This window comes from Entelurus aequoreus, linkage group LG07 (genome assembly GCF_033978785.1).
Source record: "Entelurus aequoreus isolate RoL-2023_Sb linkage group LG07, RoL_Eaeq_v1.1, whole genome shotgun sequence".
Classification (NCBI taxonomy): Eukaryota; Metazoa; Chordata; class Actinopteri; order Syngnathiformes; family Syngnathidae; genus Entelurus; species Entelurus aequoreus.
The window spans coordinates 54,869,133-54,938,773 of NC_084737.1; the positions used below are offsets into that span (position 1 = coordinate 54,869,133).

Here is a 69,641-nt window from a genome sequence, read left to right on the forward strand (position 1 = left end):
GATGTGACTAGGAAGGTAGAAGGTGGGAATTGAACCCCAGTAACCAGCAACACTCCGATTGCTGGCACAGCCACTCTACCAACTTCGCCACGCCGCCCCCATTGGATTCCGCACTCTCTCCTTTTTCTATTGTAAATCACAGATTTGTATTTTAAACCACCTCAGATACTATATCCTCTTGAAAATGAGAGTCGAGCACGCGAAATGGACATTTAAAGTGACTTTTATCTCCAAGACAATACATCGGTGACACACTTAGCTACTGAGCTAACGTGCTAGCATCGTTCTCAAATGAAGATAGAAACAAAATAAATAAACCCCAGACTGGAAGGATAGACAGAAGAGCAAAAATACTATTAAACCATGTACATGTAACTACACGGTTAAAAATTCTCAGCCTGGTAAGGCTTAACAATGCTGTTGCTAACGACACTAAGGCTAATTTAGCAACTTAGCAATCGGAACTCACAGAACTATGTACTCTCTCCTTTTTCTATTGTGTATCACGGATTTGTATTTTAAACCACCTCGGATACTATATCCTCTTGACAATGAGAGTCGAGCACGCGAAATGGACATTTAAAGTGACTTTTATCTCCAAGACAATACATCGGTGACACACTTAGCTACTGAGCTAACGTGCTAGCATCGTTCTCAAATGAAGATAGAAACAAAATAAATAAACCCCTGACTGGAAGGATAGACAGAAGAGCAAAAATACTATTAAACCATGTACATGTAACTACACGGTTAAAAATTCTCAGCCTGGTAAGGCTTAACAATGCTGTTGCTAACGACACTAAGGCTAATTTAGCAACTTAGCAATCGGAACTCACAGAACTATGTACTCTCTCCTTTTTCTATTGTGTATCACGGATTTGTATTTTAAACCACCTCGGATACTATATCCTCTTGACAATGAGAGTCGAGCACGCGAAATGGACATTTAAAGTGACTTTTATCTCCAAGACAATACATCGGTGACACACTTAGCTACTGAGCTAACGTGCTAGCATCGTTCTCAAATGAAGATAGAAACAAAATAAATAAAACCCAGACTGGAAGGATAGACAGAAGAGCAAAAATACTATTAAACCATGTACATGTAACTACACGGTAAAAAATTCTCAGCCTGGTAAGGCTTAACAATGCTGTTGCTAACGACGCTAAGGCTAATTTAGCAATTTAGCAGCCGGAACTCACAGAACTATGATAAAACATTAGCGCTCCACCTACGCCAGCCAGCCCTCATCTTCCCATCAACAGCCGTGCTCACCTGCGTTCCAGCGATCAACGGCGCGACGAAGGACTTCATCCGTGGGTTTGGCGGCAAGCATCAGCTAGGCGTCTTCTATCAGGGTAAGTAGTCCTTGTTGTGTTGCTGTAAGTATTGTACTTAGCCGCTAAGACACTGATCGATCCCACCTACAACGTTCTTCTTTGCAGCCTCCATTGTTCATTAAACAAATTGCAAAAGATTCACCAACACAGATGTCCAGAATACTGTGGAATTTTGTCGAAGAAAACAGAGCTTTGTGTATTGTGTCCAATAGGGCCCAAACACTTCCGTGCATTTCATGACGTCACGCGCATAAATCATATCCAAAGGAGATTTTCAACCGGAAGTGTGGCGGGAATTTTAAAATTGCACTTTATAAGTTAACCCGGCCGTATTGGCATGTGTTTCAATGTTAAGATTTCATCATTGATATATAAACTATCAGACTGCGTGGTCGGTAGTAGTGGGTTTCAGTAGGCCTTTAACATATTATGTGTACCACAGAATGTGTTTTGGAAACTGAAGAGGAAGATCTCACCAGAGAGGAAGAACACTATCCATGTCCCGACAATGGTATGTTATGTCAATACTCATTTTTGTGGTTTATTAAATGTTGCCTATGGTAAGCATGACACTGAATGTTTATTACATTTAAACCACAACAGAGGTGGCCTTTCCAACCCCTGATGAGGAACACATCCCGCCCCCCAAGAGACTGACACCACTTTCAAAAGACATGGATGCGTCATCACGACATCGTGCAGTGAGACATTCTTCCAATGGTATGTTGTCATCTTTGTTGTTTCCTTTGTCTATAATTTTTTTCGATCATTGAAGAAGAAGAACCATGATAAACATTCTGAATTTATTCATCCATCCATTCATTCATTCTCAAAATAATCTTACTCATCTCATCATATGAAATATAACAACTCAACTCAACTCAATGTATAACTTAATTTCTTAATCTTCTTTTATTTATTTTATTTTCATACACATATTTTGTATGGTCACTTGCAGGTAAAGCTGCCCAGAAAAGGCGACCCTGGACACAGAAAGAGATGAAGGCTGTCGAGAAGCACATGAAGCGATTCATCCCTTCTGGTATTGTACCAGGAAAGAGTGACTGTTTATAATGTTTGACGGCCGAACCGGAAGCTCTCCAAAACCGGGAATGGCAAGCATTGAAGTACTATGTGTACAACCGCATTACGGCCTACAAAAGGAGATTGCAGCTAAAATAGTAGATTAAGAGATAATCAGCAAGACTGGTTAAGTAGAACAGTTTTTTTTTAATGCTATTTATGTTCAATGTTATTCAAAATAAAAAGTAAAAATGAAAATTTAAATGAGTTTTCTTTCAAAGTGAAACATGTGTTATACTGGCATTAATAGTACTATAATTCTGTATGGTATCCATCCTTAGTTAAAAGTAATATATTTTATCCCTTGTCTCCACAAGTGATGATCAAAAACTTGGTCCCCATTCCAAATGATAACCAGAATGTGTGTGTGTGTGTGTGTGAGAGAGAGAGATTCCTGAAATATGGCTGTCAATCAAACGCTGTTTCCTCTGAGTGCGTTTTCCATCCGTCAAGGGTCATGGAGAGCAGGAATGAGAGGCGTTGTCAACCCCCCCCCCCCAATCCCCGCCCAGCTCCTTGGAGGTGTATCTCCACCTTGTGTGTCGTGTCTGGGCATGACCTGTTGCTAGGTAACCCTGGGTCACAGCTGCACACTACGGTAAATCTTTTTTTTTTTTTTTTTTTTTTTTATCAGCCGGTTATGTGGGAGATGCGGCTGTAATTTATTAGTTTGATATTGGACGGCCAGCACAAGTTGGAGATTGTAAAAAGAAGGATCGCATCATTACAAATTCATCCACTTTTCCCCCCTAAGAAAATCAAGCATCTCCAACAACAAAGCCAATGGTAATGCACTTTCCATGCTGGTAATTGAACAGATGTGCTCTGGAGGCTTGAAGGGCCCAGAAAAAAAAGCAGCGTGAGACTGATTCATGTCCAAGGATGAAGCAACGACGCATTCTCCTTTGCAAAACCACAATAAGTCAAGGAAGTTACTGCAAGATATTGTTTTCAAACCTGACTCATGTAAAGATCTCTTTTTTTGGGGGGGGTGCAGCATTACAGCATCATGGTTGCCTGGACTCATCTAGCAAATTAGATATGTTTTAACCACTTTCATTGCTTCCCTTTGTTTCTGATTAAGTTTTGGTAATATCTTTAACCTTGCCTCATTTCGATAAAAAGACACAATACGTCATATTTATTTGTGCATTTGCGAGGTCAGAGCTGTGGGGAATACTTCAGTGTCAAAGCAGGCAATGGGAAAAAGTAAAACTACACCGTTGGGAGAAAGAGAAATCTGTGTTGCACATTTCTTACATACCTCATAAGATATATCTACATTTCTTAAATGTCAATCAAAACTGAACATTATTTCTGTGAATCACATAGTGCATGTATTGAGCTGTATTGTGTAGCGATAACCACAAAAGTACACCTCCTTTACTAACTGTACAACACAAAATAATGATTAAAAATTATCACCCAGCATGCAGCTCTAAAATTATAAAAGGATCTTGCTAAATAGAGACGATTTTCTTTTTTTCTTTCTTTTTCTGCTGGTTGAAATATGTTGACGCACAATCGTCTGTCTGAGCATACTGATCACTGATCCTGCAGTCACCAACTGAATACAGTTTGAACATGCTTTTCAGGCGCGCTAAATAAAACGCTAAATAGTGCTAGCAAAATGGTGATGAGCGTTGATAAATCATCCTAATTATATTTGCAACTTCTCCTCCCAGGATTGTGTGTGTTTTTGATTTTGATTTTTTGATTTTTATTAAGGATCCCTATTAGCTGGTTGCCTCAACAACCCACTAGTCTTCCTGGGGTCCACAATTCAATACAATTACAAGTAAAAGCATATAATTATAACTACACAATACAGAAAAAAATAAATAAAATAAAAGCATCAATAAGAAAACAAGCAAACAATTTACAGTCACATAATAATAATTACCATATAAATATAACTTCACAATATAAAACCAAACAAATCAAATTACCAATACAAGAGATGGTGAACAGTTTGCAGCTGCAGTGTTTGTAGATCTAATTAAAGCATTTGACACAATTAATCATAATATCTTAATTACAAATTAGAGGGTTGGTCTTAAAATGGGTAAAAAGCTACTTACTAGGAAGCAATATGTGAAGCTGGGTGAACATACATCTACAACGGTAAATATATCTTGCGGCATACCCAAGGGATCAAGACTGCGACTAAAATTGTTCAATCTATATATAAACGATATTTGTAAAGTTACAAAGTACTTAAAATTCAAACTAAAATAATTCTATTCGATTATAGTGGAAGAGAAAGGGTGTAATAATAGATAAAATGATCTCATAAAAATTATCATAAAAAATATAAAAATATACAACATAAGGTGGCAAAGAATATTTAAATAATGAAAAAAATATGTTCTGGACCAAAAATCACTCCATAATATCTACTGCTCGCTCGTGTTATTGTGTATAAATATGGGGAAACAACTACAAATGTGAGCTTCATTCACTAACGGTGTTACAAAAAATATCAATTAGAATAATACATAATGTTGGATATAGAAAACATACAATCCCTTTTTTTATTTAATCACAAATATGGAAATTCAATGATTCAAATTAATTTGCAAACAGCTAAAATTATGTGTAACGCAAATTATAACCTGCTACCCAAGAATGTACAACAATTCTTCTCAACAAAAGAGGAGAAATATAACCTTAGAAAAAAATCTAACCTAAAAAATTTGTATGCACGTTGAAACTCTTAAAAACTTTTAGCAAACCTTTAGCATATCAGTATCCATTTTATAACGTTTGTCTCTTTCGGGGGTGCTGGAGCCTATCCCAGCTGCATTTGGGCGGAAGGCTTGGTACACCCTAGACCAGACCTGGGCATTCTGCGGCCCTCGGGCCGCATCCGGCCCTTTGTATGTCCCTGTCCGGCCCGCGTGAGGCCAATCATAAATTACAAAATACATTTTAAAAAGTATCTATTTCGAGTGTGCAATACAACAGTGCTGCTTTTGTTTTGAAAAGCGTTATTTGTATTACTTCCGTGTGGACGTATGCTCGTGCGCGCAGCTGCAATCACAAATTACAAAATACATTTAAAAAAACATCTTTGTCGTGCGTGCAATACAACTGTGCTACTTTTATTTTGAAAAGTGTTATTTATGTGCGTATGTCCTGTGGGTGAAGGCGCACAGCGACAAGTGATGCCCTGTTATCCCCGAGACGCTAAAAAGAGAAAAGTTGATGACGAATGGCGTGTTTTCAACAAGACATGGACTGCCAAGTAAGGGTAAAGCCGTGTGCTTAATTTGTGGTACACACGTTGCTGTGTTTAAAGAATTAGTGTAACGACCTGCTGAAGTTGATGTTGTCTTCTTGAGTTGCGTAGACATGCGTGTGGAAGGAACGAGATAAGTTGAGCTGTGTTAGTATAGCTTGCTCAATAAAAGTTTAAAAAGAGCGTCAGACTTGGTGCGCACTTCTTCTGGACGCTACAATTGGTGTCAGAAGTAAAACTTTGCGCATACTGCACTGTTTGTGTGCTACGTCATCGGGAGGTACGTGCCACGTGAGGAGCTCGCCGCAAAGAGAGAGAGAGAGAGAGAGAGAGAGAGAGAGAGAGAGAGAGAGAGAGAGAGAGAGAGAGAGAGAGAGAGAGAGAGAGAGAGGGAGGGAGGGAGGAGAGAGGCAGCGTTTACAGGTGCAGCGCACGCTGCTTTGCCATGGGGGAATTCCGCCCTCAATGAAGACTCCCAGGTTTGATGGCAAGGCGAACTGGGAGGCATTTCATCCCACTTCTGACATCAATTGTAGCGTCCAGAAGAAGTGCACACCAAGTCTGACGCTCTTTTTAAACTTTTATTGAGCAACCTATACTAACACAGCTCAACTTATCTCGTTCTTTCCACACGCACATCTATCCTCACTCCTCATTTCCGCAACAGCAACGCTTCCTCCTTCTTTGCCAATCACCTTACAGGCGTGCTACGTTCACAACAAAGAGGATGCAGGATAAAGTGACATAAATTGACATTTTTGCATTGTATTACACATCAGGAAGTGTTGTGTAAGAAAGTGTTAAAAATAAAACCATCAAAAGCCATCTGCTTTTGTATAAAGATAAGTTAGGTTAAATGAAAATATTATTATTATTATTATCTATCTTACGGTATATCAAAAATAATTTAAGCAAAATTTAATTGAAATATTGTCGTGTGGTCCTCCAGCAGTGCTCGGGTTGCTCATGCGGCCCCCGGTAAAAATTAATTGCCCACCCCTGCCCTAGACAAATCGCCACCTCATTGCAGGACCAACACAGGTAGACAGACAACATTCACACTCACAGTATGTGGAATTAGATTATGGAATGGATTAAGCAAATAATTCAAACACTTTACTAATATGTTTAAAATGCTGTTCAAGATAAAATTGTTGACAAAGTACAAAGAAAGAAGAATTCTGATAGATATTTTGCCTTTTATTGAAAATAAGATATTATTCCTCCTCCCTGAGCTGCTACATTATCAAGGTGGAGGAGTTTGCGTGTCCCAATGATTCTAGGAGCTGTTGTCTAGGGCCTCTTTGCCCCTGTTAGGGTCTCCCATGACAAACAGGTCCTAGTTGAGGGACCATACAAAGAGCATCTCAAAGACTTCTATGAATAGACGAAATCAAGGATTGAGGTGTTTCTCGCCCGGACGCGGGTCACCAGGGCCCCCCTCTGGAGCCAGGCCTGGAGGTGGGGCTTGATGGCGACCATGTGGCAGGGCCCTTGGCGGTCCGATCCTCGGCTGCAGAAGCTAGCTCTTGGGACGTGGAACGTCACTTTGCTGGGGGTTAAGAAGCCAGAGCTGGTGTGCGAAGTAGAAAAGTTCTAGTTGGTCTCACTTTGATGCACAGCAAGGGCTCTGGAACCAGCCTTTGAGGGGGGCTGGACTTTCATCCACTCTGGCGTTGCCAACAGTGAGAGAGGACGGGTGAGGGTACCTATACTTGCCTGTACATTGGAGTTTAACCCGGTGGAGAAGAGGGTAGTTTCCCTCCACCTCCGGCTGTAGGGACGGGTTCTGACTGTCGTTTGTGCTTACACACCAAACAGCAGTTCAGAGTACCCGCCCTTTTTGGAGTCCCTAGAGGGAGTACTGGAGAGTGCTCCCTCTGGTGATTCCCTTGTTCTACTGGGGTAATTCAACGCCCACGTTGGCAACGACAGTGACACCTGGAGAGATGTGATTGGGAGAAAAGGTCACCCTGATATGAACGCGAGTGGTATTTTGTTATTGGACTTTTGTATTCGTTGCAGATTGTCCATAACAAACACCATGTTCAAACATAAGGGTGTCCATATGTGCAGTTGGTACCAGGACACCTTAGATCGCAGTTCGATGATCGACTTAGTAGTTGTGTCATTGGATTTGCGGTTTCATGTTTTGGGCACTCGGGTGAAGAGAGGGGCGGTGCTTTCAACCGATCACCACCTGGTGAGTTGGATCCGATGGTGGGTGAGGATGCTGGTCAGACCTGGCCGTCCCAAATGCATTGTGAGGGTCTGCTGCGAACGTCTGGTAGAGTCTCTCGTCAGAGAGAGTATCAATTCCCACCTCCGGAATAACTTCGAACATGTCACGAGGGAGGCGCTGGACATTGAGTCCGAGTGGACCATATTCCGTGCCTGTATTGTTGAGGAAGCCGATCGGAGCTGTACTGTAATTACCTAACGTTACATTATTATTTTCCATAACAATTTAGCCCCCTCCACAATATTAACCCGACGTTAAAACAGAACTAGCTATTTATTGATTAGCAATTGCCAAATCATGTAACATTAGCTTAATGCTAAAAAGCCAGGTTACTATCACATTCTGTAACAGACAAATAATTTCATGTAGGCTAACGTTACCTACCTGCTACCTCTGTCTTTTTCTCGTTTCGCCTCTTCTTTTCTCTTTTTTCTTCCCTGGGCACCTGACAGTTTTGGCCGTTTTGACATCTTGTGTTGATTTTTTTATGTGGTGACGTCCAAAAAGAGTCATGATACGGGAAGGGAGGGGGCGCACCATGCCGGGGGAGGGGGGGCGTAATGTTGCAACAAATAATATTTCTATTAAATAGGCTTTACTTTGCATTTTAATTAACGTGGGATTATTTTATGTATTTAGAAATAATAGTACCAACTTTTTTTTTTTTTCCCTCCAACATTTGTGGCACTGGCGTGGCGCCCCCTGATGGACGGCGCCCTTAGCATTTGCCTATACGGCCTATGCCACGGGCTGGCCCTGATTTCGGTTACTAAATAAGCTTGCTTTGCACCCTAATGATTGAAGTACTCCATAAAAATATTTTCACTATCAAAACTCTTTGAATCCCCCCAAGCTGTTATTTTTGTGATATTTGTTACGACTCAAAGTTGTAATAGTGTAGTAGCATGGCAGAATGGAACTATGTTTGTGCATGCTTGTTGCAAATGCAGGATCGGACAGCTCAGTAAATTAGGCAGTGATATTAACAAAGTTAATAGGTGCCGGTGTTCTGAAAAAATGTACTACTTCATAAAACAATGCAACCAGTTGCGCAATCCTTTAACAACATATGTAATGGACTAATTTTGATTACATTTTCAGAAAACGGCAAAAAAAAAAGTGCTTTTGTAGTTTGTATTATTTTTCATATAGGAGCTTGTCAAAATACTTATTATTGACATTTATTCTGTCATCATACAGTATAGACAAACAACCAGCCCTGCATTTTTGTTGGTTCTCTTGGCATGTAAAAAAAAAATGCTAAAAATAACCACAATATAGCACCGGTTTTTTTATTTTGATTGCTGTGGTTATTTTGTCCAAGGAAACCTTTAACGCTGATGCCCATGTGTGCGCATGCTCAGTAGTGGTGGGTAGCAAATTTTAACAAGTATATCTAGCTGCAGAACTACTCTAAGTCGCGCCCACCTAAAGACGTGCCCACAGGGGTGACGAGAACGAAAGTGAAGTGTGTCATAAATGGAAGTGAAGCTGAAGAGACAATACGTAACATGGAAAACAGAAATAAATAAACAAAAAATTACTGCTGGAAATAATTTGAGGTTACGGTCAGGATTAGGAGTCGGTGGGTTTTGCTTAGGGTTAGGGTTGTATAAAATCAGCATAAACAGAAATACATTCAACAACCGAAACACAAAACCCAAAACCAGTGAAGTTGCCGCGTTGTGTAAATCGTAAATAAAAACAGAATACAATGATTTGCAAATCCTTTTCAACTTGTATTAACTTACACATATCAATTTACACCCCCATACCATCACAGATGCTGGCTTTTGAAATGTGCGCCTATAACAGTCTGGATGGCTCTTTTCCTCTGTGGTCCGGAGGATACGACGTCTACAGTTTCCAAAAACTATTTGAAATGTGGACTTGTCAGACCACAACAATTTTACACTTTGCATCATTCCATCTTAGATGAGCTCGGGCCCAGCGAAGCGTTTCTGGGTGTTGTTGATAAATGGCTTTCGCTTTGCATAGTAGAGTTTTAAGATAGATAGAGAGATAGATAGAACTGATTCCTTCAGGAGAGTTCCCTCAGGAAAATTAAAATTCCAGCAGCAGTGTACAGAATTGAGATCAAATTTAAAAAGTAATAAGTAAATAATGAGGGGTATAAATGGAAACAAAATAGAAAAATATTACAATAAGAATAAAAATAAAAAGCAACAATGAGAATAAAAATATAACAGTAAAATAAGAATATAACAACATTTTACTTGCTCTTACAGATGTAGCGACAAACTGTAGTTACTGACAATGGTTTTTTGAAGTGTTCCTGAGCCTATGTGGTGATATCATTTACACACTGATGTCGGTTTTGGATGCAGTACCGCCTGAGGGATCGAAGGTCCGTAGTATCATCGCTTACGTGCAGTGATTTTTGACGATATTACGGATCGTAGATGGTGAAATCCCTAAATTCCTTGCAATAGCTGGTTGAGATATGTTGTTCTTAAACTGTTGGACAATTTGCTCACGCATTTGTTGACAAAGTGGTGACCCCTCGCCCCATCCTTGTTTGTGAATGACTGAGCATTTCATGGGAGCTGCTTTTATACCCAATCATGGCACCCACGTGTTCCCAATTAGCCTGTTCACCTGCGGGACGTTCCAAATAAGTGTTTGATGAGCATTCCTCAACTTTCTCAGTCTTTTTTGCCACTTGTGCCAGCTTTTTTTGAAACATTTTGCAGGCATCAAATTCTAAATGAGCTAATATTTGCAATAAATAACAAAGTTTACCAGTTCGAATGTTAAATATCTTGTCTTTGCAGTGTATTCAATTGAATATAGGTTGAAAAGGATTTGCAAATCATTTTATTCTGTTTTTATTTACGATTTATACAATGTGCCAACTTCACTGGTTTTGGTGTGTTGCATTAGCCATCTTGGATCACGTTACAAATCAAGTGTCCACTCTCGCGTTATCAACGCCACTGTGGTTTGTCTTTAAAACACGGTTCACTTTCGCTGTCGTGGCACTTGTGGGCGCAACTTAGAGTAGTTCGAAGCTAAACTCTTCTCAATTTTAACGGGTGGCACATTTTCTCAGTATACCGGACTAACTTAAATGGGCATACTTTTGTAAATGTTCTGACCCTGCCCCCTCCCTCGCTCTGCTTCGGAGTTTAGGTCCCTGCGCGCTGTTCTGTTGTCTACAATGATTATAAAGCAATGGACACAAGCACATTTAGTCTAGCTTGATAAAGATGCAAAATGAGGAGTAGTATGAGGAGTGGTATTCCACTTAGTCTTGTTACTCTTACACTTTACCCAATCTAAAAAAGTTACATGGTCCACAGAATGCTGTGTCATTCACACCCTCTGCAGGCCATGAGAAGAACAAAAGTAAATTAATTCATTTAATCCCCAATATTTCCTTTGTGACTGAAAGTTAAAAACTCAAGCACAGTTCTGTTACCTAAATTGTATTTTTAATCTCATTGTTTTCATTTAAAAAATTAGTGTCATAGTGTCAATATGCCAATAGCATCAGTGTAAATATTCATCTTAAAAACGTTGTACAAAAATGAAAATAAAGTTGCCTACAATAGACCAAAACACATTTTGATTAGTTCAATATGTGTACACCGCAAAAAGTCAGTGTTCAAAAAAACAAGAAAAAAAAATACAAAAATGAGGGGTATTTTATTTGAACTAAGCAAAATTATCTGCCAATAGAACAAGAAAATTTGGCTTGTCAAGACTTACCAAACAAGTAAAATTAACTAACCTCAATGAACCCAAAAATACCTTAAAATAAGTACCTGTATATTCTCACTAATAACAAGTGCACTTTTCTTAGTTTATCTGAATGTGCATGAACTATTTCTGTCACATGTTAAATGTTTAAATATTAACTGTCAGTTTACTGTACTGTGCCAACTGTACTACTATGAGTACGTATTTTCTATTGTTTCATTGAAAATATAACAGCAAAGTCAATTTGGCTGTCATCTGTTTTAATTATGAGACACAATTGTCTCTGCTTGAAATAAGAAATTATTACTTTAAAAAAGTAGTTTTATACTTGTGAGTGTTGATGACACAGCTTTGCAACAGTTGATATTCTAGTTTCAAGCATGTTTTACTCAATATAGGTCATCAAATCTCAGCAACCAGCTGTAATATTATTACTTACTGAGATCATTTAGGACCAAAACCCTTAAAACAAGTAAAACACTCTAACATAAAATCTGCTTTGTGAGAAGAATTATCTTATTAGACAGAAAATAAGCAAATATTACCCTTATTTGAGATATTTAATCTTACTTAGATTTCAGTTTTCGCAGTGTATAATAAGATGAATGAAACCCACAGGTGAGTTTATCATGACAGAGAGCAAATGGCACACATTCAGTGGAATGGGCCAATTATACTATCGATATTTGAATTAATCTACTGCGACCCAATAACGTACAAGATAGGAGAAGTCTGATCTCAGGGTAAAAATAAATCTAAAAGAATATTTACACACACAGCCCTAAAAAGGTATCAGTATGCGGATCAATCGCAATTAGTATCTTTTTATCAATATGTGGAGTCCAATTATGGATTGAGTAGCTTAGTCGGATATATTCATGTGAGCCAGATGTCTGATGTCACCATTCATCTTGTATTTGCAGTATCTGTTCATTGTAGGACATTTAACGTGTTGATGCTCCTTCTGGGTTGGGGTGTTCCACCAATGAGTACAGTAGATAACTTCGATAGATTAAAAGGGTTAGTGTGTGTATAGAAGTAGAATAGAATTGTGATATTCTGTGACACGCTGACAGTTTGTGAGCATAATATTAACGAGCGATATCTGGGATGGGTCCTGATTGAAGTCTCAGCTTTGTTAAAGCTCTCAGGCTAATGTGCTTGTGATGAATCTTTTCCACGTGCTTCCTCCAGGCCATCCGTGATCAAAACAAATGCACCTGCCCTCGCTCCAGACCCCACTGGCCCCCCACACGCCCCGCAAGTGCAACTCCTCTGGGACGGGTAAAAATTGACTCCCCGGCTTCCTCCGCCAGGCAATTACGTGCCATCTGTTCCCATCTTGGTGGTTCCAGCTCGTTTTGTTTCTGTGATTGTTCGTCTAATATCATCGGCCTGACAGCATGGGCGAGGTGGGAGTGGGGTACCGAAATGAGGAGTGGCATGAAGAAGAATTAATGAAATCTATAGCAGAAGCAGATCTTCCTGTGTGAAAAGAGAAGGTCCCCCCTAGAATGAAGACCATTAGCATATTCATCACCTCATATTACCTTGTGCATGGAAAGTGGGCACCACCTTTCTGCCGCCTCCTGGAAGGCCACACTTCCAATTGTTTGTTAGCAACAGGTCCACTCGGGCGGCGGGGCGATAATAACAACGTATTAGCCTGGCTGTCATGTATCAAAGTGAAATATATGAGAGTACATTTATACCAGCAGGCTGTTATTCTGTCTCGCTCGATACACTTCTTGTTTTGTTCAAGCAACTCTGCCAGGATTTCATGGCGCTGATGTTGCAGTAAAAAGAGAAGCAAAGGATGCACGAGAGTATTGTTCATTTATTCATAATTAAAACACATAACCACCTTTGTCAGATGGGTATGATGTACAGTAGGACATGTGTGTGCTTGTGACCAGGGGGAAATGTAAATATTATTGAGATGTTTGCCATATTGTACGTACTATAAGGACATTAGTATTTTAGAAGTTTTCCCTCACAAAAGCTATGAACAGTCCATTTTTATGGTAGCTTTACTTTTGAAGGATTATAAATCATGGGTCTCAAACTCGCAGCCTGCATGCTAATTGAGGCCCGCAGGCTAAAGATTTCATTAAAGTTTTGTGTTTTTCTTACCTTTTTGTTGAGTCGCTATGTAGTTTGTATCTCTCAGGCCATGTCAACACTAAGCCAGATAACCCCTTGAACGAATAATTATTTAGCCTAAGCCCCGTTTCAGCCACACTAAACCAGCGTAACCAGGTAACCCTCCTTGAATAATTTTTTACACCCGCCGTGTATTTCTTGAATCTCCGGCTCTTAGCTTTGTATGGACTCATTGATTGTTTACAAACTGAGTTCAGAGAGGAAGTGAAGTCAGAAAGACCGCGGCCCACACAGGAAGTGACGTCAGAAAGAACGCGCTACAGCCAGCTTCATAACAACCGGAGCTAACCACTGGAAATATGAAGGCGAGTCATCCAGACATGCCCGTGTTTCTCCTTCTTCTACATGTACAGACGCTTGTGGAAATCACACATGAATACCTTAAGAGAAAGAAATTGCAGCTATTTCGGATACAACACTTCTCAGACGGCAAGAGAACTTTGGAATGTCCAGGACAGCTGGGATTCTACTTAGCGAAAAACTTTGGAGAGACAACGAGAATGCGGGCTCCCGTGGATGTGATAAAAAAGGTAGCTGTCATGATCTGTGGTCTAGATCATGTTTGTGTAGTTATGTTCTGTTAGTTTTGGACTCCTTTTAGTTCCTGTGTGTGCACCTCCCTGAGTTTGTTTTGGTTGCCATGGTTGCTAATTATGTTCACCTGTCTCTGATTAGTGTTCTGCCGCTCACCTGCTACCCGAGCACTAATCAGAGGCATTATGTAAGCCTGCCTTTGCCTGTCAGTCGGCCTGGCGTCATTATTTGCTTCATGCAACCTGCTACGGAAGTTTTGTTTCATGCCAAAGTTTTGTGAGTATTACTTGTCTCAAGTCCATGCTAAGTGTTAGCTTCTTTGTTTCCTGCGCTAAGTTTTGTACTTTAGCTCCAAGTGCGATCAGCGCCTTGTGCCTTTGCTTTGTGTTCCTTTTTTGTTTGTACCTCTTTGAGTTTTGGGTAGATAAATCAGGTTTTTACCTGCACGCCTTGTCCGGAGTAGTCCATTCTGCATCCCGGGAGAACAACCCGTTGTGAGCTGCAACCCCCCCCCCCCCCCCCCCCCCCCCCCCCCCTTGACAGTAGCATGTGCTTTTTATTAACTGGTCTTCGAAGGAAGATTACGGAAAACGGCGAATGCTTTTGGACTGGCAAAGCAGACTGTATCAGTTATTGTCCGCCATGTATGTCACCGACTCAACGTGTAGGTCCAGACTATAAAGTCACCAAAAATGAATGGACAATGAAGGTGAAGGCAAAAGAGTGAGGAGTGTCCTGACCAGATATGTAGATCCCTAGACTGATTGTTGTCAAATGTTCTTTGTCATATTGTGTACTTTCACGTGTTTATTAAAGATTTGATTAATTGATGATGTCTCAGGTGTAATTCACTACAATAGGGCCCCACAGCACACTGGATTCCAGTTCATTGAAATACCACGACACTGGATATTGTTCAGATAAGTTACATTTAAGAACTTGCACACAAAGCAACTATGACGTGCGCATTTTCCGCGCATACGTATTAGGTTGCGTTGCGCCGGCGGACAGAGTTGGGAAGAGGTCTTAAACGGTGGCATTTTGTTGTGTGTGGACACGTATAAGGTTAGGTGGGATTTACCCTGCATAACCTTATCCGGCTTAGTGTAAACGGGGGCCTTATTGTGCTACCATAGCTCAGGTGACAAGTCAGTATGAATTGGGGCTTGTTGCTACCACAACATCTTTATTTTACACAAACATAATACAAGAATCATATTTTAATACCCTGCTGAATGAATGAATGTGACTACCAAGATGGAGGAGCACAAAAATTGACTTTTAGACAAAACGGAAAGTGATCAATCAGACTTTTATAGTCAAAGTAGTGAAGTAAGTCATATTCATATAGTGCCTTTTCTCTCGTGACTCAAAGCGCTTTACATTGACAAACCCATTAGCTACACCTAAACTACATTTGCACCAGTGTGGGTGGCACTGGCAGCAAAGTGGGTGAGGTGTCTTGCCGAAGGACACAGCATCAGTGACTAGGATGGTGGAAGCTGGATTTGAACCAGAAACCCCCTCTACCATCTGAGCCACGCACCCCCTCACGTGAAAGTAAATGTAATGTATTAGAGCTTTTCCTGGAGGATGATAGGTGTCTGTACTTCACAAACAAATGCATTATAGGTCGTACTATTTTATAAAAGAACATAAATGTTATCGAAAAGTATTTGATAACCTTTCTATGAAAGATAATTATTGTCTTCCTCTTCACAATTAACTATTGATGAGAAAATGTGAAATTAAATTAATAAAAACTCCAAAGTTCCTCACCTGCCTTGAACCTCACCAAACATCAGTAAGTTGTAGTGATGTACGTGTACTTTTATGTACTTGTAGTAGCGTACTTGCCGTTTGTTATAGTTTAAGTACTTCTAGTAGTGTACTTGTAGTTTATTGTTGTTGTAGTACTTCTAGTAGTGCACTTGTAGTTTATTGATATTGTAATACTTGTAGTAGCATACTTGTAGTTTGTTGTAGTTGTAGGCCTCGTAATTGTGTACTTGTGTAGTTTAGTTCTAGTACTTTTATTAGCGTCCTTTTAGTTTCTAGTTTTTGTACTACTTGTAGTAGAGTACTTGTAGCCTTTTGTAGTTATAGTACTTTTAGTGGTGTACCTGTAGTCTATTGGAGTTGTACTTTTAGAACTAGTAATTGTGTACTTGTAGTTAAGTGTAGTTGCAATATTTTTATTAGTGCACTTGTATTTTATTGTAGGTGTTGTACCTGTAGTTGCGTACTTGTAGATTGTTATAATTGTATTACTTATTGTAGTATACTTCTTAGTTTCTTGTATTTGTAATAGTCTTAGTATTGTACTTGTACTTTCTTGTAGTTGTAGTACTTTTAGTGCATTTTTAGTTCATTGTAGTTATAGTAATTTTAGTCATGTACTTTTAGTTTATTTTAGTTGTACTACTTTTTGTAGTAGGGCACTTGTAGTCTCTTGTAGTTGTAATATTTGTTGTCGTGTACTTGTAGTTTCTTATAGTTGTAGTACTTGTAATAGTGTACTTTTAGTTTACTTGTGGTATATTGTACTATTACTACTTGTAGTAGTGTTTTTGTAGTTTCAGGTACAGTAGTGATGATGTTGTTGGATTCATATTCAACATTTCTCTGCAAACCAAGTCCACTTAATGCCAAACACCTGCATTTTGTTGTCATGTGACCTCATTATAATTTCCTTCATTCAGGTTTGATTGTCACACCTGTAGTCCATTCCAGTCTTGTGCAGGTCTATAGTCGTGTGGCTTTGAAGTCATTTGACATCTCTTTGGTCTTTCCCATGGCCATGGAGGTGTAGAGGTTATTTTTTCAGAATTGTAATTTCACACGCTCTCTTTGTTGCAATACAACTACCACAAAGTTGAAGTATGATTAAAAATGAAATAGAACATTGAGAGTGATGTTAAAGTTCAGGGATTCATTTCTCAGACTTACTTACTTATTTCCCCCCATATACTGTAGGTGCACCACAGTTGTGTGTACAATATTTATTTATTTGTGTATAAAATGATTGTGTAACATGTCCCAGTCTGGGTTTTTAACAAGACAAATACAACAATGTTAAAAATGTCCATTGGAGTGAAAGTGAAACAGAGGAGTGTTTGAGGTGCAAAGATGAATTTGTGTTTCCCTTTTGTTGAAAGCAGCTGGGACAACACAGCTTGCTTCTTCCAATAAGGGAGAAATATTGGATGAAAACATGGAAGGAAATGTGCTTCTGCTCCTAAATAAAGCATGTGTGATCGCCTAATTGGCTGTTCAATCTGCTGCTGCTGTCCTGTGCAGACCTGAGACACACTCATGCCAAAAGGAGTTGTGTGTTAACATGCACTGAATTATTGAAGATTAACTTTTTTCATGTTTCACATTTTTGTTGGTTCGCTTCCTACAGTACTGCTGCAAAAATATCGTATTGTTTCATTAAATGGAGATTACAACCAATATTTGCTGCATGTAGGTCTTAATTGTTGCAAATGTGACATTTGCTGACATCTAGCGGTGAATGGAGAACAGTGTCGAAATAACATACAGTTGTCTGGACCCATTCAGGGAGAGAAAAAAATACATTTAAAAACTAAATATAGGGGGTGAGGAATAACATAGGACTTTCTGTAGTTTATCTATGTGTATCTTTTATCTCCAGTACTGCTATAAAAATATTTAGTTTCTTTATTTGATATTGGTTCAATATTCTTCATGTAGTTCATTCATTAGTAGTTTCTTTTAATTGTGCTATTTGCGAATATCTAGTGGTGAACAAGAAACTATAGAGGATGTGACTCATGTCTGGACACAGGAAAAATACTTATAGTATACAGTATTATACATTAAAAAAATAAAATAAAATAATATTACGATTTTAGAATCAACATTTTTCTTATAATATTGTATGTACTATTTTTTTTTTTTAAAATATTTTGTAATAGTTAAATACTTATTAAATACTAATTTATTTATTTATTAATAATGTTAATTGTGACATGTGTATATATTATACGTCGAGACTTTTGGAACGCCATTAAGATGATATTTTTTCCTGTTGAACCTTATTGTTGCTCTGCTTTATAGTGCTACAAAAATATTGAGTGTCTTTGTTAAAGGGCTTTTTGTAACTTGCTCACAGTTAAATTTTTCAATAAAAAAAATAAAATAAAACAACACTGTTGTTAGATTACGAGTAGTGGTTATCAATCAGTCAATCAATCAATCAAAGTTTATTTATATAGCCCTAAGCCACGAGTGTCTCAAAGGGCTGCACAAGCCACAACAACATCCTCGGCTCAGATCCCACATCAGGGCAAGAAAAAACTCAACCCAATGGGATACAATGAGAAACTTTGGAGGGGACCGCAGATGTGGGGACCTCCCCCGGGCGACCGGTGCAATGGATGTCGAGTGGATCTAGTTAATAGTGTGAGAGTCCAGTCCATAGTGGGGCTAGCAGGAGATCATCTTGAATGGAGACAAGTCAGCAGTACAGAGATGTCATCAACTGATGCACAGATGAGTGGTCCACCCCGGGTCCCAACTTTGACAAGCTAGCGGCTCATTTGTGGTCACCTAATGACCTCTCCACGCAGGAGAGGGGGGCAGAGCAGAAAAGAGACGGCAGATCAACTGGTCTAAAAGGGGTGTCTATTTAAAGGTTAGTGTATACAAATTAGTTTTAATTATATATATATATATATATATATATATATATCCTTCCTTCCTCTTGTGTTAGCTTTCTGTTACCATCTCTTATGTTAGCGGGTCGGTTTTGACCCATGTCTTAAATCAGCTGTAAAATACACTAAAAACAATTGTCTATCATCCAATTTGTTTCTCATCTCTTGGTTACCTTGTTAGGCTCCCTTATCCATGAAAATATTGGTTTTAAAATGTTTGGTGTGGGCCATTGGGCCTTTTTTTTGTCAGTATACCCCTCGATTTCAATAAAAAAAATGGTAAAATGAACCTCAAGAGAATCGTATAAATAAATAAAAGGTTGTTGTGTTACTTGACTATTACTGAGGGGTATTAGAACACATCTCTTAAATAAATTTGTTTTATTTATTTTTTCATTTTAATAATGTTAACTATAGTAACATCTGTGGTGTTACGGGTCAATTTCGACCCATATATATTTACTTCAAGAAAAAGGCTAAACATTATTTTTTTCAGCAACAGAACTTCAAGGTCAAACAAACAACAACCAATCAAGCAAATAATACCAATAGAAATATATTTCTAGTTACAAAACTAATAAAAAACTAAATCACAGTAAAAGTCTCTGTGTGCAACAACTTGCATGTGTATGTGTGTGTGTTTAGATGCATGTGTGGCAAAAAGTGACCCTTTTAGTGTGTTCTTTGCAGAGATATTTCTTGCAGTTGAAGCACAATACGTTTGTCTTTCTGTCCTTACTACTTGGACAGAACTGACACCTCTTTCTTTGAGAATCAGGTGACCTGAGTGGGGTTGTGGCTGTGGCTGTTTTGGTTGGTGTTGAGGCAGGGCTGGCTGAGGAGGATGCTGATGCGGATGCTCTTTGTGTTACTGATGAAGTGGACGGAGTGCTAGGCGAGCTCTGCAGCTGTCTGACCAAGGCTTCAGCGTCTGGGTCTCGGGGCACCTGTACCCTTTGCTCAATGTGTGGCTTGACAAGGGAATTTCCAACTCCTCAAGAAACATTCTTTGCTTGTTTTTTTTGTTTGAGTTCCACCCATGGTGGATGTGGGTCCACAACACAAATGCATTACATGCAGACACATCGAGGATGTTGTAAAACACAACCCACTGGGGGGAGTTTTTCCTTGCCCTTATGTGGGCTCTGTACCGAGGATGTCATTGTGGCTTGTGCAGCCCTTTGAGACACTTGTGATTTAGGGCTATATAAATAAACATTGATTGATTGATTGATTGATTGATTGGCCATCTCCTGGTCATTCGCTGGCAAGTGTAAGTGGCAGTCAGCTTGTCCAGGTTGTCCACTCCTCCTTTGTTTTTGTTATAGTCGAGGATGATTGTGGGCTTTTTGTCACTTCCTGATGACACAGCTGCATCTTTGTGAAGAGTAGACATAAGTATCACATTCTGGGTTTTTTTTGGACAATATGAGACAACAGTGGTGGTGTCTGTAAAAGCAAACTTTGAGGAAAGCGGAGCCCTGTCCTTCACCTGCAAGATTTCAGCAGGCAGCTCAGGTTTATTGTGCCCACCATGGTAAGTTTCCTCCTGAGAAGTTCTTGTCCTTCTTCTCACCACCAGTGCCTCCTCATCAAACTCATCAGATGTGTCTGTGTCATCTGGATGATACTCCACACTGTCTTCCTCCTCAGAAACCTGTTCATCCGTATCACTATGCTGCTCTGTGTCCTCTCCCTCATTTTCACCAAAAATATTATCCAGAACTTCTCTCACTGTAAATATTTTTTTCATTTTTGCATGCTGCAAATTGGAGATGTGCACTCTGCAAGTCACCAACTCTATACTGAATTGACCTCACATGTATGGACATGCCGTCTTTGTTTGTTTTTGTACTGGATAACAAGGTAAAATGAGAATCCCCTAAAGCTCACATGATTGGGAGAGGAGCTGGCTGTCAGTGTGTTCAGTTTTGGCTCTAATTATTGCTTTATAATCTTATTTTTATAACTGGGTCGAAACCGACCCTGACAAAACCAAGGTCATAATTTCAACCAGAGCATTTTAAAATATAGTGAAAAAAAAAAAGTTTTATTTTGTTGAAATAGAGGTTCCTGATAAAGTCAAAAAGCCTTGATGCAAAAAAAAAAATGTATGTGGTTCTTTTATGCATTTAAAAACTAAAGCGGGTCGGTGCTGACCCTAACACGAGACGAAGGTTAAATATATATATTGTGATGTGCGGTCACAAACCAACCTCCCAGAGACAGTTCTGTTTAAAGTTCAAACGCCGCAGCATTGTTTTATTCAGTCAGTTTTTCTGAATAAAGGATAACTTAAAGTTCTTCCCGATTGGGGCTTCCCTTGAAACAAACAAATTGTCACTTTTTCCAAGTCTGGATCATGTCTCCTAAATTGCCTGGAACATATAGCAAAGAAACTGATCAGTGCAAAGTTAAATAAATCCCAGCATTCAATGAATCAAACATCTTACACATTTAGCAGACTAATTTACAAACTATATTTCAGTGGAGCAACACACTTACCGCCGATGGAAGCAGACCTTTCCCAGCAGGGAGCCAGCCACACAATGAGTCAAACACCGAGGTGCTATTTAACTCCAACACAGTGATTGCCAACCTGCCACAGCTGCCTTGGGGCAGGTGGCCACACCTCAGCCTGATTGAGGATACAATTAGGGATGTACTTGCCTTCAATGACCACACCTAAAGAGTGGCGTAGTTTGACCTCCTGGTGCATGCTTTCACTGTGATGGCTGGCCCTCTGCCCAGTCTCACCTGTTCGGAGGTATTGTGATGCTCCACAATATATATATATATATATATATATATATATATATATATATATATATATATATATATATATATATATATATATATATATATATACACACTACCGTTCAAAAAGTTTGGGTCACCCAAACAATTTTGTGGAATAGCCTTCATTTCTAAGAACAAGAATAGACTGTCGAGTTTCAGATGAAAGTTCTCTTTTTCTGGCCATTTTGAGCGTTTAATTGACCCCACAAATGTGATGCTCCAGAAACTCAATCTGCTCAAAGGAAGGTCAGTTTTGTAGCTTCTGTAACGAGCTAAACTGTTTTCAGATGTGTGAACATGATTGCACAAGGGTTTTCTAATCATCAATTAGCCTTCTGAGCCAATGAGCAAACACATTGAACCATTAGAACACTGGAGTGATAGTTGCTGGAAATGGGCCTCTATACACCTATGTAGATATTGCACCAAAAACCAGACATTTGCAGCTAGAATAGTCACTTACCACATTAGCAATGTATAGAGTGTATTTATTTAAAGTTAAGACTAGTTTAAAGCTATCTTCATTGAAAAGTACAGTGCTTTTCCTTCAAAAATAAGGACATTTCAATGTGACCCCAAACTTTTGAACGGTAGTGTATATATATATATATATATATATATATATATATATATATATATATATATATATATATATATATATATATATATATATATATATATATATATATATATATAGGGTCATGTAGGTCTTAATTGTTCCAAATGTGGTATTTGTGGGCATCTAGTGGTGGGCAGGAAGCATTCCACACACTCATTGGCTTTGCCTGCGTTTAAAGTTTTTTGTTTTACGGGGAACTGCACTTTTCTTTCTTTTTTTGCCTATCGTTCACAATCATTATGAAAGACAGGACGAGAAAAAAATAAATGTGAATAAAAGTCTGCTTACAGCTGAGTCAATTCCACCCATAAAACAATAAATAACAAAAAGTGCCAACAATACACCATTTACATTTCGTGACTTGGATATTAACCAAGTATTAGTGATATTGTTGTTATAAGCACTAACAGACAAACTATTTATAGCGGCAACGTGATCACTTCCATGTGTCCCTATGTTTACTTCATCGAGTGGTCTGCTGTTTCCTCACTTCTCTTCTCCCTGGAAGTTTATTGGAAATCATAAATAATGCCTCTAATCTTGACAGAAGAAGTCTGAGCATGTATTCCAACATGTTACATTTTGACAGCCCAATTAGACTTACTTTTGAACTTTTCGCCTATAAATGGTTATTTTCCCCTCTGGTCCAGAGGACACGACATCCACAGTTTCCAAAAACAATTTGAAATGTGGACTCGTCAGACCACAGAACACTTTTACACTTTACATCAGTTCATCTTAGATGAGCTCGCCGGAATTTCTGGGTGTTGTTGATAAAAGGCTTTCGCTTTGCATAGTAGAGTTTTAACTTGCACTTACAGATGTAGCGACGAACTGTAGTTACTGACAGTGGTTTTCTGAAGTGTTCCTTAGCCTATGTGGCGATATCCTTTACACACTGATGTTGGTTTTTGATGCAGTACCGCCTGAGGGATCGGAGGTCACGGGCATTCAATGTTGGTTTTCGGCCTTGCCTCTGACGTGCAGTGATTTCTCCAGATTCTCTGAACTTTTTGATGATATTACGAACTGTAGATGGTGAAATCCCTAAATTCCTTGCAATAGCTCGTTGAGAAATGTTCTTCTTAAACTGTTCGACAATTTGCTCACGCATTTGTGGTGACCCTTGCCCCATCCTTGTTTGTGAATGACTGAGCATTTCATGGAAGCTGCTTTTATACCCAATCATGGCACCCACCTGTTCCCAATTAGCCTGTTCACCTGTGGGATGTTCCAAATAAGTGTTTGTAGAGGATTCCTCAACTTTCTCAGTCTTTTGTGCCACTTGTGCCAGCTTTTTTGAAACATGTTGCAGGCATTACATTACAAATTACCTAATATTTGCACAAAAAAAAAAAAAGTTTACCAGTTCGAACGTTAAGTATCTTGTCTTTGCTGTGTATTCAATTGAATGTAGGTTGAAAAGGATTTGCAAATACAACAAGACACAACACTAGCCTTGGGAATACAGGTGCTGTCAAAGAAATGAACAAAACATACCAAAAGACACCTCTGAAAAAGAAAGGTAAGCTGACCAACTAAAGCTCTTTAATTAGCATAAACCAAAAAACATACCTACCTACTCTAGCTAAAGAGGGGGTCCAAAACCTACAAGGGTGACAGCCACCACTAAGCCTGATGTCTCTATACACAAACAAGTCCTACGTGTGTGGTGTATAGAGGCCTCTGTCTAACCTGTCCCAAGACTAGGCTGCACACTAAACAGATACTTACAAAAGTTGAAAGGTAAAAAAACAGGAGGCACAAGTTAAGTGAGTACAAAACAAAGTAGCGTCTATTAAGGCTCCACACAGCATGGCAGAAAAAGAATCAACCTCATCCAGTGGTGAGCAGGTGGTTTTAAGCGGCACAGGAGGATGAATGGTGGACCGGGATTGGCTGGCTGATCAACAGGTGAAATGAGGAGCAGCTGGGAACAGGAACCGGTTGATTGGCAGCAGAGGAAGTGATTGAGTGTGACCTGTACAAACAATAGAAGAAGAAACACAAAACAAACAAACCACCATGTGGAACGTAACAGTGTGGCACCAAACGGAGATGTTGACATGCGAAGTAAGCACTCTTCATTCTCTAGCAGGTGACTTTTCAAATGATGCTACATATTAGCAGTAATGCTACTTTTTGTAGCAACGCTTTTGCCCCACACTTGACAAATTACAGTTGTCTGTTCGACATATTCCCACCTGAAACCGAACCACCTCCAGACGATGGACCCCCTGCTGTTTTTCTTGGGAATTAATTCTTCCTTCATTTGTTACTAGATTCGCACCTTCTTTCTCTCGTATTACCACTCGCACCACAGCTAACGTTACCCATGCCGCTACCTCTCTGCTCCGCGAGGGCGTATACGTATGTGGCGTATGTAAGAAGGTGCACTTGTTTTATGTCTCTGTGAGAAGGAGAGACAACAAAGAGTGAGAAGAGCCTGTAGTGTAAAGCCCGCAGCTAAAAGCAACTGCGTGCGAACGTATACTCGAATATCACGATATAGTCATTTTCTATATCGCACAGAGACAAACCCGCGATATATCGAGTATATCGATATATCGCCCAGCTCTACCCGAAATCTTGTTATTTTTTTCATTTTGCTGCCCCGCCCTCCACCGTTTGACCAATTAGAAAGTCTGTGACTGTCACATCCAGGTTGCCAGTTACGCACTGCCATCTTCATCTAGCCACTGGTAAAGTTACTAAACATGTCAGACCTTAGTAAATCTAAAAGGCCTCGTTACGATTCTCAACTTAATCATGACTAAGCCAGGAACAAAACAAGGATTTGTATGGGGGAAGCATTTGATAGATGGAGACAATTGAAGGCGGAGAAGAGTTTTTCATCTGACACCAAACTTGCTAATTTCCTCCTTGATAGGTATGTCAGGCATTTACGTTTTCTTATTACTTGTAATAAATGGAAATGGACATTTCGGATGTAAACTATATTGTCCAATAGAGTCAATGATCTTGTCTAACAAAGCTAGAATGTTTGTGCAACGAATGCTTAGCATGCTAGCCCGGTCAATGACACATCGACAAAATAGGCTAACGGGGGAAATATATGCCCGTTAGCCTGTATGTCAATGTGTAATCAAACTGACAGGGCAAAATATATTTTTGACAAATAAAACCTATGTGGATATGGGTAGTGTCAGTAGGGATGATGTTTGATAAGAAATTATCGAGTTCGAGCGCATTATCGAATCCTCTTATCGAACAGATTCCTTATCGATTCTCTTTTCAAATCCAGATAGGTTGTTCTATATGGAAAAAAACACAATATTTGCTTTAACAAAAGCTCACTTTTATTATATAAGAAAAAAATAAAATCTAATAAATAAATAAATATTGACTGTTACCCCCCTAAAAAAATAAAATAAAATAAATAAATATTGACTGTTGTTACCCAAAGTATATTACCGTATTTTCCGCACCATAAGCCGCACCTAAAAACCACAATTTTTCTCAAAAGCAGACAGTGCGGCTAATAACCCGGTGCGCCTTATGTATGGATTAATATTCATATTTATTTTCATAAAGTTTAGGTCTCGCAACTACGGTAAACAGCCGCCATCTTTTTTCCCCGTAAAAGAGGAAGCGCTTCTTCTTCTACGGTAAGCAACCGCCCCCATAGAAGTGGAAGCGCTTCTTCTTCTACTGTAAGCAACCGCCAAGGTGAGCACCCGCCCCCGTAGAAGAAGAAGCGCGCGGATATTACGTTTCATTTCATTTGTGTGTTTCTGTAAAGACAACAAAATGTCTCCTACTAAGAGACACGCGTACAAGGTTCCACTGACTTTTGATATTCATGTGAACCGCACTGTGGATACAACGGGAGCACGTACGGTGAATATTCGCACCACAGGGAATGAGAAGTCGTCCTACTGTGATTCTAGCTTGCCATGCTAACGGCCAGAAACTTCCACCCACGGTGATATTCAAAAGGAAGACCTTGCCAAAAGAGAACTTTCCAGCCGGCGTCATCATAAAAGCTATCTCGAAGGGATGGATGGATGAAGAAAAGATGAGCGAGTGGTTGATAGACGTTTACGCGAAGACACCGGGTGACTTTTTTCACGCAGCGCCGTTCCTGTTGATCTATGACTGCATGCGCGTCCACATCATCGATGGTGTCAAAAAACAAGTGAAGCACACCGAAGAAGAATAATTCGAGGGATTTGTGGATGAGTAATAACTTCAGAAAGTGAGCTTTAAATGTTTATTTTGTGTGTTGTGTGACACTAACGTATGAGCAACGTTGAGTTATTGATGTTGCTATTGCTCTGCGCTATTTTGAGTGTTACTATTTTTGTGATTGCACATTTGTACATTACATTTTGGGAGTGAACAGAGTTGTTAGAACGCTGGTTTGTAATATATTATTAAAGTTTGACTGACCTATCTGACTGTTTTGTTGACATTCCCTTTAGCGTAGCGTAAGTGCGGCTAATAGCACGGGGCGGCTAATAGGTAAACAAAGTTTTGAAATATTCCGTTCATTAAACGTGCGGCTAATAACACGGGGCGCCTTATGGTGCGGAAAATACGGTAAGTGGGATTTTTCAGAAAAACAAATATATACAGTAACACAAAAACAACCTGTCTCTGTGAACACTATAGGTGTATAAATAATAATACAGTGTTAAATAAAATCAGTCCCTTGGGCACAAAACTGAAAATAATACAGCTCTCCAAAAAGTGCACTTCTGCTGCTATTGGAACATACTAACTACAGCTATTGGAACATACTAACTACACACACTATGACACTAAGAACGCAACAGTCATCAATCAACAATTCTTCTTCAAAAAAATTAGCATGTCTGCTTTTTCTGAATTAAGTCTGACCCTCTCTTCGCTAATCGTGTCACCAGCGGTCGAAAAAACACTTTCACTTGGCGTGGAACCAGCTTGGACACTGTCACGACCTGAACAGGACTCTGGACTCAGATGCAGGAGTTTGACAACAAATATTTATTCCAAACAAGGGAAAGGGTCAAAAAGGGGAGAAACTTAACAGGCTATCAAAAGCCGAGCTTACCTAACCTCTAAACTAACAAAAATCTCAATGAACTCAAAATGCTCTAGCTGCGGAGGGAAAAAGGTAGCAAAGAGAAACACTAAGAACGCAACAGTCATCAATCAACAATTCTTCTTCAAAAAAATTTGCATGTCTGCTTTTTCTGGATCAAGTCTGACCCTCTCTTCGCTAATCGTGTCACCAGCGGTAGAAAAAACACGTTCACTTGGCGTGGAACCAGCTTGGACACTGTCAAGACCTGAACAGGACTCTGGACACAGATACAGGAGTTTGACAACAAATATTTATTCCAAACAAGGGAAAGGGTCATAAAGGGGAGAAACTTAACAGGCTATCAAAAGCCGAGTTTACCTAACCTCTAAACTAACAAAAATCTCAATGAACTCAAAACGCTCCAGCTGCGGAGGGAAAAAGGTTGCAAAGAGAACAATATGCAAAATATAACAAAAGGCGCTCCAAGGGAGGCAATGCTAAACAACTAATCTTACCTGACAAAAAAGGTACGAATAACGTGGCAATGGCTGTGGACATGGAACGCTGGAGGTTCGCACAAACGATACGAAAACACTCTGGCACAGGACAGAAGGAAGACGAGCCATTTATACACATGAGGGTGGGTGACACAGGTGGACACAATAAGGCAATCAGGAGAGACATCAGACCAGTGAAACAGGAGGAAGAGCAAGTGACCTGAAACGAGAGGGAGAGTTAACCTTTCAAAATAAAACAGGACATGACAAGACAACATTAAACCAGACGAAACCCAGACAAGACTTCACCCAGGTGTGACAGACACACAGATATGTTTGAGCAAGATCATATAGGAGGGGCAGAGTGTCTCTCTTACCAAACCACCAAATAGCAGTGTTGGCCTGCATGTTGGTGCGAGGAAGGCCTCTGTACACCTGTATTTCCTGGTCTACTCTGTCTGGGATGCTCCTCTGTTTCATGGGCTGCAGTTCACTATCGTCCTCCGCTGGAAACAGGTCTTCCAAGCAGGGAGTCCTCTTCTTCTTCACAGCAGGTGGACTCTGACTGTCATCATCTGAAAAAGGATAAGTGGATAACGTTAACATAATCTTAATTCACATCTTCATTTCAATAATGAATAAAGCAAAACACGTCCTGGTCCAAAAATCACTTCACATTCTCTACTGCTCGCTAGTATTACCATATCTGAGTTATTGTGCAGAAATGTGGGGAAATAACTACACATGTGCGCTACATTCGTTAACTGTGTACAAAAAAGATAAATTAGACTGATACATAATGTTGGATATAGAGAACATACAAACACTTTATTTATTGAGTAAAAAATATTAAAGTTCGATGATTTGGTAAAATTCCAAACAGCTAAAATGATGTACAAAGCAAACTATAACCTGCTACCAAAGAATGTACAACAATTCTTCTCAACTAAAGAGGAGAAATATAACCTTAGAGGAAAATGTAATTTAAAACATTTGTATGCACGTACAACACTTAGAACCTTTACCATATCTGTATGTGGAATTAAATGCTGGAACGGATTAAGTAAAGAAGTTATACATTGTACTGATATGATCCAGTTCAAGAGGTTGTTCAAATGAATAGTGCTTACAAAGTACAAAGAAGAAGAATTATGAGAAATACTTTCAACCTTATTGAAAATAAGATATTCTTCATCTCAGTATATTAATAATGACTGAATTAATTAATTACATATTACAAAACTGTTGTATACACTAATTCACAGATATTTTATTATAAAAAGGTCAGTAAATGATGTATATATTTGTAAACGCTAAGAAGTGGGAGAGCTTTCTGCAACATGTTAGGAGCCACTGTCAGTATGTCATCAGGGTACCACCCACAATCTAACGGACAATCGGAAAGAGCCAACCAGGACCTAGGGGCGGCCTTGAGATGCGTTTGTCACCAGCATCCATCATTGTGGTCTACCTATCTCCCATTGATGGAGTATACCCATAACACCCTAATCTGTTCATCTACTGGCTTGGCTCGTTATCATGTGTTGCATGAATTCCAACCTCCCATCTTCTCCTCTCAAGAGATCTAGTCCACTGTCCCCTCTGTGACTGCCTTCCAGCGCCGTGTGCACCGTGTGCACCGTGTGTGGCGGGATACCCGTGCTGCCTTGTCGCGGACAGCCAAACGGAACCAGACCATGGCTAATCGCCATCGCAGACCAGCTCCCGACTAAAAACCCGGCCAGAGGGTTTGATTATCATCCAAAGACATTACACTGCCAGGAGAGTCGAAGAAACTGGCACCTAGATTCATCGGACCATACGAGGTGGAGCGGATGATAACTCCCGTCACAGCTCGACTCAAGATACCCAAGTCCTTCAAGTCGTATCCCGTCAACCATGTTTCCCGCCTGAAGCCCGTCGAGTCGAGCGACCTTAGCCCTCCACCTGTGTCTCCCCCTGCTCCTTAGCAGGTGGAGGGTCATCCGGCCTTCACTGTCAACACCATTCTGGATGCCAGGAAGCGAGGCAGGGGGGTGCAGTTTCTGATCGACTAGAAGGGTTACCCCCCAGGAGGATCGCTACTGGATTTCACGTTCCCTCATAATTAAGTCATTAATTTCTGATTTTTTATCATAGATTTCCCGGTAAGCCAGGAGGTCCGCCAGGTGGCGTCCGTTGAATAGGGGGGGAATACTGTCACCGCCTGCTGCCACCTTGTGGTTTGTATGCTCAGTTTTCCTTTGTTGGTGCAGTAGACCTGGCTCTTACATTTCTTCTTCCCACTAGAGTCCCTGGTTCCTCTTGTGGGCAGAGTTGTGAGACGTGCACAGCTGTGTCCAATCTCCCCAACACTACTTAAGCAGCACCTTGACAGCTGGATGGCACTCGGCAATTCCACTCCTCGACTCTCCATGTCAGAAGACCCCTATGCTTCTTGAGTTTTTGCTACTTACCTTCTTGGCTATTTCCAGTGCCATCCAGCTTGGTGTACTATGGTAGTTTGCACGTCTTGCATCTCCGACCCGGGTTTAGTTATTTTTGTATATTAGCTTTTGTTCTTTCTTCACGGTGCTCATTTTGTGTTCTCTTTTTCGCACCGTCGCTTTTTGTTATCTCGTATTTTGGATCATTGTTGTGAGTACTTTTTCGGTAAGTAAAGAACTGTTTTTCTCACAATCCATCTGCATCCTTGGGTTCCTCTGTTCTGCATTTAATTGAATTGTGACACTGTGTTTAATTATCACAATCAGTTTTTTTTATAAGGGAGAGAAAATAATAAACAATCTCTAATATTATACAAACAAATGTTAAAATAAATAAATATGTACCGGTATGCTAAATAAGTAAATAAAAACCAATACATAACATGTAGATAATAAACATTAGAAACATAAATACATGGAAATACATCACAATAAAATCAATAAATAAATAGAGTGTAGCTATATGAATAATAAATAAACCTAGTAGTGAAAACATATTGTTTGAATAAATGCAGGATATACTGTAGAATGTAGATAAAGCAATAACCTAATGATGCATGGATGCATTCAGGATAATTGGTATCAGGCACTGGTTCATCCATCATTCAACATCCATACCCTATACTTTGTAGATATCCCAAATTGTAGTACATTGTTTAACTTCCTTACTGAAATCAGTCCATCTGTTTTACTCCACATATCAATATAATAACATTTGAAAAATACCAGAATGAAAATATAATTGTTTCAGAAGGGACTATTTTGCTACATTGCAGTCATCTGTCAATGACAGAGATAGGGGGCGGAGAGACGGAATGATGAAGAGGAAGGTGGGAGGAAGAGGTGCAACACAAGAAGAGCACCTTGCATGCAGGTATGTTTGTTCCATGTTTTGATCCATTTTGTAAAAGAATGTTTCATTATTGTACCTGATTATTATTATAATTGCACGTTTTGGAGTGTTCCTGCAATGTTAAAGTTGGTATCATTTGGTATCAACTCTTGCACCTGCACAGCTAATGCAACTTTAATGTGTAACCTGAGAGCATCCTCACACGGATCACAAAGTTTGTTTGTGACGTTCATCCTTTATCAGGTGCACACTTTTTCCATCGAAGGCCACGTACAAAACTACTACTTTAAATTTTCGTCATTTTCATTTATTAAACTAATAAATGACCCATTGAGGGTCAACATATGCTAAAATATTAAATACATGGAAAGAAAAAGTGACGCTGCCAAAAAGTTGAAATTAACATATTTTTTACATATATTTTTTTCTTAATATATATTTGGTACCGGTACCGATGTCAAAATATATTTCGAGACTTTTCAAAATAAAGGGGACCACAAAAAATAATCATTATTGGCTTTATTTTAACAGAACATTTTACAATACATTAAACATACGATTCTTAGTCAAATAATACATTTATCATAAAATAAGATTGTAAACATTCTAAACAACTTCTCTTTTAGTAGTAAGCAAGCAAACAAAAGCTCCTAATTTGGCTGCTGACATATGCAGTAACATATTGGGTCATTTTCCAGCTATTATTTTGTAAAAATGATGAGGGACAAGCAATAGAAAATTGATTATTAATCTACTTGTTAAGTTACTGTTAACATCTGATTACTTTCTGTTTTAACATGTTCTTTCTACACTTCTGTTAAATGTAATAAACACTTATTCTTCTGTTGTTTGGATACTTTACATTAGTTTTAGGTGATACTACACATTTTGGTATCAATCCAATACCAAGTAGTTACAGGATCATACATTGGTCATAATTAAAGTTATCCAGTGTCCAGGAACATATTTCCTGACTTTATAAACAAACTAAAAAAAATGACAAAAATTTTGTGATACTAAAAAATATCAATGTTTTCATTGTAGTATTGACGAGATACGGCTCTTGTACTTGGTATCGTTACAGTCAATGTATGTATAGATCCACCTATTTGTTTACATTGAGGAGCGCGAGCTTGCTGTTAGCGGTGAGCTATTGTATCCTCCTATGGTGTGTAGTGATCATTTCCATGGCAGTATAGTACCGTTTTTAATTCATTAATACCACAGCACTTTATTAGTACCGGTATACCGTTCAACCCTACTTTGTTTTGCTATGGTTACACGACATTTGCATCAATATAGGCACAGGACCAGATCAACTAAAATCCCCCAAAACATTTAGTGCAACCTACGTGCACTATTCGTGGACGTGCTGCGGGTGCTCTAAGACTTTAATACCGATTGTAACAAGTGCATAAGTGGGGCAGACCGCTCTGTTTAAATGAGGATATTTGCGTGTAACACTGGCTGCCACCATGTAGACACTCATTTCCCTCCACACCTATGTAACCATACTTGCCAAACCTCCCGATTTTCCCAGGAGACTCCCGAATTTCAGTGCCCCTCCCAAAAATCTCCTGGGGCAACCATTCTCCCGAATTACTCCCGATTTCCACCCGGTCAACAATATTGGGGCGTGTCATCATGTCCTCTTTTCTTCCATACAAACAGCATGCCGGCCCAGCCACATAATATATGCGACTTTTACACACACATAAGTGAATGCAACGCATACTTGATCAACAGCCATACAGGTCACACTGAGGGTGGCGGTATAAACAACTTTAACAATGTTACAAATATGCGCCACACTGGGAACCCACACCAAACAAGAATGACAAACAAATTTCAGGAGAACATCCTCACCGTAACACAACATAAACACAACAGAACAAATACCCCCCCCCCCCCCCCCCATCTCCCGAATTCGGAGGTCTCAAGGTTGGCAAGTATGTATGCAACCCAATGGTAAAATGTGATTGGAGATGTGAATATTTAGACTATTAAGATTTGGAGATCATAATACCCTAAAGTGAATAAATATTTGTTTAAAAATACATAAATAAAAGTGTATATGTTAGGTCAGGAAAAAACAGGGAGGCTATTTTATCCCTACAAGCCTGTTTCGCTGGTTTCCCTGCTCTTCAGGGGAGTTTATTAGTTTAATAAACTCCCCTGAACACAGAGGAGGCTATTTCATCCATACAAGCCTGTTTCACAGGTTTCCCTGCTCGAGCAGGGAAACCTGTGAAACAGGCTTGTAGGGATGAAATAGCCTCCGTGTTTGTTGCTGACCTAACGTATATTCCGCTCTACCCCGGTATTGAGCACTGTATAACGGATAAACCACAGTAATCTAGACTATAATTATATGTTTATTAATATGATAACTGTTGCTAAAAATCGTTTTAAACCATGTATTATACTCATCCGGAAGTGATTCTGTGTGACACACCAAACAGCCAATTTAGGCCTAAATCGTGATTTAGGCCTAGAGTTGACCAATAGGATTAAGTGCCCTCCCCCTCTAGGTGTGGCTAGTACCTGCTGCGAGATGCCTGAAGGTGGTTGCGGCAGTCGGCGCAGAGACGCGAAACAAAGAGGCTGTGTGTTCGGAAGATTACCGTATTTTCCGCACTATAAGGTGCACCTAAAAACCTCAAATTTTCTCAGAAGCTGACAGTGCGCCTCATAATCCGGTGCGCCTTCTATATGGACCAATATTGAGCCACAACAGGTCTCCCAACTACGGGATGCATGACGTAACCCCAGCCTCTACTGTAGCGTCTATTCTATGCGCCTTATAATGCGGTGCGCCTTATAATGCGGTGCGGCTTATATATGAACAAAGTTTTAAAATAGGCTATTCATTACCCCAGGGCAGCTGTGGCTACGAAAGTAGCTTACCACCACCAGGTGTGAATGAATGATGGGTTTTTAACATGTAAAAGCGACTTTGGGTACTTAGAAAAGTGCTATATAAATCCCAGTTATTATTATTATTATTATTAAAGGTGCGCCTTATAATCCGGTGTGCCTTATAGTGCGGAAATACGGTAGTTAAAGTCCCAACGATTGTCACACACACACACAAGGTGTGGGGAAATGTGTCCTCTGCATTTGACTCATTTCCATGTTCACCCCCTGGGAGGTGAGGGGAGCAGTGAGCAGCAGCGGTGGCTGCGCTCGGGAATCATTTGGTGATTTAATCCCTAATTCCAACCCTTAATGCTTAGCGTGGTGATAGCAGAACTGCATAGAAAACACTCTGAAATGTGTAAGCTAAAACTAACCGCAATGATCCAAACACTGTAAAATGCATATTTCGTGACAATCCATTGTTAATATTAAAGATATCGAGAGCCCGAGGCTGTGTACCGGTCGAGGTAGGAGCTACAGGTGCGCGCTGAGGACTAACGCATGGTGAGGTATTCATTGTGTGTGTGTGTGTGTGCGTGTAGTTGGCTTAGCATGGCTGCTATCTTTGTTCATGAAATAACTTTTTCAGAAGATACTGAAATATGCATTGGTTCTTTTTCAGGCAATTATTTACATTTATTTAAAAACTTGTTTGCAATGTCATAAAAATGCGTTGTTGTCCCATATTTTTACTGATAATTGTAGCATTGGTGATGCTAGCGTGGCCTAGCCATCGTAGCACAAGCATTTTATATGTGAGGTGTTTCATCTGCACTTTTCTTTGATCTGATGTCATGTTTTATACACGTTAAGTTATTTGAGCGTATTGTGATAATAATTTGAAAAATATGTTGTACAACAAGAGATTATTTGATTCATATTTTGTAAAAGCCATGTTAGTAGCTATTATAAATAATATAGTGTATACATTAAGCCGTATTATTCTGACCTCTCTAAGGTCAGGTTTTTTTCTTTTCCTTGCTTTATTTTGATTCTTCTTTCTCGGACTGGATCGCAAGTTCGAGATATCCTAGAGTTGGATGGAAAGCTAACACAAGCCAACAAATTGGTAACACCATGTAGGTCATGTAGACATTGATACAAAGACTGAGACTCACACACAAATGGACATTTTGTCCATTTTATATTGTGTATCTATATTTCCACATTTGTGCACAATTCTGAATTTGTAAATAGTTGCACATTGAACGCACATAATTGTTCAAATCGTGTGTATACCTCCATGTGTTGTTACGCCACCTTGGCTTTAAGGAACCAATAATCATTCTGATCAGGCCCAAGTATCCTTCCGTCCAAACATTGCAGTGAAGTCGACTGTGTGCTCTGGAAAACGCCGCATGTTGTTCCAAAAGCACCGGCAATAACTGTGATAGTGCGCTGGAGTGATCCAGACACGACACAATACACATTTTAAGAAGTTTATTCATAATATCTCCTACTGTATGAAAAAAATGAACACCATTAAAAAAAGACAGCAGACACCAAACGAAACAATATAATTTTTCGGTGTCTGCTGGCTCCACTCAGCTCTTTATGTCATCCATAAGCTATAAAATAAAAAAAATAGCTTTGTTGAATATATGTATACTATGTTTAATTTTGACAATCCAAATATGTTGACATACACACGGACGAAGTACTACCACTCCATCGTCTGGCTTTGCAGCGCAATCACTTCTTCCTCAGCCCATTTGTGCGTAGCTGTGTCACTTTGCAAGTATAGTACCTTCCAGACGTGCTAAACATAGATGCAAAAACAGCGGCCGCAAACAGTTTCAGGCTTGATAAATCACACCGCAAGCGCTGACTGGTTATATTTGCATCTCGTCCTCCCATAATTGTGTGTATTAATCATCATATAATCAGCATATAGTCTGCATATTAATGAAGACAAACACGCTCACTTGATTCCACTCGCTCTCACTCCTCGTTTAAGAGACGCACGTTTAGTAGATTAGCTTTACGTGGGCTTTCAAGTTTGCAATCAAGTAAATGCATGTACATTTTCACAGCTACAGTAATAATCAAAATATTGACTTACTTACCAACATCATCCATGTACATGTTGTAAATGTAGACTACAAGCCTTTTGTCGGGCCAAGGCTTTAAGAGGTTAGAATATTTGAGATATATCTAATAATAGTCATGCACAGTTGGAAGGTCATTGTTCACATTAGCATAATTTTATTTCCAACTTTAAACTTTATTTGCAGACAGTTTAAGTGTCATCAATAAACAAAGTTAGTTGCAAAGAAAATATAATCACTTTCATGGACAGCTTCTAATTCTCAAATATTACTTTCTCAAAGTTTTCTAAAATGATCTGAAATCCAAAGTAAGTCAACCACTGCTAAATGATCTACATGTTTTTCTCTTGTCAACAAGAGAGTTAGCGTTTGAGATTTAGTTTCCAGAGGGGATTTCTTTGTGAGCATGCAAAGGCAACTTGACACCTCAGCTACTTATCCTTTGCAAAAGTCTCTTTATTCTCCTCTTGGGTAGGGTGGGGGTGGGTTGGTGGGCCTGGGAATCTGTTTATATGTGCACTGTGATACCCTCAATGATGTTGTCATTTTAGCCAGCATCCATCTTACTCACTGTATGGTTATCAATCAAAGTTTTCGTATATAGCCCTTAATCACAAATGTCTCAAAGGGCTGCACAAGCCACAACGACATCCCAACTCAGATCCCACATCAGGGCAAGTAAAAACTCAACTCAATGGGAACAACGAGAAACCTTGAAAGGGACCGCAGATGTGGGGACCCCCATTGGGTGACCAGTGCAATGGATGTCGCGTGGATACAGTTAACGGGAGAGTCCAGTTTATAATAAGGCCAGCAGTGGATTTAGTATTAAATTTAAAAAAGGACTTAAATGCTTCTACTGAGGTAGCATTTCTAACTGAAACAAATGAAACAACTGGAAATATGTGATCCATTACAATATCGTATGCATGTTCGAAATAAACTGAAACTGAACTGAACTGAACTGTTACTGAAAGGACATTCCAGAGTACTGCAGCCTGAATAGAAAACACTCTTATAGCCCACAGACTTTTTTGGGGCTCAGGGTATCACTAATAAGCCGGAGTTCTTAAAATTTAGATTTCTGGTCGGGACATACGGTGCAATACAATTAGAAAGATAAGATGGAGCTAGACCGTTTAGTATTTTATACCTAAGTAGTAAAACATTAAAGTTGCACCTTAAGTGCACAGGAAGCCAGTGCGGGTGAGCCATTATAGGCGTAATATGATCAAACTTTCTTGTCCTTGTCAAAAGTCTAGCAGCCGCATTTTGTACCAACTGTAATCTTTTAATGCTAGACACGGGAGACCTGAAAATAATACGTTACAGTAATCGAGACGAGACATAACAAAAGCATGAATAATAATCTTAGCGTCGGTGGTGGACAAAATGGGACAAATTCTAGCGATATTACGGAGTTGAAAGAAGGCTGTTTTAGTAACACTCTTAATGTGTGATTTAAATGAGAGAGTTGGGTCGAAGATAATACTGAGATTCTTTACAGAGTCACCTTGTATAATTGTTTTGCTGTCAAATGTTAAGGTGGTATTTGTCAGGACTTGGTTCTTGGGGTTTGTTTTCCCGAAAGGCAACGGAAAGTTGGCGCGGGCAAGGCGTTAATGTGAGTACATTTTTTTAATTAATTTGGCATGGAACTGTCAACATGGCATGAAGCAGAGTGACATGATTGACAACAGGTGTGTGAGTCCGAACGTGAAAACAGGTGCAACTAATCGGTCGTCATGGTGACAAAACAAGAGTGCACAAAGAGTCCAAAACCAAAACCGAACATAACTAAAACAAAACATGATCACACAGAAATGCCAGTTGCTTGCCAAACATGAACCTCAACACACGTTAATGGTTTTGACAATTTTCAATTATCAATGCATTATTATTCTTAGGGCATTTAATCCATCCCAACTATACTACTACTACTGGTGATAGTATTAATTATGAAGGCATATGCCATGTGAGTTTGCATGTGGGACAAAACTAAACACAAGAAGATCCCATTTAGATTGTGGTCTCCACTGGGACACTCTTTGTTAAAACTATCTAAGGTTTTTCTTTTTTATCCTGTTTCTTTCAGACAGAAGAAGTGGAGAAATACTATTTGGCAAAGGATTTTACATCTACCATTCAGAATGTTGCTTCACTCCTCTTCAGAAAGAAGACCTCTTCTTGGGTTTACAGCCCTACTAACGAAAAGCTTTACCACAACACCTCCATCTTTTACCCCAAAGAAGTCCATATGGACTTTGCAGTCTCTTAATTCTCCACCTGTCTGGGTAACACAGGCCCTTTTCACTATAGACCAAGGAGAGAGAGAACTGCAAAACCTCATGGAGCAGCAGCAGGCTGGGGTGGATGAGATGAATCAGGAGTTGGACAGTTCAGTCATTAATGCAGAAAAGGAAGAGCGTCGCCTTCTTGAGAAAGTTGAGCGGCACCACAGAAAAGCCCAACAGCTCCTAAGCCAGGTGAGGAGGGAGAACACTGCTGCAATGAGAGTTGTTCAATCTCTCGTCGATCAACAACTTCAAAAAATGGCTCGACTGAAGGAGCAGCTAAAAAGATGGGGCAGCTCAGCTGGGGGTGCCGAGAAGCTCCATCAGCTACAAGAAGGGGTGGAGGAGGTCACGAAACCTTGGGAAATCTGTCTTACACTGAAAAGAGTCAGTTACAAACCAAACAGCCAGTCTCAAATTTTAAGCTTAGGTGAGGTAGAAGTTCATGAGCAAGGTATGACTTATCCCATTGGTGTCTGTGGTGGTCAAGGACAGAAGTGTGCACTGCACTCAGGAAAGCCAACGTTTTCAAACACCAACCCTTTGGAGATCCGTACAGAACCTCAAGTACAAAGGCAAAGTCCAGAGGAGAACACTAAGACAAAATGTGGGAACATGCCAATGGTACGGAAATTACATCTGTCAAGTTGTACAGAGGATGAAGTTGAGTGTGCATCACCAAGATCCCCCTTACTGAGACTTTGTGGAGAAACAGAGTCCTGTAAAGAAGAGGAAGCAGAGTCAGTATGCTCAGAAACCCCAAGAGAAGAATTATTCCCTGCTTTTCCAGCACTCTCTAGTCAAGGAGAATCTGAAGATGATGGATTGGATGACAAATTGTGCATAACTAAGAAGCGATTCAAACTTAAGGGAAAGAAAAAACAAAAGGCCCATGTTCTTGTGTCATGTGAGGAACACTATTTCCCTCAAGACAAAAGTGATACAAGAAATGATGCAAGGAGTGATGATTTGCTTTGCCAACTCGGTCCTGGATCCCTTTCCACTAGAAGAGGTTCCCTTTCTCAACAAGCCCCATCTCTGCAAAACATCTCAAATGAATCATCAAAGGACAGCGAAAGCCCAGTCTCCCCGGCAAACAGTGATGATTCATGTTACATATATCCTGCGGATGACGATAGATCCCTTAAGCAGAAGTGCTCACTGTCCTCAGCCAAGTTCTCTGGGAAGTTATGCTCTATCAGCCCTGCGAACAAAAGTGACTGTGGAGCCATCAGGAAAGTCAACAGAATGCGCCTGGCATCCAAACATTCATCTCTTGAACAAAGCCATAGACTTAGCACTGAGCCGGAACCAGACAGGAAGGCTACCAGAGCAGGTGAGCAACATTCAAGATCCCAAACCTTTGTTTCACATCACTTTAGTTTAAACTGTGTGAGCAAATCTCTGTCCATGGCAGCCATTGTAGGTGAGGATTCACAGCGATACAAAAATGAAAAGAAAGAGAAAGATGCTGCATCTTTTAGAGAGCTGGTTGAAGAAAGAGGTTCAACCTTGCTTGACTCAGCCTATCTGGTTAAACAGTTTGGAAAACAAGGATCAGGTCGTACTGATTTTAATTTGCCAAGCGGTCTACATGCAACTGTTAACGGGCAGCTGTTTGTGGTGGATTGTGGAAATGCACGTATACAGGTGACTGACACCCAGAAGAACTTTGTGCAGCAGGTTTCTCCTTCAGGAACAGAGAGATCGTCTCGTATTTGCAACTACTTTGACGTCGCTGTCAACTCAAAAGGCCTCATTGCCTTGACCTGCGCTGCCGAACGAGCTGTGTTGGTGTTTAGCCGCCACGGACGTCTGCTGCAAACATTTGGAGGCATAATGAGTGGTACCAACAATGAAGAGTTGGATGCTCCCAGGGGGGTGACTCTGATCCGTCAAGATGAGTTCTTGGTCGCTGACATAAAACGCGGTACTCTAACTGCACTGAAGCTGGACCCCAAAACCGGGGCCAGGTTAGAGCGCACTGTTGTGACTGGTTACCACCGGCCATATATGGTGGCAGCCTGTCTTGCAACTGGCCTCATGGCAGTGTCAGAAAGAGGCAATGAGACTGGCCGTGTGGCATGTATTCGAGTCCTGGAACCTGGATGGACCACAATCCGGATCCTCGGAGTCTGCTCTGGCCTTGGGCCTGTCCTTTCCTGCCCTTGGGGTCTTTGTATCGATAGCGACGGGAATGTTCTAGTGGCAGACTGGGGCAAACAGAACCACCGTGTTCTTCTATACACGTCTACGGGTGTCGGCTGGCCGGTGGTGACTGAACATCTGAACAACCCAAGAGGTCTAGCGCTGCTACCCGATGGCCACATGGTCATTTCGGACAGCATGAATCATTCCATCAAAATCTACCGCTACAAATTAAATTGATGAAGACTTCTATGGATTTGTAACACCTTGATTAATTTGATGATGACAATTGTATCGATACAGATAATCATGTTTAATGAGCCTTTAGCTTCTTCCAACTTTTAGTCTTGATATTTTTTTCAAAAATAAATGATGTACACATCTGGTTCAAGATCTGACTTTGATGAGGGTAAAACTTCATTACACAATACTTTTAGGGTTTGTTACGGTAGCATACGCCATAATCACATATTTAAAAGTCACCCTTTGGTTTTGACACAGAGGGAAACAAAAAGCAAAAGCTTAAACTGCTTAGCTTTGTATAAAGAGCCGTAAAGATTTTTAAAATGCAACAATGAAATAATATATAATAGTGTACAGAAAGGCTGTCCAAAAGATGCATTCTGTACTTTAAAGAAAAAGAAGAAAAGAGAAGAAATCCAGTACAGGTCTATGTACTGTGTATTCATTACTCATTTAATGCGCTGTTTGCCACTTGCTCACCGTTACATTTTTCAAACAAAAAAACAAACTGGCTAGCTTATGTTACCATTAATGATTTAAAGTGTCTACATTTTTTACAAATACTAATTATGTTGAATACAAAAATGCTTGTCAGCCCAAGGAATTTGCTTGGCGTTTAGGATTATCACTCAACACTGTATACATACACAAAAGCAGCCCCAGAGAAGAAGTTAATCTGTAGTTTTGTTGTTATAATGACATAATATACAGTCAATGATAGTCAACGTTAGCCAGCCAAATCGATATTATTAGCTAACAACACACAAAGCAAATTTGCGAGCGTGTGTTAGGTACAGTACGGGAGGAAGTTACGTCATAACGTGCTGAAAACTGTAAGAGGGCGCTTAAACACAATTGGAAAGTTAGCCCTCAGGCCACACTTTGGATACCACTGATTTACAAGGTTCATTTTCATTTATTTAGGATGCAGACAAGTACAACAGTGTAAGCTTAACAAGTTTGAAGAACGATGAGACTTGGAGAGGGGAGGGGGCTTTGATGTGTTTGCATACCCCTTAAAAAATGGGTAGTTGTGGCCCTGTGGAGGGGGACTGCACATACATCTGCTGTGTTTGAACATCCTGGTACTCACAGACGCTCAATGCATCTGGACCATGATCATTGAACTATGTGACTATTTAATAGAAAATACATACATTATATAATGTAGTGTCTATCAATTAATTAAATAGATTTTTTGGACAGTTAATATCAAACGGGTGTGCGTGTGTACCCAAGCTGGATGGGAGAAAACATATAAGACGAACGTGCATAACTTTGAAAAAAAAAAAAAAAAAAAAACACCTGGGCGCAAACAGGAGAAAAGAACCCTAAAATGTGTATTGAGTGGGTAACCGGTACACTTTTTGAAGGTACTAAAGGTTTCATAGCAAAAAAAACAGATTCCAATTATATGTACCGTTGCACTTCTAATACAAAACCCAAAACCAGTGAAGTTGGCACGTTGTGTAAATCGTAAATAAAAATAGAATACAATGATTTGCAAATCCTTTTCAACCTATATTCAATTGAGTAGACTGCAAAGACAAGATACTTAACGTTGCAAATATTAGCTCATTTGGAATTTGATGCCTGCAACATGTTGAAAAAAAGTTGGCATAAGTGGCAAAAAAGACTGATAAAGTTGAGGAATGCTCATCAAACACTTATTTGGAAAATCCCACAGGTGAACAGGCTAATTGGGAACAAGGGTGGGTGCCATGATTGGGTATAAAAGCAGCTTCCATGAAGGACGAGGTGAGGGTCACCACTTTGTGAACAAATGCGTGAGCAAATTGTCCAACAGTTTAAGAACAACATTTCTCAACGAGGTATTGCAAGGAATTTAGGGATTTCACCATCTACAGTCCGTAGTATCATCAAAAGGTTCGGAGAATCTTGAGAAATCACTGCACATAAGCAGCAAGGCTGAAAACCAACATTGAATGCACGTGACCTTCGATCCCTCAGGCGGTACTGCATCAAAAACCGACATCAGTGTGTAAAGGATTTCACCACATGGGCTCAGGAACACTTCAGAAAACCACTGTCAGTAACTACAGTTTGTCGCTACATCTGTAACTGCAAGTTAAAACTCTACTATGCAAAGCGAAAGCCATTTATCAACAACACCCAGAAACGCTGCCGGCTTCGCTGGGTTCATCTAAGATGGACTGACGCAAAGTGGAAAAGTGTTCTGTGGTCTGACGAGTCCACATTTCAAATAGTTTTTGGAAACTGTGAACGTCGTGTCCTCCGGACCATAGAGAAAAAGAACCATCCGGACTGTTATAGGCGCAAAGTTCAAAAGCCAGCATCTGTGATGGTATGGGGGTGTATTATTGCCCAAGGTATGGGTAACTTACACATCTGTGAATGCTGAAAGGTACATACAAGTTTTGGAGTAACATATGTTGCCATCCAAGCAACGTTATCATGGACGCCCCTGCTTATTTCAGCAAGACAATGCCAAGCCACGTGTTACAACAGCGTGGCTTCATAGTAAAAGAGTGCGGGTACTAGACTGGTCTGCCTGTAGTCCAGACCTGTCTCCCATTGAAAATGTGTGGCGCATTATGAACCCTAAAATACGACAACGGAGATCCCGGACTGTTGAACAACGTAAGCTGCACATCAAGCAAGAATGGGAAATAATTCCACCTGAAAAGCTTCAAAAATTGGTCTCCTCAGTTCCCAAACGTTTACTGAGTGTTGTTAAAAGGAAAGGCCATGTAACACAGTGGTAAAAATGCCCCTTTGCCAACTTTTTTGTAATGTGTTGCTGCCATTGAATTCTAAGTTGATGAGTATTTGTAAAAAAAAAAATTGCGTTTCTCAGTTGGAAGATATATATTAAATGTATATTTAAATATAAAATATCTTCTCTTTGCAGTCTATTCAATTGAATATAGGTTGAAAAGGATTTGCAAATCATTGTATTCTGTTTAAATTTACGAATTACACAACGTGCCAACTTCACTGGTTTTGGGTTTTTTATTTTGTAAAGGATTTTTTTATACAACTCGTGTAATATAAACTTGCTACTAGGTTCTGAGAAAATGTAAAATTATTAAAAGGTTTTGGATAGTTGGTGAATTTTTGACTGTGAAAATAAACGTTGGCACTGTAGAGAAACATATGACACAAGAAACGAAGATACACAATGTTTTATTTGGATATTTTGAAAATCTTGATTTGTTATTAAATGTCAGTCTTAAGATATATTTTTGTCACGACAGTGCTTGCACTCTTTCAGTGTCGGTTTTCAATGTCTAATTCTTCCTTTTGACTTTTTATCATTGATGGATAATGCACTGTGCAAACTAATCATAATCATAAATTACACACATAGGTCAAACATTAATCATGTTGCTTTGTTTATCGACCTCACACAAATAAGATTTCATAAATGAGTGGCCCAGCAGTGCATGTCGATGTAATGACTAACAAATGCAAACACACAATGACACACAGTTGCAGGTATAAAAGTGCTTGTGAGCGTGCGGACAAGTGATCAGGATCGCTCAGCATGAAGCTGCTCACCGCTCTCTACTTCGGCCTCGCACTCGGCCTGACAAGTGCTGCATCAGTGTAAGTCATCTCACCTTCAATTCTTATTCATTAAGCAGAACATTCATTACACCAGTGGTCCCCAACATTTTTGTAGCTGCGGACCGGTCAACGCTTGAAAATTTGTCCCACGGACCGGGGGTTAGGGGGTGTTTATTTATTTATTATTATTGCATTTCTTTATTTTCATAAAGAAATACAATCATGTGTGCTTACGGACTGTATCCCTGCAGACTGTATTGATCTATATTGATGTATTGTGTTTTTTATGTTGATTTAATAAAAAATAAAAAATAAAACATTTTTATTTTTTTTATTTCTTGTGCTGCCCGGTACCAATCAGTCCGGTGGTTGGGGACCACTGCATTACACAGAAGAAATTACCTGTAATGCATTCAAATCATGTTGTGATACTTAGTATCATTCATGCTTATGCACAGCTTAGGTAATATATAGTAAACCAATACATTGTTTTAGTAGACTGCAGGGGTTTGCTATTATAAATAATCAACATTGTTTGGAATTTTATTATACAATGTTTTTTTCCCCAGATCTTCGCAGTGTAGACATTGATTGATCATTTACTAGAAACTAAACTCATTTCAAAACATGTGTTGCAAAATGCTTCGATTGAGCAAATACTCCAGTGCTGTGTCATGTAATTAACTAACCTCTCTTGACCTGAAATGGGGACTTTTGGAAGTTGGAACATTGAACCCACGTCTCTTTTTATGTCTTTAACAGGCAACTGGCAGCTCTCACAGCAGAAGGTGGGTATCAGAATGTAATAAAATAACCTACATATGAGAAATCCAATCACATTTTTACAGTGAATACCTGTATTTGCTTTTTCTAAGTACGTTATAATACCCAAAGGTCTGGAATGACACATGGGAAAAAAGGTGTTGCATATATCATACAATGATTGTGTTTTCATTGGTTATGCAATTATATAAACACATTAAATGAAATGTAATTTATAAATATAAATATAAATTAATACTTATTAAATAAATAATACTGTTTAATGATTGGATTTTGGTGGAACTTGTGCAAATAAATGATAAATTCAAGTAAAACAGTTAAAAAATGAATTGCTGACAACAAAATAGCATTATAGTCCAACTATTGCACTCTTTTTTAAAAGTTAATTTAAGTTATGCAAACAAATAATAACCTGTGATTAATCATGATTATTCCAAATTCCAAAGTTAATTAATCTGATTATCATTTTACAGTACCATGACTATATTTTATATAATTATAAATACAATATTTTAATGCACATTTGCATATTATATGTATTTAATATTCACATTTTTTATATAATTTTAATAATTAAAAAAAATATTTAATTTTGTTACATGTATTTACAATTTCTTATTATATTATAATTTATAATTTCCCTTTCCATCCTTTGAAACTGAGCGGAACAATGTCCCTTGTGGATCAATAAAGTCTGTCTAAGTCTAAGTCTAATTCATTAATTATCTAATTGATTAAAGTAGATTTTTGGTATAATGTATTTACAGTATATTATATTTGTCCAGACTTTAGGGATGCTCTCCGTATCGTATTGGCATTTTATCCAAATGTATTGTAATATATATATACTTTTATAGTTATATATATACATAACTATTATACTGTAAATACAGTGTAATAACAACTTTGAATATCCATGATGGAGTTTGAGTTTATTTTGCATGAAGTTTTTTTTTTTTTTTTTTTAAATAAAGATGCAGCCCTGCCAGATCGATGCGATGGGATAGAATTTGACGCCATCACACCAGATGAAAAAGGAAACACTCTCTTCTTCAAAGGTACAACATTGTTCTTTTAACATTTGAATTAATTAACTAAAGGTGCCTGGGTAGTTGCCTTCGTGTTGCTATGGTCACATTTAAGTTAAAGTACCAATGATTGTCACACACACACTAGGTGTGGTGTCACACACACACTAGGTGTGGTGTCCTCTGCATTTAACCCATCCCCTTGTTCACCCCCTGGGAGGTGAGCGGAGCAGTGGGCAGCAGCGGTGCCGCGCCCGGGAATCATTTTTGGTGATTTAACCCCCAATTCCAACCCTTGATGCTGAGTGCCAAGCAGGGAAGTAATGTGTCCCATTTTTATAGTCTTATGGTATGACTCGGCCGGGGTTTGAACTCACAACCTACCGATCTCAGGTCGGACACTCTAACAACTAGGCCACTGAGTAGGTGCAGTAATTTGCATCAATATGTTGGCGGTGTGGCTCGGTTGGTAGAGCGGCCGTGCCAGCAACTTGAGGGTTCCATGTTCGATTCCCACTTCCACCATCCGAGTCACTGCTGTTGTCTCCTTGGGCAAGACACTTCACCCACCTGCTCCCAGTTCCGCCTACGCTGGTTTAAATGTAGCTTAAAGATGTAAATAATGTGTTTCACCATGTGAAGCGCTTTAAGTCTCTAGATAAAAGTGCTATATAAATATAATTCACAAACAAGTATTCTGTACACATGCTCTATGTCCACATAATTGTATAAGTATAATTATTAAAAAATAATTATAAGAAGCCAAACCATCAGTTGTATATTCCTCCTTCCTGTGTGTGTGTGTGTGTGTGTGTGTGTGTGTGTGTGTGTGTGTGTGTGTGTGTGTGTGTGTGTGTGTGTGTGTGTGTGTGTGTGTGTGTGTGTGTGTGCTAAGTCAGGAGAGCACATCCTGACCATAAAAGGAGATGTTCATGTGTAAGTGTTTGGAAAGACAACAGATGTGTACCATAACCTGTAGGTTGACGTTAAGATAAGCATGGAATCTCTCCTCTAGGATAGAGCTATAACTTTTGGATTCTGAAGCCTGGTTTTATTGCTTCTTCTCGTGAGAGAGCTAATTCCAGTCCACATGCGAATGTCCAACTAACTCCTTATTGTATTATGGCCTGAACCATTATTTACTTAAACCTGGCGGTTCGCTTTCTCCAAGTTGAATATAAACATTCACCATATGTAAAACATAATATGAGTTAATTCACTTCACCTTCAATACTAAACTTACTGTCAGTTTTCATCTACAAACCATCAAAGTCTTTACTTTCCAATATAATCCATGTACACCTTGTAATGTAACATAGTTCTCTGTCAACGTGGAATGACTCTTTTCTTATGTTCCTGGTAGGTGCCCACCTATGGAAAGGCTTCCGCGGTCCTGCTCAGCTCTCAAGCGAATTCTTCAAAGAACTTGCCAATCATCCGACAGGCCACGTCGATGCTGCATTCCGCATGCACAACATCGAGAACGTTGATGACCATGACCACGTCTACTTATTCCTGGTAAGAACGCACCATTTCCTAGTCAACGTTAGCTTTGAACACCTTGAAACCTTGTGCACTCCAGGGTGACAATGTGTTCAGCTACTATAATCAGTCTTTGGAGAACAGCTATCCCAAGCCCATAGAAGACAACTTCCCAGGAGTCCCCTCGCACCTGGATGCAGCCGTGGAGTGTCCGAAAGGAGAGTGCACCACCGACTCAGTTCTGTTCTTCAAGGGTAAAAAAAACCCAATAACTGTATTATAATGTTCAGTTTGAGGCTTTTCCTAGTCTTTCGCCCACAAGCACAAAAACAATTTAAGACTACAGAATAAATAAGATTGTCAAGAGCAAAATACAAGCCAAAGACAACACACAGAGCTGCAGAAAAAGTGAAGAACTAGTATTAATAATACCTAAAAGTATTTAAAAAAAAAGCCATACATTGACTTGAGGCTGGAAATTCAGGAATTCAGGAATTAGCTGCAGTAGTTGTGACCCCAAGATGCAGGAAACAGGAGGAAGATGTGAAGGTAAGCGTCTTTTAATTATATTAAACACAAAGGGTGCAGCAGGGGACAGCACGGTGGAACAGGGGTTAGTGCATGTGCCTCACAATATGAAGGTCCTGAGTAGTCCTGAGTTCAATCCCGGGCTCGGGATCTTTCTGTGTGGAGTTTGCATGTTCTCCCCGTGACTGCGTGGGTACTCCGGCTTCCTCCCACCCCCAAAGACATGCACCTGGGGATAGGTTGATTGGCAACACTAAATTGGCCCTAGTGTGTGAATGTGAGTGTGAATGTTGTCTGTCTATCTGTGCTGGCCCTGCGATGAGGTGGCGACTTGTCCAGGGTGTACCCCGCCTTCCGCTCGAATGCAGCTGAGATAGGCTCCAGCACCCCCGCAACCCCGAATGGGACAAGCGGTAGAAAATGGATGGACGGATGGGTGCAGCAGGGAAGTGCACAAAATGATTGCAGCCTACAACACTGAGTCAGTACCAATTCAATACAAGAGAGCAGCAAAAAGTCCTTAACATAATCACACAGAAACAATCCTCCAGCCCTGGCAAGCAGGCGAGGCGAGGCAGGCATAAATAGCAGTCTGATTGGCAATTTCAACCAGGTGTGCCAGGCTGCCAATCAGGGACAGGTGAGGGAAACGAGCGCTCAGGAGACATGCAGGAAGTGGAACAAAAATAAGAGCGCTAACAGGAAATAAACACAATTTAAGGAAACATAAGACGTATCGTCACACAAACAGCGGTTAAAAAAACAGAGAAAGAAAGCAGCCCAGAAAATGTCAGAGGAACTGGAGAAAAGTTACACACAAACACCTACCTGTAACGACAATCAGTGCAATGATAGATGACAGAGAGAGAATCCTTTGGGCGAAATGTATTTGGACTGTCAGAAATAAAAAATAGTAGGTATATTGTCTATCCAGCAATGCCATTTTATACTTGCTGGATTACTTAAAGGTGAACTGCACTATGTTTTGGAATTTTGCCTATCATTCACAATCATTATGATAGACAAGAAAACAGATGCATTTTTTATATGCATTTTCACTCGTAATGAAACGTAAATAAAAGTCAGCTTACAATGGAGCCCACAGGAGATCATCTATTGCACCCATAATGCCCTCTAAATAACCATCCAAGCAACGCCAACAATACTCCATTTACATTTCATGACTTGAATATTAACCAAGTATTAGTCAAATTGTTATTATAAATGCTAACTCAGACAATTTTTTTATAGGGGTGCCGTGATCACAGAGCGCTAACTAGCTTGTGCTGCTATATTAACATCATCGGCTGGTGAGCTGCTTTCTTGCCTTGGAGCTTGTGATAGTATATTCTAGATCAGGGGTCACCAACCTTTTTGAAACCAAGGGCTACTTCTTGGGTACTGATTAATGCGAAGGACTACCAGTTAGATACACACTTAAATAAATTGCCAGAAGTAGCCAATTTGCTCAATTTACCTTTAACTCTGTTATTATTAATAATTAATTATATTTATCTTTGTGGAAACACTGATCATCTTAATGATTTCTCACAATAAATATATATAGAAACAGATAAATATCAATATGCAACACTTTATTTTTATATTTTCTCTAAGTGCACATTTTTCAAATTGAACATTTTCAAATGATCACTTCTAAGACAGTCTTGTGAAATCACAATATCCCATTTTAACTAGCTAGCCACTAACATTTTTTTTAACAAATCATGAATTACTTTGCGCCATGTTTGTACAAATAATAACTCCTGTAAAATACAAAAGTAAACTCTCAAATTTTTAAATCATGTCACACTTTGAACTGGACACCAAATCTGTTATCTGTTTCTTTGTCAGTTAGTGGGAAGCCTGGCATTGCATGCTGTTAACTAGTGTGTTGTACTCTGGTGTGTAACTTGACACTGCAACTCTGAGTGAGTCTTGCAGATGTGCATCAGTGAGGCGTGTTCTGTGTTTGTTCTTGATGAAGTTCATGTCAGAAAAGGCTGATTCACAAAGATAAGATTTTTCCCAGGGCCGGCCCGTGGCATAGGCCGTATAGGCAAATGCTAAGGGCGCCGTCTATCAGGGGGCGCCACGCTCCAAATGTTGGAGAAAAAAAAAAAAGAAAAAAAAAAGTTGGTACTATTATTTCTAAATACAAAAAATAATCCCAAGTTAATTAAAATGCAAAGTAAAACCTATTTAATAGAAATATTATTTGTTACAACATTACGCCCCCCCTCCCCCCGCACGGTGCGCCCCCTCCCTTCCCCTATCATGACTCTTTTTGGACGTCACCACATCTACAATCAACACAAGATGTCAAAACGGCCAAAACTGTCAGGTGCCCAGGGAAGAAAAAAGAGAAAAGAGGAGGAGAAATGAGAAAAAGACAGAGGTAGCAGGTAGGTAACGTTAGCCTACATGAAATTATTTGTCTGTTACAGAATGTGATAGTAACCTGGCTTTTTAGCATTAAGCTAATGTTACATGATTCGGCAATTGCTAATCAATAAATAGCTAGTTCTGTTTTAACGTCGGGTTAATATTGTGGAGGGGGCTAAATTGTTATTGGAAAATAATAATGTAACGTTAGGTAATTACAGTACTCCCACCTTACATTCCTCAGGGACATTTGTATTAGATATTTTAAGCAGGTGTTTTTTGTTCACATTGTTATTGCCTTCTGGTTAGCTAATGTTTGACCTGCAGGTAATTGTCACTTTTCCACCCCTTTATATATTAGGTATAGTTGTAAGTCTAGTTGTTAAAGTGCACATCATTAATGTTAATTAAGCAATATCACATGAGAGGGAATGCTGTTTTTTAATTTGAGCACTGCTGTGATTCGGTTAAAGATAATCATAACATAACATTCTCATATAATATGTTAATTTGCTTTCTTTAATGTCCTGTTGGACAAAAAACATGTACTGTATCAAAATAAATTGTATCCTTTTTTACAAGTGATCCCCTCCCAGAGAGTCTGCTGGGAAACATGGCAGGGTTCATAAAGGAAACAATCCACTCATAGTGGTGTTTTCAATTTTATGTGCCAGAAAAAAGAGACGATATTTTGCAGCAGTTAATATGGATGAACTCTAATATTGTAATAGATGGAAAGCCTTTCTTTTGGAAAAATATGTTTGAAAGAGGAATCATTTTTGTCAATGATATTATCAATGAGAATGGTAAAATTATGAAGTATGATGAATTTAGAGCTATGTATGGTGATGCTTGCTCAAGCTTTTCATTTCATCAACTAACTGGAGTAATTGGGAAAAGATGGAAACAAATAATTAATTATGGAACTACTAAATTATTAGTTTGTAAACCTCTAATAAGAAATTCTAGTTGGCAAAAAGGAACTAAAATAAATAGAAAAATATTTAATTTTTATTTAATAAAGAAATCTTTGAAGGCTGCCTCATACAACACAAATGGAAAATGGGAGGATTTTTTTGACTGCCAGTTGCCATGGGATGCCATATTCAAACTAATCTATAAAACCACTATCGATGTGCAAAATCGTTATTTTCAAATTAAAATTATTTATAACTTCTTACCCACAGGGAAAATGTTAAAATTATGGAATATGACAGAGTCAGATTATTGCAGATTTTGTTGTCAGGAGCCTGAATCCACCCTGCATTTGTTTTGGTATTGTCATATTGTGTCTTTGTTTTGGGTGGAAGTTGAAAAAATGTGTTTAAGGATTGGTTTGTTTATGAAGCTTAATGTGGTTTCTGTTATTTTAGGAGAGTTCATTGACAATCATGATTTAGTCAATTTAATTATAGTACTCGGTAAAATGTTTATTTTCAAGGCCAAAAACAGATATTCACTTAGAATTACTTTCTTTAAAACATTTATTCAGTATTTTCTAACTTTAGAAAGTTACATGGTGAAAACGATAATGATGCTAAAAAACATTTTTAAAAAAAGATGAGAAGTCCTCAAAGGCTTATTTTGAAAGTATAATTATGTTTATAGATTATATGATATCTGTTGTTGTGTTCCCTAATTTGAGTGACCTGGACATAATCTGGACTGTACATAAATGCTTATTTTGAAAATGTAATTTTGTTTATAAATTATATGCAATCTGTTGTGTTCCCTAATTTTTTTCTGTGTACATGAATGAAGGTGTGTGTTGCTGAGTCCGACTTGGACATTATCTGGACTGGGCCTGGTTTAAAAAACCCTTTAAACAAATCTAATTTCATTGACAACCTGGTCTGTTGAAGATAAGGCCCTTTTTAAAAAAATAAAATAAGAAAAATAAATAAAAAACATTTTTTTGGATAAAAAAGAAAGTAAAACAATATAAAAATAATTACACAAAAAATAGTAATTAAGGAAAATGTTAGTAGACCAGCAGCCTATACAATCATGTGTGCTTCAGGGACTGTGTCCCTTGCAGATGTGTTGTCTATGTTGTGGGAACCAGAATATTGGTAGCAGAAAGAAATAACCCCTTTTGTGTGAGTGGGTGTGGATGAGTGTGCATGGGGGAGGTTGTTTGGGTTGATGCACTGATTGAAAGTGTATCTTGTGTTTTTTCTATGTAGATTTAATTTAATTTTATTTATTTTTTTAAATTTTTATTTTTTTAAATTTTTTATTTATTTATATATATATTTTTTTTTAGAACAGGCCCGCGGGCGACTCATCTGGTCCTTACGGGCGACCTGGTGCCCGCGGGCTCCGCGTTGGTGACCCCTGTTCTAGATTATACATAATGCCTCTCACCTTGATAGTAGAAGAATGAGGACATAATCAGACAGGTTGGTACACTTTGACGGCCAACTTAGACCCGAAAATGGCGAGAAAGACACGAAAAGACGCTTGGTTTCACCCCTCTTTTTTCTTCAAGAGGATTATGAGTCATTTTTCATCTAAACGAGAATGTATAAGGATTGTTAATGATGGACAAAATTCAGAGAACAAAATTCAGTTCACCTTTAAGGTCTTGTGTCTGGATCATTTTGGTGATCTGGCAGATGTTCACTAATGTGAAACAACAGAGCACACCTTTGGCCTGCTAAAAAGTTGGTTAGGTTGTCTAAATCATACTGGAGGACTGCTTGTAATTGCCCAGAAAAGGTGGTGCAGATTATGGTTGAAGCATGAGTTGTCCCACCTCTTCACCAAAAGACAACGACTATCTTCTTCTACTGCATCTGGGCCTTGATGGTTCGGCATTTGGTTGGGCCTCGATTTCCCGAGTCTTTAAGCAGCCTGATAGTAGGTTTGCCCATGAAGCCATCAAGCAACCAGTGGGCAAATATTGGCTTTCCACCCTTGTTGTTCTGCATCAGCTGCCCACTCGGGGTACTCAAGGTTCTTGCGTTGGAATGCCTCCTCCCTAGCATCTTCCCAGGAGAACTCTATGATGTTAACTGTGTGAAGTGATGGATGATCAGAACACAAAGTCTTGTCTGTTGTTTTTTGTGATGGATCAGATCAGAAACAGTGCTTGGTTCAGATCTGCCACCAACCAGGGACTGCAGATGGAAATTAGCTATTTAGCTATAATCTGGAACAGAACATATCTGTCTTTGAGCTTAATGTTTCTGTACATTGTCCCTTCAAATAAAGACTAAACTAAACTAACTAACTAACTTCCTGTTATGCGCCCATTCTGAGTTGGTTGATGTTCCATGTTGTACAGACTTTGGTTTGTTTTGCAGATTCTTGAGTGGACCCTCTTAGAGATTGAGTAGTGAAGGAGGCAGGGCAGTGACATTTGTCTGTCTGTTCTCCATGGTAGCTGCTAGGCACTTATAGACATGGTTGTACCACCAGGTGTACCGGCCTTGTTGTAGCCCTTTTGGGCTACACGTGGGTCACAGGATACTGTCAATGCCAATTTCAACCTTATTTTGGAGCATTTGAACTCCTCTGCAAGTTTGGAAAAAGGAGTCTCCTGGACACCTTTTCCATACAGCCCAATCTTGCTGAAGCATCTGGTAAGTCCCAGACACTTTTTGGTAGATGCTAAGATGCCACATCAGCATGGCTGGCAGCACAAACTAAAGACACCAGAACTTCAGCATGCCTGGGATCATGGTCATTGATTGTGTCCTGCCTGAGCTGGTATTCTTGTTCTTTTCCCCTCAGGGTGACTTCCAAACCTAAGACTTTAGACTGGCTACTCAATTCTGTTGATACCAATTCCTTGCCAACACAGAACCGCTGACTCGACAGCTTTTCCTAGATGACCCAAATACTACTGGACTTTCTATTTCCATCCGGGTCTACTGTATGTTCTCCTGCAGTTTGCTCAGCAGTCGTCTGGCACATGCCTTGGTTGTGGTAAGTATTGTCATATCATCCATGATTGCTCTGATGGGAGGAAGTCAAAGACATGGTTTGAGCTTCTGTCATCCGCTATTTGGCCAATATAGCAACTATTGAGGTAAGTGTCCATTACTCCAACATATGGGTACTGACATTATCCTGCATTATGCTGAACTTCTCAGTGTGAACACATACTGTATGCACGACAAACAGCACTTAATATTCCTACATAATCCCCATGGTTCCTCCGTGTATACCTGAGTTTTCCTTTCTGTGCCACTACTTCTGTGCTACCGTTTTGCTTGTTTCTGCTCGCATGCAAAGCATTTTTTCCAGTTCTTTTGTACTTTAGTACACCGTTTGTTACAGGTACAGTAGGTTTGTGTTTGTTATTTTTTCTCTGTCAATCTGGTGTCTTTGTAGACTGCCTTGTTGCCCCGTTGCTTGTTTTTCAACCTTACGGCAAATTAGTAAATACAGAAGTGCTTAAATTTAGACACGACCTGAAAATAAAGTGGCGAACAAAAGGGTGGTGAGGCACTAGTGACAGACTCGAGAGACTCTGTCCTTAAAGTCAGGCCATATTAAAGTTAAAGTACCAATGATTGTCACACACACACTAGGTGTGGTGAAATTTGTCCTCTGCATTTGACCCATCCCCTTGTTCACCCCCTGGGGGGTGAGGGGAGCAGTGGGGAGCAGTGGGCAGCAGCGGTGCCGCGCCCGGGAATCATATAATATAGATATATAACATAAATAAATATACTATATGTTTAACATGGAAAAACATGAAAGGGAACCTATGATGATTTTCCTCTTTTCTGACTGATAAATGTTGAAATTTAAGACACACATATCAAACAATGCCAAAGCCAACAAATGCCATTATAAGGTTCATGTATTTGGACATACGCTTGCAAGCAGTTTTGGATGCCTCTGACTGCTGTGTGTTGCAATTGGGGCTCAAACCTACATTTTATTTTGAGGTAATATTTGAGTGGGCCAGCAATGAGGTGGCGACTCGACCAGGGCGTACCCTGCCTTCCGCCCGAGTGCAGCTGGGATAGGCTCCAGCCCCCCCGCGACCGGGAGAGGGACAAGTGGTAGAAAATGGATGATGGACCCTTTTGTTCTGAAAAAGGTTAAAAAGTTTAAAAAACCCCGACCTAGACCATAAGGAAGTATGTTAAATGTGAAATACAATCATCATAGGTCCCCTTTAATTTAATTATTGCCTAATGCAATCAATGAATACATTTTTAATTTATAATTTAGAAAATGAAAAACTAAAATATATATTATTTCTAACATAAATACAAATATATCAAAATTAATAAATGTGTGAGTTTATCTTAATGTCTATATTGTTTAATAAATGTATATTGTATCTATATTGTGTATAGTTTTTAAATAAAAGCGTCCAAATTTTGGGACACCCTGTAGTTTGTACGGTTTTATAAGGACAATGCTGCATTCAAGAGGACTAAATGTGCTACTGCTTTCTGTTTGCAACTATAGGAGTGAATAGTAGGGCAAATGTGTAACGCTAATGCAGAAGCACATTCACTATTTGTCATGTTCTGCCTCCCTAAAACGTGTCATGTTTCCTCCACAGGACATGATGTACATGTATATGATATTGCCACAAAGTCGGTGAAAACCAAGACATGGTCCCACCTACCGACATGCACGTCTGCGTTGCGCTGGATGGAGCACTATTACTGCTTCCATGGACACAACTTCACCAGGTTCCACCCAGTGTCAGGACAGGTCAACGGTTCCTACCCAAAGGATGCTCGCCATTACTTCATGACGTGTGACAACTTTGGTGAGCTCAATAGGTCATCTTTAAGCTGGGGCTCCAAAGTGCAGCCGGGGGTCAACCATTGCTTGTTTTTACTTTTTGACTGTTAAATTTGATTTTCTTCAAAATGTCATTTGACATGGCCTGCATCAGCACATTTCAAACGATGATATTTATCTTGATATTATTCATTAGTATTCGGATAATCAGGGATCATTTTAATGATTTGTTTAAATTTACCATTATTTCAAAACTGTCATTTGTTAATGATCAATACAATGTATTATAATTGTAGACTAATAGATTATATTTGACTCAGTTAAAAAAATATATGAAATAAATGAGTATTTGCCTTTACAGTGTTTTGTATGTAGTTAAGAATTTTTAACCGCTCAGCATATCAAAATATGACAATGCAACTCAAAAGTAGCTTTATTTTTTTTTTTCTGCACGTAGCTGTAAGGTGGAAAAAGCCTGGACCCGATTGTGTTTATAGGAACAGTGTACAGCAGTGGTCCTTAACCTTTTTGTAGCTGCGGACCGGTCAACGCTTGAAAATTTGTCCCATGGACCGGGGGGGGGGTATTTATTTTTTTAATTATTTTATTATTTTTTTTTTTTTAAAAGAAATACAATCATGTGTGCTTACGGACTGTATCCCTGCAGACTGTATTGATCTATATTGATATATAATGTATATATTGTGTTTTTTATGTTGATTTTTTGTTTTTAATTTCTTGTGCGGCCCGGTACCAATCGGTCCGCGGCCCGGTGGTTGGGGGACCACTGTGCAGTATGTTTTAAATTGTTAAAATATGTGTTAGCCTAATGTGTGCACTTGCAGGCCACGGTGGGGATTATAAAGTACCAAAATGCAGCGAAGTTAAAATAGACGCCATCACAACGGATGACACCGGGAAAAAATATTTATTTGCAGGTAAGGTCACTCGTATTAAAAAAAATAAATAAATCTATGTCTGTTACTTCAAAGCTACAGTTTTATTCACTCCAAAGGTCGGATCTATATGCGTCTGGATACACATCGGGATGGTTTTCACGCCTTCCCGATAACGAGGATGTGGAAGGAGATGATCAGTGGTGTGGATGCGGTTTTCTCCTACACAGACAAGATCTACATGATTAAGGTCTGACATCACTCGAAGCTGCCTCATTTACTCAAAATGCATGTATGTAGTCAAAATGTATAATGTATGTATATATACACTTCTATACAAGCTGTACACTGACTACTCTAGAGTGGATTTATTTAATTCCCCACATATATTGCAGTTTCACACAGGGGTTATTTATTGTTTCTTTACTAAATGCCATTGCCTACTACTGGCCAGGCGTGAATACTGCATTTTTTTCTAGATCATATGAACTTTAACTTTAATTTTATGAGGTTGTTCTGACTACATTATTATTTCTATGCAAAACTTTGTGACGACACGTCTAGACATAAAATACTACCACATAAATTGACAAAAGTGCAATAAGTGCAAACAGAAAACAACAGACAGGGCTGAAAACAAGGAAGTCGGTGAAGATACCGCAGAAACAATAGTAAAAGTATAACTTGTAATGATGGCTGAAATGAAAATTAGAAAGTAGCAAGGAAACAAGGAAATAGGGACAGCAAGAACTCAGGGAAAGCATTAAGGAACTAAAAAAGTACTCTGCGAGGCACTATCTCCCAATAGTAAAAAAAGAAGAAAAAAAAAGAAGAGCTTCTTTATCCATATGGTGATCCGGATCACTCCCAAAATGTAATCACTTGATTCTTATCCCGTTCAATCCCGCTCGAGAGCGGAACAAAAAGAAACAGAGTAAATCTCTTGACGGTCATACACTGTCTTTGTTTTGTGAGTGGAGGCAAGAACACAAGCATACACATACACACATACAAACAGAAGTTGAGGCTAAATTTAAGGAAACATAGAAAAAATTAACCAGATCATCCCCAAAATGTAACCAATTGTTCCTTTCCTGAAAGTTTGATGAAAATCTGCCTATGAGTTTTTGAGCTATCTAAAGCGGAATGAAAGAACACTATTGCTGCGCCACAATCTTTGTTTCTGTGGGGCTGCTAACACACACAGACACACACACGCACACACACACACACACACACACACACACACACACACACACACACACACACACACACACATGCACACGCACGCACAAAGGCATAAATGATCCAGATCAGGTCCAAAATGTATTCAATAGGGAATGTCCTTACATTTCCATGAAATTCCACACATACCTACCTTTATGAGGTATTTTTGGAAGTAATTAACTAACAAACTAATTAACTAACAGACAAACCAAGGGCAACCATTACATGAGGTAATATGTTTTTTCCTGGTGTGGACGCAGCTGGCTTCTGAATGCTGATAAATTGTGATTGCAGCCACATCAGAATCAGAATCAGAAATACTTTATTAATCCCAAAGGGGAAATTAAGATTGTCAGCACAATTTCATTCAAGATCAGACAAACATTACAGGGATACAGAACAGGATCGCTGACCAGTTTGCTAACTTCCGGCGCCCCTTACAAAAAAGGTGAAAAACAGGTCAATGCTGGGGAAAAAAAATTCAGTCTAAGCCTGGGACCCTGGAGAGTGAGGCCAAGGGGAAAAAAAACCATAGCCATAGCACACATAAACATGTGTGTAAGAGGGAAACATCCAACTTGCATGACCTGCTACCTCCAACACGAGGCAGCCGCACTGCCAGGACATTGAGGAACCAACATAAGCTGGCTGAACCCGAGCCCAAAGCCAAGACAAAGAGACTTAAAAACTCTACCCTGCATACTGCAATTAAACTGTATAATAATACTATCTAATTAAATAAGTAATACAGTCATTTACCAGAATGCTAATAGTTTCCATGCTGCTGTTGCCCTGAAAATGAAAATGTTTTTTTTTATATAAAATACTGTCTGTTCTTTTAATTTTTTTTATCTTTGTTTGTTTAATATTCATTGTAAAGTTCAGCTGTTTTTTCAGTGGGGCCTTGGCTCCACTGCAAGCATGAATAAATAAAGTCAAGTCAAAAGTAAAAAAAAAACCATCAAAGAACATAAAGGACATCAAAGACATTAAAAGAGCAGAGCTAATGCAACCAGCCATTTCTACATACAGCTACAAAAAAAAAAGAAAAAAAAAAAGAAAAAAGAAAAACATACACTGTGGTGGCCGCTGCGGTGTTCCATGCCATCGTCTGCTGAGGTGGGGGGAGCATGACCAGAGACAGGAGCAGACCCAACAAAGCAACCAAGAGATGCCTTGTTGCTCTGCCCACAGCCACCAGACAAAAGAAAAAAAGGAAAAGCAGGTGTAAAAAGGATATACATATACATTAAAAGCATACCAAACATTTACAAAATGCAAAGCTATGTGATTGCTGTGTAAAAATACGCTGACTGAAGCAAAATGCTGCGTTCTGGCTCTCATACATGCAGGACGACCAAGTGTTCATCTATAAATCCGATGCGCACTACACCCTAATCGAAGGCTACCCTAAATCCCTGAAGGAAGAGTTGGGCATCGAGGGACATGTGGACGCTGCTTTTGTGTGTCCCAATGTACATACGGTCCACGTAATTCAAGGTACTGTAAATCCTCCTGGTCTGACTGCACCGCCTCCAACACGGCATTAACATTTCACCATGTCTGCAGGAAAGATGATTCGTGACATTGACCTGACTGCTACGCCAAGAGTGTTTACCCGAGAATTTCCCTTGCCCTTCTCTGATATTGACGCTGGCCTATGCAGCCAGGAGGGAGTCTATGTGTTCAAAGGCCACCAGTACTACCATTATGACAACGCCTTCACCCTAGCTGTGACCAGAATAGCCCCAGTGCCAGAAAACGTTACTCCGGCCATGATGGGATGTCAGGAGTAAACATTAATTAGACATCTACAAAGTTTGATTTTTAAATTGTGTGTGGTGATTATGCTGTAAGGACAATGATCATGACACAAGTAAAAACAACACTTTAAAGGACATCTATAATGTAACGACATGTATCAATAAAAGTATACTGAACAAATATATAAAAACACTTGTGTTTTTGCTTCCATGTTTCATGAGCATCTGAAAGGCATATTTCAATTATTGTTTACCAATCTGTTTAAATGTGTACTGTGTTATTTAGCACTTCTCCTTTGCTGAGATAATCCATCCACGCCACAGGTGTGGAATATCAAGATACTGAATAAATAGAATGATTATTGCACAGGTTGGCCACAATAAAATGGCCTATATAAAATGTGCAGTTTTACAGTATTGGGGGTTCCATGGTTTCTATTGTTACTGCCATTTGCCTCAAGCAGTGCAACACATCTCCTTGGCATTGAGTTGATCAGGTTGTTAGTTTTGGAACGTTACTCCACATCAATGGCTGTGTGAAGTTGCTGAATATTGGCAAGAGGTGGAACATGCCGATCCAGAGCATTCCAAACATGTTAAAAGGTTGACATGTTTGGTGAGTATGCTGGCCATGCAAGAACTGGGATATTTCAGCTTCCAGGAATTGTATACAGAACTTTGCAACATAGGGCCGTGCATTATGATGCTGCAACATGAGCTCGTGCTCGTGAGCCTGTGGATGAATGGCGCAACAATTGAGCTCAGGATCTCATCACCATATGTCTCCGCATTCAAAATGCCAATATTCAATATTATGGGTGTACCCCACCTACCTCCCAAATGCAGCTGAGATAGGCTCCAACTCCCCCCGCGACCCCAAAAGGGACAAGCAGTAGAAAATGGATGGATGGATGAATGGATGCTCCGGTGTTTTCTGTCCATAAAATATGCTTGCACGTTCCTTAAATAACAGCCTCGATGCAGACTGAACACTGGCCAAGAGTTAGTGGGCGGCTGAGGGTGGAGTTGGCTCTCTTGGTTGCTTTGTTGGGTCTGCTCCTGTCTCTGGTCATGCTCCCCCCACCCCAGCAGACGATGGCGTGGAACACCGCAGAAGCCACCACAGTGTAATTGTGTTGGTAATTTCAAGATGGCGGCGCATGGGTATGCGGCGGCTATGCTAACGCTCTTGGGAGTGTAGAGCGATTTGGCAAAAAACACCCGTCATTTCTGTCAATTTCATGGCTGGCTCAAAGCGTGAACACTCTGTGATCACATACAAGACAGACAATTCTGGATGTGAATGGATCGGGTCGTTATAGACTGAAAGATGCATGTACGGTGGACCTCCTCGCTAGCATGGGAATACTTTGTGGGCTACATCGAGCGGCCTTTGTAGCAGCGGAGTCAAGTGCTAGCGGTGACCGCCAATGGAGACGACATAAGCGGTGCGAGCGGAAGCAGAAGCGGAGATGCCGAGCTGGGCTAACAACAAAGAGAAAAGCTAACCAAAGAAGTGTGGAGTCTCCGGGTAAGAAGCCATTTAAACTAGAACTAGCCGGCGTCAGGCTGGATAATCCCTGCACACATAGCAATTATCTTAGAATAAAACACAACTCACATAATGTTTTTTCTTTTGTGACCGTGTCAGAGGCAGACATACATTGTACTGAGGTAGCTAACTATGATGCGTTCAGTTTATCGCAACATCAAGCAAACAATCTGAATATCCCCGTCGTATCAATTCCTAGATATGGTCGAAACTATTTAAAGTGCAATACGCATAATAAACGCAACACTATTAATATTGCTACTTCGGATAATTTCAACAAACAATCCTCAAAACAGCCCACTACCTTTAATATGGGCTTTTTAAACATAAGATCATTATCTTCCAAAACTTTATTAGTTAATGAAGTCATTAGAGATAACAAACTTGACGTCGTTGGTCTCGCCGAGACCTGGCTGAAACCAGACGATTTTTTTGCGCTAAATGAGGCATCTCCTCCTAACTATACCAATACACATGTTGCCCGACCTCTTAAAAGGGGAGGGGGCGTCGCACTAATATACAATGAAAACTATAATCTTACACCTAACCTAAATAATAAATATAACTCGTTTGAGGTGCTCACTTTGAGGTTTGTCACACCGCTGCCTCTCCACCTGGCTGTTATCTACCGCCCCCCTGGGCCCTATTCGGACTTCATCAGTGAATTCTCAGAGTTTGTTGCTGATCTAGTGACGCACGCCGACAATATAATCATAATGGGGGACTTTAATATCCATATGAATACCCCATCGGACCCTCCATGCGTGGCGCTCCAGACTATAATTGATAGCTGTGGTCTTACACAAATAATAAATGAACCCACGCATCGCAACGGTAATACGATAGATCTAGTGCTTGTCAGGGGTGTCACCACCTCTAAAGTTACGATACTCCCGTACACTAAAGTAATGTCCGATCATTACCTTATAAAATTCGAAGTTCTGACTCATTGTCAACAAACTAATAATAATAATAATAACTACTATAGCAGCCGCAACATTAATGCTGCCACAACGACGACTCTTGCTGACCTACTGCCTTCGGTAATGGCACCATTCCCAAATTATGCGGGCTCTATTGATAACCTCACCAACAACTTTAATGACGCCCTGCGCGACACCATTGATATTGTAGCACCGCTAAAGCTAAAAAGGGCCCCTAAAAGGCGTACCCCATGGTTTACAGAAGAAACTAAAGCCCAGAAATTATCATGTAGAAAGCTGGAACGCAAATGGCGTGTGACTAAACTTGAGGTTTTCCATCAAGCATGGTGTGATAGTTTAATAACTTATAAACGCATGCTTACCTCAGCTAAAGCTAAATATTACTCAAATCTCATCCACCTCAACAAAAATTATCCTAAATTTCTGTTTAGTACAGTAGCATCGCTAACCCAACAAGGGACTCCTCCCAGTAGCTCCACCCACTCAGCAGATGACTTTATGAATTTCTTTAATAAGAAAATTGAACTCATTAGAAAGGAGATTAAAGACAATGCATCTCAGCTACAACTGGGTTCTATTAACACAAATACGACTGTATATACGACGGATACCGCCCTCCAAAATAGTTTCTCTCTCTTTGATGAAATAACATTGGAGGAATTGTCAAAATGTGTAAATGGGACAAAACAAACAACATGTTTACTTGACCCAATTCCTGAGAAACTTATCAAGGAGCTTTTTGTATTACTAGGTCCATCAGTGTTAAATATTATAAACTTATCACTTTCCTCTGGCACTGTTCCCCTAGCATTCAAAAAAGCGGTTATTCATCCTCTACTCAAAAGACCTAACCTCGATCCTGATCTCCTGGTAAACTACCGGCCGGTGTCCCACCTTCCGTTTATCTCGAAAATCCTCGAAAAAATTGTAGCACAGCAGCTAAATGAACACTTAGCGTCTAACAATCTCTGTGAACCTTTTCAGTCCGGTTTCAGGGCAAATCACTGTACGGAGACAGCCCTCGCAAAAATGACTAATGATCTATTGCTAACGATGGATTCTGATGCTTCATCTATATTGCTGCTTCTTGATCTTAGCGCCGCTTTCGATACGGTTGATCATAATATTTTATTAGAGCGTATCAAAACGCGTATTGGGATGACAGACTTAGCCTTGTCTTGGTTTAACTCTTATCTTACTGACAGGATGCAGTGTGTCTCCCATAACGATGTGACCTCGGACTATGTTAAGGTAACGTGCGGAGTTCCCCAGGGTTCGGTTCTTGGCCCTGCACTCTTTAGTATTTACATGCTGCCGCTAGGTGACATCATACGCAAATACGGTGTTAGCTTTCACTGTTATGCTGATGACACCCAACTCTACATGCCCCTAAAGCTGACCAACACGCCGGATTGTAGTTAGCTGGAGGCGTGTCTTAATGAAATTAAACAATGGATGTCCGCTAACTTTTTGCAACTCAACGCTAAGAAAACGGAAATGCTGATTATCGGTCCTGCTCAACACCGATATCTATTTAATAATACCACCTTAACATTTGACAACCAAACAATTAAACAAGGCGACTCTGTAAAGAATCTGGGTATTATCTTCGACCCAACTCTCTCGTTTGAGTCGCACATTAAGAGTGTTACTAAAACGGCCTTCTTTCATCTCCGTAATATCGCTAAAATTCGTCCCATTTTGTCCACAAGCGATGCTGAGATCATTATCCATGCGTTCGTTACATCTCGTCTCGATTACTGTAACGTTTTATTTTCGGGCCTCCCTATGTCTAGCATTAAAAGATTACAGATGGTACAAAATGCGGCTGCTAGACTTTTGACAAAAACAAGAAAGTTTGATCATATTACGCCTATACTGGCTCACTTGCACTGGCTTCCTGTGCACCTAAGATGCGACTTTAAGGTTTTACTACTTACGTATAAAATACTACACGGTCAAGCTCCTGCCTATCTTGGCGATTGTATTGTACCATATGTCCCGGCAAGAAATCTGCGTTCAAAGAACTCCGGCTTATTAGTGATTCCCAGAGCCCAAAAAAAGTCTGCAGGCTATAGAGCGTTTTCTATTCGGGCTCCAATACTATGGAATGCCCTCCCGGTAAAAGTTAGAGATGCTACCTCAGTAGAAGCATTTAAGTCTCATCTTAAAACTCATTTGTATACTCTAGCCTTTAAATAGACTCCCTTTTTAGACCAGTTGATCTGCCGTTTCTTTTCTTTTCTTTTCTACTCTGCTCCGGGGTGGACCGCTAGCCTGTCCATCAGATGGGGACATCTCTACGCTGCTGACCCGTCTCCACTCGGGATGGTTCCTGCTGGCCCCACTATGGACTGGACTTTCGCTGATGTGTTGGACTTTCACAATATTATGTCAGACCCACTCGACATCCATTGCTTTCGGTCTCCCCTAGAGGGGGGGGTTACCCACATATGCGGTCCTCTCCAAGGTTTCTCATAGTCATTCACATTGACGTCCCACTGGGGTGAGTTTTCCTTGCCCGTATGTGGGCTCTGTACCGAGGATGTTGTTGTGGCTTGTACAGCCCTTTGAGACACTTGTGATTTAGGGCTATATAAATAAACATTGATTGATTGATTGATTGACAGTGTTTCAATGATTTTTTTGTTTGGTCGCTTGACTATGCATGGTGCAATCGTGTGTGCGCAATATATATTATTGGTTAATTCTTTTTGTTTTTTTGTTGTTTTACTTTTGTAGCTGTATTGGCTGGTTGCATCAGCTCTGCTCTTTTAATTTCTTTAATGTCCTTTGTGTTCTTTGATATTTGATGTTTCCCTCGTACACACATGTTTATGTGTGCTGTGGCTATGAGTTTTCTTTTCTACCTTGGCCTCAGTCTGGACCCCCTCTCCAGGGGCCCAGGCTTAGACTGAATATTTCATCCATCCATCTTCAACCACTTATCCGGAATCAGGTCGCGGGAACAACAGCTCCAGCAGAGACCCCCAGACTTCCCTCTCCAGAGCAACATTAGCGACTTCCTCCTGGGGGATCCCGAAGCGTTCCCAGGCCAGAGAGGAGATGTTATCCCCCCATCTGGTCCTTGGCCTGCCGCGGGGTCTCCTCCCAGTGGGACGTGCAACGAGGACCTCCCTAGGGAGACGCTCGTGAGGCATCCGCACGAGATGCCCGAACCACCTAAGCTGGCTCCTTTCCAAGCGAAGGAGCAGCGGCTCTACTCCGAGTCTCTCTCGGGTGACTGAACTTCTCACCCTATCTCTAAGGGAGATGCCAGCCACCCTTCTGAGGAAACTCATTTCGGCCGCTTGTATCCGCGATCTTATTCTTTCGGTCATGCCCCACATTTCATGACCATAGGTGAGAGTAGGAATGTAGATAGCTCGGTAGACCGAGAGCTTTGCCTTCTGGCTCAGCTCTCGTTTCGTCATAACAGTGCGGCAGAGAGACTGCAATACTGCCCCAGCTGCTCCGATTCTCCGGCTGATTTCCTTCTCCATCTTTCCCTCACTCGTGAACAAGACCCCGAGATACTTAAACTCCTCCACCTGGGACAGAGTCTCGTCCTCTACCTGGACTGTACAAACCATCGGTTTCCTGCTGAGAACCATGGCCTCAGATTTGGAGATGCTGATCCTCATTCCAGCCGCTGAACACTCGACTGCGAACCGATCCAGTGAGAGCTGAAGGTCACGAACCGAAGGTGCTATCAGGACCACATCATCTGCAAACAGCAGTGACGCAACCTTTAGCCCCCCGAGACGTATACCCTCTCCGCCATGGCCACGACTCTGCCTAGAAACCCTGTCCATGAAAATCACAAACAGGATAGGTGACAGAGCGCAGCCCTGGTGGAGACCAACCCCCACTGGAAACGGATCCGAATTACATCCGAGCACCCGGACACAACTCTCTCTTTGGTTGTACAGAGATTGGATGGCCCTCAGCAGGGTTCCCCTCACTCCGTACTCCCTCAGCACCTCCCACAAGATCTCCCGGGGGACCCGGTCATACGCCTTCTCCAAATCCACAAAGCACGTGTAGACTGGATAGGCATACTCCCAGGCCTTCTCCAGGATTCCCGCAAGAGTAAAGAGCTGGTCAGTTGTTCCACGACCAGGACGGAATCCTCTTGAATCTGAATATTTACTTATTTTTTTATTTTGTTGGTGTTTTATTGCCAGTGCCCCCCGCGATCCCTTCGGGGTCGCGGGGGGCACTGGAGCCTATCTCAGCTACAATCGGGCGGAAGGCGGGGTACACCCTGGACAAGTCGCCACCTCATCGCAGGGCCAACACAGATAGACAGACAACCTTCACACTCACATTCACACACGAAAGCCAATTTAGTGTTGCCAATCAACCTATCCCCAGGTGCATGTCTTTGGAGGTGGGAGGAAGCCGGAGTACCCGGAGGGAACCCACGCAGTCACGGGGAGAACATGTATGTGACGGTCCACAACTGTATGTGGCAAAATGCAGCTCCACACTGCTGTTGCTTCAACATATCACTGGCACCAGGTGGATTATGAATTTCTTTTATTACAGTGTCCTGCAAAACAGTGCAAATTGTGAGACTGTGAGTCCACTTAGGTCACGGTATTATCAGTTGGAAGGCACAGTTCTGAGCACTTCTCGCAGGTAAAGTACATACCACTTCTCGCCAGCAACAGGCGCTGTTGCAACACTTAATTCATAATTTAATCAAGCATAATGAATGTCTGTTTCTACACCGTTACATATATATATATATATATATATATATATATATATATATATATATATATATATATATATATATATATATATATATATATATATATATATATATATATATATATATATAAAAGAAATACTTGAATTTTAGTGTTCATTTATTTACACATATACACACACACACACACACAACACTCATCTACTCATTTTTGTACTTGAAAGTACAATGCTTTGTTTAGGGTTGAATTGTCCATCCTCTTTCTATTCTCTGTCACTATTTTTCTAACCATGCTAAACACCCTCTCTGATGATGCATTGCTGTGTGGCACGCACAAAAGTGCTTTCATCAAATGCACGAGAGTGTGGAATCTTCCATCTCTCCCTAGCATGGCCCAAAACCGGTCAATCCTTGCTTCCTGGGGAAGATCTTCCCTGGCAAGCAATTGGTACTCCAGTACTTGTACCCGGAGGCTGGTCAGGTCCAATCGCAGCTGCGGCAGACTTTTTTTTTGGGGGGGGGGGGGGCGTGGCCTCCAGCATCCGGCTGAATACTGGGAGTTTGTCGGGAGAAAATCTATGTCGGGAGGTTGTCGGGAGAGGCGCTGAATATCGGGATTCTCCCGCTAAAAATGGGAGGGTTGGCAAGTATGAAATAAATGAACACTAAAATTCAAGTATTTCTTTTATTTATATAATAAAATCAAGGGACGGCGTGGCGAAGTTGGTAGAGTGGCTGTGCCAGCAATCGGAGTGTTGCTGGTTACTGGGGTTCAATTCCCACCTTCTACCTTCCTAGTCACGTCCATTGTGTCCTTGGGCAAGACACTTCACCCTTTGCCTCTGATGGCTGCTGGTTAGCGCCTTGCATGGCAGCTCCCGCCATCAGTGTGTGAATGTGTGGGTAAATGTGGAAATACTGTCAAAGCGCTTTGAGTACCTTGAAGGTAGAAAAGCGCTATACAAGTATAACCCATTTATCATTATTATAATATATATATATATATATATATATATATATATATATATATATATATATATATATATATATATATATATATATATATATATATATGTAACGGTGTAGAAACAGACGTTCATTATGCTTGATTAAATTATGAATGAAGTGTTGCAACAACGCCTGTTGCTGGCGAGAAGTGGTATGTACTTTACCTGCAGGAAGTGCTCAGAACTGTGACGCCTTCCAATTGATAATCCCGTGACCCAAGTGGACTCACAGTCTCACAATTTGCACTGTTTTGCAGGACACTGTAATAAAAGAAATTCATAATCCACCTGGTGCCAGTGATATGTTGAAGCGACAGCAGTGTGGAGCTGCATTTTGCCACATACAGTTGTGGACCGTCACATATATATATATGTATATATATATGTGTGTATATATATATATATATATATATATATATATATATATATATATATATATATATATATATATATATATATATATATATATATATATACATATATATATATAAAGCTAGAATTCACTGAAAGTCAAGTATTTATATATATATATATATATATATATATGAAATACTTGAGTTGGTGAATTCTAGCTGTAAATATACTCTCCTCTTAACCACGCCCCTAACTACGGCCCCGCCCCAACCCCCCCCCCCCCCCCCCCCCCCGATATTGGAGGTCTCAAGGTTGGCAAGTATGACTGTTACGTTACAAATATGCGCCACACTTTGAACCCACACCAAAAAAGAATGACAAACACATTTCTGGAGAACATATGCGCTGTAACACAACATAAACACAACACAACAAATACCCAGAATCCCATGCAGCACTAACTCTTCCGCTCAACCGACGCACGGAGAGGGGGGGGTTGATGTGTGGGGGGGTTTGGTGGTAGCGGGGGTGTATAAAGTAGACCGAAAGAGTTAGGGCTGCATGGGATTCTGGGTATTTGTTGTGTTGTGTTACGGTGCGGATGTTCTCCAGAAATGTTTTTGTCATTCTTTTTTGTTGTGGGTTAACAGTGTGGCGCATATTTGTAACGTAACAGTGTTAAAGTTGTTTTTGTACGACTACCGTCAGTGTAAGCTGTGTGGCTGTTGAGCAAGTATGCTTTGCTGTCTCCTACGTGT

The 69,641-nt window shown here is 40.0% G+C and overlaps 2 protein-coding genes across 2 annotated transcripts; both read left to right on the forward strand.

Annotated features, from left to right (window-relative positions):
• The first annotated feature begins 31,254 nt into the window (after positions 1 to 31,254).
• LOC133654390 (uncharacterized) lies at positions 31,255 to 40,941 on the forward strand. Its single transcript, XM_062054709.1, has 2 exons — positions 31,255 to 31,313; positions 38,355 to 40,941. Exons 1-2 carry the CDS (start codon positions 31,255 to 31,257, stop codon positions 40,939 to 40,941), a joined length of 2,646 nt encoding a protein of 881 aa, XP_061910693.1.
• A 3,466-nt stretch (positions 40,942 to 44,407) lies between these two features.
• hpxb (hemopexin b) lies at positions 44,408 to 60,500 on the forward strand. Its single transcript, XM_062053996.1, has 10 exons — positions 44,408 to 44,535; positions 45,259 to 45,284; positions 46,254 to 46,337; positions 47,671 to 47,825; positions 47,890 to 48,043; positions 56,236 to 56,448; positions 57,269 to 57,361; positions 57,439 to 57,569; positions 59,899 to 60,046; positions 60,116 to 60,500. Exons 1-10 carry the CDS (start codon positions 44,474 to 44,476, stop codon positions 60,340 to 60,342), a joined length of 1,293 nt encoding a protein of 430 aa, XP_061909980.1. The 5' UTR covers positions 44,408 to 44,473; the 3' UTR covers positions 60,343 to 60,500.
• Positions 60,501 to 69,641: the final 9,141 nt, after the last annotated feature.

Bases quoted from the DNA above. Each gene is read 5' to 3' on its own strand.
- LOC133654390 (XM_062054709.1), top strand. From the start codon at position 31,255: ATGATGAAGAGGAAGGTGGGAGGAAGAGGTGCAACACAAGAAGAGCAC. The intron at 31,314-38,354 runs GTATGTTTGTTC...TGTTTCTTTCAG, and splicing joins GAAGAGCACCTTGCATGCAG to ACAGAAGAAGTGGAGAAATA.
- hpxb (XM_062053996.1), top strand. From the start codon at position 44,474: ATGAAGCTGCTCACCGCTCTCTACTTCGGCCTCGCACTCGGCCTGACA. The intron at 45,285-46,253 runs GTGGGTATCAGA...TTTTAAATAAAG, and splicing joins GGCAGCTCTCACAGCAGAAG to ATGCAGCCCTGCCAGATCGA. The intron at 47,826-47,889 runs GTAAGAACGCAC...TGTGCACTCCAG, and splicing joins ACCACGTCTACTTATTCCTG to GGTGACAATGTGTTCAGCTA.